A 72,089-nucleotide genomic window follows, 5' to 3' on the forward strand; every position below is an offset into this window, starting at 1 on the left:
TCAAAGCTACCCATTCTTCTTCTACTGTATTTCTTTCCCCCATTCTTGTGAATTGTTCTCTAATGCTCTCCCTGAAACTCTCAACAACCACTAGTTCTTTCAGTTTATCCAGGTCCCATCTCCTCAAATTCCCACCTTTTTGCAGTTTCTTCAGTTTTAATCTGCAGTTCATAACCAATAGATTGTGGCCAGAGTCCACATCTGCCCCTGGAAATGTCTTACAATTTAAAACCTGGTTCCTAAATCTTTGTCTTACCATTATATAATCTATCTGAAGCCTATCAGTATCTCCAGGCTTCTTCCATGTATACAGCCTTCTTTTATTATTTTTGAACAAAGTGTTAGCTATAATCAAGTTGTGCTCTGTGCAAAATTCTACCAGGCGGCTTCCTCTTTCATTTCTTAGCCCCAATCCATATTCACCTACTATGTTTCCTTCTCTCTCTTTTCCTACTACCGAGTTCCAGTCACCCATGACTATTAAATTTTCGTGTCCTTTCACTATCTGAATAATTTCTTTGATTTCATCATACATTTCTTCAATTTCTTCGTCATCTGAGAGCTAGTTGTCATATAAACTTGTACTACTGTAGTAGGCGCGGGCTTCGTGTCTATCTTGGCCACGATAATGCGTTCACTATGCTGTTTGTAGGAGCTTACCCGCACTCCTATTTTTTATTCCTTATTAAACCTATTCCTGCATTACCCCTATTTGATTTTGTATTTATAATCCTGTATTCGCCTGACCAAAAGTGTTGTTCCTCCTGCCACCGAACTTCACTAATTCCCACTATATCCAACTTTAACCTATCCATTTCCCTTTTTAAATTTTCTAACCTACCTGACCGATTAAGGGATCTGACATTCCACGCTGAGTCGCAGAACGGTACTGAAGGAAATGGGGTAAATAAATAAATTATACGGATATGACGCACGTTCTGAATTAAAGTGACGATACTGTTTAGCTTCTTTTAAGTAGACTCAGATGCGAACTAGTGGGTAATATCGCCCACTCTTCGGTTTAACTTTTTTCCTCTTTCTATTCAAGTACAAACGGTAGAATTTCTTACCGAGAAACGAAACGTTTTCGAAGTTGAGGAAGGACAGTTGAAGTCTTTTTTTGTCAAAATTTACGATGCACTTCAGTAACTTTATTTACTAACTAACGGCCAGTCCATGAAAAAATGGACAGCTGGCATCACTTGCACCGGTCTCTGCAGAACTAGCTTTTTCCTCTATGTTATTGCAGTTGAAAAGGAAAGGTAAGGAAAGAAAAGTATTTCTCCTTGTGCAGCCGGTGAGTGCGGCGCTAGCTCCACATGTCTCGCCATTCCCCGCGTACACACAAACGATTTCTCGACAAATGCTGCTGCCAACTTCTTTTCCGTTCACTACCAGTTCGAGCAAAAACGATCTGCACATAACGAAGTGGGTGGCCGTGAGTTCATTAAAAGCAGCACTCACTTTCTGATGAGAGAGAGACATAGAGCTACGGGGTTCCAGTTACCCATTGATGCCACTTCAAACTAAGACAAACAACAAAAACACAACAGCAAGTCATTGTATGGTGCTTGGGAGGTTCTGACGTTGATAGGCGAAGGAATATTCAGCATAGTGATAAATGTTTAATAAAGAGTAAGAGCTAGGGAGTGACTCCAGAAACGGTCCGACCTATCTATGTACGCAGCGCTCCGCAGTTTCAGCATCTAGTCGTGAGGCGGCAGTGGATACTGCAACAGGTTCCCATTTTTTTTATGCATAAGTTCCGCCATGGATATGGCTAGATTAGCGGTAGTTCTGGGAATTAGTGATGGCTCTTTGTATATCTCAAGTCACCCGAAGGATGGTAAACTTGTGGTAGGCTAAACCTTTCAACTATTCAGACTTGTTAAACTGGTAATTACCGCAGCACACCTTCTTTGTCCCCTATCGTTTGAAATTAAGTGCCTCTATTGCTAAACCCTGTGGTGTGACATAAAAAAATTATTGAAAACGGCAATAGAAATAAGTCGTACATTTTAATAGAATAAAACAAAGCTGCATGATGAATTGCTTGAAGATAATGTAGATATATACATATTGTACATTACCTTTCCCGCCGCGTTTTTCGTGTGTGAAGCCTAATCTGAGGAACTACTGTATGGATTTGGATACTGTTGCCATTAATATACTAACAGACTTACGAGGAAGGTTTGTGTATATGTTGTATTACAACGTCCGGCCGTAGACATTTAGTACTACTTGTGCGAAGCCGGGACTGGCACCAAGTTAGTTAATAACGGTACTCAATTTTAACAAAAAAGATTTCAACTATCCTTCCTCATCTACGAATACGTTACGTACTTCGACAAAAAAGGAATAAAGTTAAGCGTTCTGAAACCGAATGTTAGTTGGAACACAACAGTACCTTTCTAGGAATCGGCCTTTGCTCTTGCCTTGCTCCGACCTTTGAACTGACCTAGACAGTTGACCTAGACAGTTGTAGGAGGGTCTCCAAACACCGTGCAGCTCGACATTTTTTAGGCATATAAATCGTCGACAGAGGTGAAACAAGCGACGAGTGACAGGATGCATCCCAAGACCACCTGAGGATTGAACCGATGTTGACCTTTGGACTTTGAGTCAGATACTTACACAGTTGATTACAGAGCCACACATGGTAAACATTATTTTGACCTTTATCAAAGTAACTTGCTAAAATTTTAAACAGCATTCAAAGAAACAAATTTTCTCAACGTTTCAATCAGGTTTAATTAATTTATTTCCATCTAATAAAAACCACATTCGTGAGAATATTCTTTATGCAATGAAGTGACAAAACTCATGGGACAGCGATATGCACATATAGAGATGGTGATAGTATCGCGTAGACAAGGTGTGAAACAGCATTGCATTGGCAGAGCTCTCATTTGTACACTGGTGATTCATTTGAAAAGGTTTCCGGCGTAATTATGGCCGCACAGCAGGAATTAACAGACTCTGAACGCGGAATGGTAGTTGGAGCTAGATGCACGGGTCAATCCATTTCGGAAATCGTTTTGGAATTCAGTATTTTGAGATCCACAGTGTGTAAAGTGTGCCGACAATACCAGATTTCAGGCATTGCCTCTCAACACGGTCAACGCAGTGGCCGACGGTTTTCACGTAAGTTGAAGACCGAGAGCAGCAGCGTTTACGTGTAGTTGTCAGTGCTAACAAACAAGCAACACTTTCGCAATTATGGACGGCAATGAAAGCCGTGTGGCTCAACATTTCTGCAGGGGACTTTTAACGACTTGTTGAGAACATGCTACGGGGGGTTTCTGAACTACGCCGGGCAAAAGCAGATCCGACGCTATATTAGGAGGCGTCCCGTGATTTTTTCACCTCTTTGTATATAGTTATAGGAGACCCACTAATCTAGTGTGAAGGAGACTTCAAATAAGTTGAAAATGTGCCAAGGACAAGCTAGGAGATCTGTGCTGCGGCAGCCAGTAGTTAACAGTAATGTTCGACGTCAGTAATGCCGTAGAGATTATTCACCAAAAGCATTGGTCGCGAAGGCTTATATAAAGGAAGAAAAGAAAGATTAACTTTCAGCATCTCGTCGAAATCGTGAAACACTACGTTAAATGGACTGGAATGGAGAGAGTGAAAAGAATGGTCCTGGCATTTGTCTGAAGTTGTTATGCCACGGTAGACCTATTTCAAAATGATCGGACGGAACCCGTGCTTCCAAACTGGTTGCACTTCTTTTATCCATTATGGGCTCCCAGATATTTCCGTTACCGTGGAACGCAGTTAGTTTTCTCATATCTGGGCCCACAGCCTTAATGTACTTGCTGAAGGCTGAAACCATTTGGTTCTATCATAAGCTGTTTAATTTGTTGGAATCAGTGAAACTTTAATTTCGACATCTGTTTTGCATACTAGCAAGTTTTAGCCCGATGACATTTTCACAGACAAATTTACAACGATGGCATGTATCATTTAAAATTAATTCGTTTAATATTAAAATAATTTTCGAAAGAAGCAAATCGAATTCTCTTGTATACGGACGCAGTTACAACAGTAACGACTAAGAGCACACGTTGCACTGCATGTTTGGTTGTCATCATATTTATGTAAAGAATATCTGGGAATAAATTCATATTCCATGGCTTTGAATAAGATGACACACACCTATCACTTCACGATAATCTAAACATACTATCTCACTTATCTAGTGCCCTAGCTGTGCCCAGCCACGAAACAAAAACATTCGTGACTTCCTTCTCCGTTGCTGCTGTCCGCCTCTGGAACAAGCTGCCCTGCCCTCTGGAGATAATTGAATATCCTGCTGCTTTAAGAAAAAACTGGCGCTATTTTTTTCCGTCACCCTCATTACGTCCCTCAAAAATTAACATATACACTTCCTTTGCTCCTATCTTCATTAATCGTGTTTCCACATTTTCCTCTTTTCACCATCTTCCATCGCTTCTCTCATATCAGTTGCTGCTAACGCTCATATTTAAATCTATCAGCCTATAATGCACTCTAAGATGAGAAAGAAAAGAAAGAAGGAAACAACGCACCACGAAGGAATCATCTGAAAGGGATGGAAGCCGGTAGATGTGATGTAGACGTACTGAGAAAAGAATGGTTACAGTTTCAGAAAATTGGATGGTATGTTCAAGAGAAAGAGCTTCACAAACTGAGCAAGTCAATAACGTGTTGGTCCATCTCGAGCTCTCATGCAAGCAGATACTCCGCTTGCCACTGGTTGACAAAGTTGTTGAATGTCCTCCTGATGGATTTATGCCAAATTGCGTCCAACTGACGCATTAGGTTATCAGGATCCCGTGTCTCGATGCGACCTGGACAGCAGTGGGATACCAACCTGACTGTCCACCGCCATACTGCCCGACAAGCGGGAGTGGACGTCTGGGGTGTCATTTCATTTCATAGCAGAACACCTATGGTTGTCATCCGTGCCACTCTTACAGCACAGCGGTACGTGACGATATTCTGTGGCCCGTTTCGTTGCCCTTCAAGCAAGTCATCCTGGGCTTACATTTCAGCAAGATAATGCCGTCCGCACACGGCGAGAGTTGCTACTGCTTGTCTTCGCGATTACCTTGGCCAGCAAGGTCGTTTTTGTTGTTTGGTTTGTGGGGCGCTCAACTGCGCGGTCATCAACGCTCCTACAAAGCACCAATCTTTACACAGTCCACTCTAGCCACTTTCACGAATGATGATGAAGTGATGATGAGAACACAGACATCCAGTCCCAGGACAGAGTGTCCCCAACCCGGCCGGGAATTGAACCCGGGACCCCGTGATCCAGAAGCACCAACGCTAGGCACTAAACCACAAGTTGCGGACGTCACCAAGGTCACCAGATCTCTCCATAATCGATACCGTTTGGAGAATTACGGGCAGGGCCTCCAACCAGCTCGGGATTCTGGCGATCTAAGCACCATTTGGGCACAATTTGGCACGATATCCCCCAGGACGACATACAGCAATCAATCCTAAGTGGATTAACTGCTTGCCAAAATGGGCCAACGGGTTATGAACTGGCTCAGTTCTTTAAGCTCTTTCTCTAGAATACATTATCCAGTTTTTCTGAAATTGTAATCACATGTTTGTCTATACATGTACATCCCATCTATCGGTTTCCCTCCTATTCAGATAAATTCCTCAGTGGTGCATCCTCTTTACTTTTTTTTCCCTTCTTCTTAGAGCGTATGTCTTTACTACTGTACTTCTCACGAACGAATATAAACTGTGTTTTTTTCTGCACTACAGTAATTTCTCAATATTGTATTCCATATTAAAAGTATTTAATAAGATGCTCATAGTAGCTGATGTAAACTGTGTAGAATTCTGGTTAGATGTAAGAGAGGGTCTGGTGTCCTAATCTTGTCACGTTAAATAAATAAATGTGCATATGCCTAAGAAAAAGTCCACGTGCGGAATTAGGAAGTGTAGCAAAATAAATTCGGAAAAACGTTAAAATTTTTCCGACAAATTAAAGGCCTGTGACAGTAAAATAGATTGAATGTCCGACAATTTTAGCTATAAAGATAATAACCGCAATCAGCCACTCTTTGTTGTTGATTATATACAACATATAACTAGTTTCGAATGTGTAATAATTTAATCTTCGAACGAAGACGTGTGGTTAGCAACTTACAGCTGATTATGCACTGTAAGTAAATAATAACATGGAAACTGACTGGTTGCGTTAACGATTGTTAATATTTAATACTCTACTTGTCCTTAATCACCTCGCATACTCTCTTACTGTAGTCTTACAAAATTAGGGCCGGCCGCTGTGGCCGTGCGGTTCTAGGCGCTGCAGTCCGGAACCGCGGGACTGCTACGGTCGCAGGTTCGAATCCTGCCTCGAGCATGGACGTGTGTGATGTCCTTAGGTTAGTTAGGTTTAAGTAGTTCTAAGTTCTGGGGGACTGATGACCTAAGATGTTAAGTTCCATAGTGACCAGAGCCATTTGAACCATTTGAGCCACAAAATTAGGTAGTTGGTCTGGAGAGGTCCTTGCGAAGTCCAGCTCATACACGGCAGTCCACCCGCAAAACTAAGACAGCCGCGAGTTGACATCAATGTGATGCAACATCGCTGGCGTCACAGTAATTTGAATAGGGGATCGATCCACAACCGCTTAGCTTTTGGGAAAGTTCCTGACTTGTTTTGCACAAGTGGGCTAGCTTTAAACTCACGCAGCTCATCCAGTTTTGTACTGCCAAATTTATCCCACCTCCTGTTAACATAGACTATCAACACGAAATAACATAGAGTCGAAAATTCTAAGTTCTAAGGTGGACACATTAATGAAAACTTAAAGTGTAAAAGCCATATAACAGAGCCACTAAAACATTTAGGTACGGCTACTTTTGCCGTAAAGTAATTGCCAAGTTTGGAGATGCACTAGTCACTAAGTTGATATATTTGGCATATGTTCATTCATTGAGGTCTTGTGGGATAAAACTCTGGAATAACTCGTCATTTAGACAGAAAGTATTTATTGCACAAAAGAAGGTCATTAGATTTGCGTGCGGTTTTAAGTAAATTGGAATGTTAACCACAGCCTGAAAGTGCATTTATTCACTTACGAAATTTGTTATCAACAAACCATTTGAGTTTGAAAGAGCAACAGAGATATTCACGAGTATAGAATAAGAAGGTAATGTCATCTGCATTACCCTTTAAATAATCTGACTTCGGTATAAAAAGGGGTGAACATGCAGGTATAAAACTGTCTGACTATCTACCCAAGGAAAGAAAATGAGTGATAGATATCAGAAATGTTCTCAAATGTAGATTAAAATGATTCTCCTTAACAACTCCTCCTATACTACAGAATTCTTGAATAGAAATAATTTGCCATTTTTATAGAGTGTGTGTTTGTTGTGACACCACGCCATAACGCTTATCGTGAACATGGTTTATGGGACAAGTAACTAAGTATTGGTTTTGTGCATGTTGGCAATTCTAGACGAGACCAAAGCGTGTTCCGTGTTGCCTTGAATGTAGTGGACGTTACTCTGGCGATCTTCGCAAAACTAAACGTGGAGGTGAACTCTAAAGAGACACAAGAAAGTTGATTAGTTGAGAAATCGGGGGTAGGCGTTTCTTGCGGCTTAGGAAATTACGCAGCCTTGGCCTGGTCATTCTAACAAGCTCAAAATCTTGTTCCTAAGCATGTTTATTCATGTCCGCAGCAATTCCGCTGACATGATTAAGCACTGCTGTTAGTCGCCATTCTGCTGTTACATGCAAGTCCAGGTGAATGCCTCTGAAAACACAGAACAAGTGCACATGCATTGCCTAGTCGCCCACGCCTAGTGAGCGGTTAAGTACCGATCGGGCTAAGCGCTCGGCCGGTGTAGAAGGGCACGAACGGTCCCCCGCAAGTTTCAAGGGGTCGTGCCGGATCACTCTCGGACCAGGATTCAGCTGTATTAGCCACAATGGAGGGCAGACTTTTCAAGACAAATCGTGACTGAAAATAATGTATGTGACGCACATATTTCAAATGCTTGTCATTGCTTCTTTTTACGCGTTCTCCACGAAATAACAAAATGACCAAAAGCTTTAACTCTATATCAAGAGCAAAATAAGGCGATTGTCTCTTTGCAGCTCTGTTTAACTCAGTTCAGTATAAAACAAGAGACGAGGCAGTGTGATGGGACGCCCTCCTATAACATTACCTATTTAATAGATATAACCGGTACCATTTATACTATAGATTCTTGTATAGGTAAACATTATCTTAGTAGTTTAACTAAAATAATGTCATATAATTTTGTATACGATGTATTATATTTCAGACTACAATGTATTAAAAAAAAATAATTTGTTACACTGTATGTACAGTTAAAATTATTCTGTTTTAGAAATATTTGAAATTTCAAAATTTCTGGCATAATTAACATTAATATTATCAATTGCACAATTATTAAATTTATTTCCGGATTCATTTATAAAATAATGATATAACTTGGTGGTGATTCTTCTTTTGTCAAGAAAGTTTGTAAACTCTTTTGTTTTGTAAACTTTTTGGAATACTGTGAGTACCTCAGAATATTAGTAATAGTGGGTTGCCTCTAATGGAATCAGACATGTTTTTGATTGTGTCACTAATAATGTAATTTGTAGTGTGATAGAAGTGTAAATTGTAAATACAGTGTGATATTGAAAAACGTGACAAAGAATAATAGACTTCAAGAATAGTTCATGCAAATCTTCATCAGTTATTTAGTCATCAGGAATCCACAACGTTAAATCAAAATTTCAGCCGCAAGAATGTACCCCTAGACGCAAAAACTGGAGTCAACAGCAAGAGAAAATGAAGTAAAAAGTTTTTCTTTTGCTTATCTTACGCCTCTCGAAGCTTTCAAAATTTGCGTGCAGAGACAGAGAAGTTTAATAATGATGTTTGGAAGGGTAGGATTACAAGAGGCGAGTAGTAATGAAATCCAGTCAGATTTGTGCTTATACAGATGATGTTGCAGTTATGTTAAGAACCACCCCGAGAGAAATATATGAATTGATAGAAGCAGAAAAGAGCAAAAACTGACCTCATTGCAAGTGAAAGTCGAAATATATGACAGTGCCGAATTGTCAGACTAGAAGACATTACATGACGTTAAGGCCTCTAATAAATATTTAAAGGCTTTCGTTGCGCAAGTTATCTAGATCTTCTTTTAACTAGTGACGATAATACAAGATAACGTATCAGAGAAAAGATACAAGCAGAAAATAGAGCTGTTTTGCTAACTCAGAGATACTTAGGAACTTTGCATCGACAAAAACAACGAAATTAGAAGTACATTACCAGAATTCTCGTGTTCGACTGATTGTTATGTATGAGTAAGAAGTGTTGACGATAACAAATGTGGATGTAAACAGTCTCAGAACATTTTGGCTACAAAATCTGTGTGAGGTATCTACGGGCGTGTGAGGCACATACGAATAGAGCATGAGACGTAACCATGAAATATAGCAACTAGGGCAAGAGGAAGGTATAGGTAAACTTATCAAATACTAGCGAACATGGCAATGCTAAATACGTATGGGAATTGCATATAAGTCTTGAACTCTTTCTCGCCCCTCACTCTGTCCGTCCCCTTCTCTTTGTCCATGTCCACATCCTCCCCCTCTCTCTATCTTTATCCTCCTCCCCCTCTCTCCGACCATCTCCTCCTTTCCCATGTTTATCTCCGCCCCCCCTCCCCCCCCCCCCTCCCAGCCCATCTCCTCTTCCCGCTCTCTCTGACCTTAAGCCTTGTCTACTGTTATTTCAAAATCGGATTCCGTAATAGTATTCTAATTATAAGCCAATAAGACGTATGTGCGACTTTGCTGTTGTCTGTGAAAACCAACTGCGAGAAAGAAAACAAAACAACAAAATGGTTCAAATGGCTCTAAGCACTATGGGACTTAAGATCTGAGGTCATCAGTCCCCTAGACTTAAAACTACTTAAACCTAACTAAGCTAAACTAAGGACATCACACACACCCATGCCCGAGGCAGGATTCGACCCTGTGACCATATCAACAACGCGGTTCCGGACTGAAGCGCCTAGAACCGCTCGGCCACAGTGGCCGGCACAAAAAGAACACATTGTTACCTATACAATTTTTCTAACTGTGTAAATGTCCCTCTATTGTAGTTAAAACTGACTGTGAGAAAAAAAAGCACTCATTTTCACAGCAGAGTTCAGCACATAAAGCTTCCTTATCCCAATAGGTTTTAACGGAAATCTGTTCTCTGTGGTTTAAGAAAAAATAGTCTATGCCTGTTAGAATGTTTATTAGAGAACTGTGTAAAAATTCTGAAATAAATCACTCAAGAATTTTTGGAGACTTTTGGTAACATGTTTTCCCCATTTATACATTACACATATTAACAAAGTGTGTAGCCCATGTCCGTCCGAATGTTCATTATAGTATCGTGTAAACATTTTAAGTAAATCGGTCATATACTTCTTGAGATTTTTGGTAACAACGTTAAACGGCGACATACCTAGATGTAGTAGTACACTTAAGAGGACATTGGTTAGAATATTATACGAGTATATAGAGGATGACAGATGTGGGATGCCCAAGATAGTGCTGACAGGAAGGTCGTGCTCTTTGATGAGGAGGGGCGATCAAGAACAAGATGGATGGACGTTGTTTTGATTGACCTCACTGAGATAGAGATCAGAGGATGGAGGAGAAAAGCAAAGGACAAAGCTGTATGCAGGCAGATTGTTGAGGAGGGTTGTGCAAGCTCATTTCCACACAATGATATCGTGCTGAGGTAAAGTTTCAAGAACATCTTCCTCAACTCTACATGAGTGTTTTGTACCAACTGGATTCTTTTTCTGTAGAAAGTTCTCTCTTTCCTCCAACCATCTGCTTTATACGCCACCTACTCTTAAGCTAGCTTACCGTCTGTAACCGTTCAGACAGCTTCCCTGCTCTTGCCTAAGTACTTTGCCACCTTTGCTGTCGAAATTATCTTTCACACCAGCATGTATCTTCGCTAGTTCACTCTAAGTCCATACGCAGGAAGTTGAAATTTTTTCCTTAATATTAGACCTTCTCTTATCAACAGAACATTGAAGATTTCCTGAAATATTTATTTGTTTTCTCTGGTGCAGGAATTTTGGAAAACTGTGTTTCATCACTGTTCTCGTACAGTGAAGGTAGTGATAGCGTCTTTCGCTTGTGTTCTTCACAAGCGATTTGTAATCAGACTGCGTTCCTATGGAGTGTCGCCTCATTTGTGTGACTGAATTCACGATTTCCTGTCATAAAGGTCATTGTTCAAAGTAATTGACGGAAAGTCATCGACTGCTGCTACGGTCGCAGGTTCGAATCCTGCCTCGGGCATGGATGTGTGACGTCCTTAGGTTAGTTAGGTTTAAGTAGTTCTAAGTCTAGGGGACTGATAACCTAAGACGGTAAGTCCCATAGTGCTCAGAGCCATTTGAACCATTTTTAAAATCATCGAGTAAAACACATGCTGGCGTTCCTCAAGGAAGTGTTATAGGCTCTACGCTGTTCTAATCTATATAAACGATTTAGGAGACAGTCTGAGCAGCCCTTTTTGGTTGTTTGCAGATGATGCTGTAATTGACCTGCTCGTGTAACCATCAGATGATCAAAACCAATTGGAAAATAATTTAGACAAGATATGTGTGTGGTGTGAACAGTGGCAATTGGCTAACTAATAAAAAATATGAAGTCATTCATATGAGTACTAAAATGAATCTGGTATATTTCTGTTAAACGATAAATCACACAAAACTAAAGGCTGTAGACTCAAGTAAATATATAAGGGTTGTAATTAACAACAACTTAAATTAGAACGGTCACACAGATAGTGTTGATGGAACGCAAGCCAAATATCGAGATTTATTGGCAAAAAACTTAGAAAATGCAACAGATCTACTAAAGAAGCTGCTTACACTAAACTGGTACACCCTCTCTTGGCATACTGCTGTCTGTGTGTAATTCAGATTAGATAGGATTGACAGGGGGCACCGAAAAAGTCCAAAGAAGAACAGCTTGCTTTGTATTATAGCGAAGTAGCGGACAGCGTGCCATGGACATGATACATGATAGCGTGTTGGGGTGGCTATCATTAAAACAAAGCGGTTTTCATTGCGGCGGGATTTCTCATGAAATTTCAATCAACAACTTTCCCCTCAGGGTGCGAAAATATTTTGTTGGCTCGGCTCTGAGCACTATGGGACTTGACATCTGTGGTCATCAGTCCCCTAGAACTTTGAACTACTTAAACCTAACTAACCTAAGGACATCACACACATCCATGTCCGAGGCAGGATTCGAACCTGCGACCGTAGCAGTCGCGCGGTTCCGGACTGAGCGCCTGAACCGCTAGACCACCGCGGCCGGCTATTTTGTTGGCGTCCACCTACATAGGGAGAATTGATCATGATCAGAAAATAAGAGAAAACAGAGTTCGCATGGAAAGATTTAAGTGTTCGTTTTCACGCACTGTTCGACAGGAAACGACAAGGAAACAGCTTGAAGATGTTTGGATAAACCCTCTGCCAGGCACTTAGGTGTGAATTGCAGAGTAATCTTACAGCTGTAGATGTATGTCTTCAAGTACTCGTATGTACAAGATACTAGTGGTAGTATCCATATTCTAAATGTTTCTTTCTTGTTTTGATGACTATAACGTCACCTCTAAATGTTGAACTGCTTTCTTTAATACTCGGTATTTCCAGTCTTTGGCAGGTCATTAGGCTTGTCCGCTTACGTCCGCCTGTTGGTATGTTTCACATGTCCATGAGCAATAATTCACTGTCTGAAATTAAGCGAACCTTGCCAAAACAGTGAACCTTACATAGGAGAAGAACACTGAAGAAATGTAGATACGAACAGTGAAACATAAATGATACTTTCTGTACGATCCACTGTCCACATCTTTATGTAAAATACACTCATAGTATAAAATAACTGAAATAAATCCATTGTGCGTCAAGACAAAGTTCGTGAGTTACTTCGTGCTGTACTGCGGAACGTGTAGGAAGAGTTGGTCAGCTGTTGTCAGCAGCAGCTCATCCTCTGAGAGAAAGAATATTAGTGTTTTGTTGAACCAAAGGGCTTCCACTGCATGAAAAACACAAATTAAGATATATTATTGTAATTATTATTTAAATGTCAGGCATCTGTGGCACGTTAAAAGGTGATAGAGGGGTATTGGGAAACTACTTGGGAGGGAAGGAGGGAGGGAGGGAGGGAGACAGTGAAAACTATTTCCTCCTCCCTCCACCAACTTCCCCTTAGACGGAATCGCAGGTATCGCAGGAACTTATTTATAGGTCAGTGTCACGGGGCCTGTTTTCACTACTGTTGCTTCCGTATCGCTGCGCTTATACAGGCAGAGCGAGTTATCTTCTCGCGATAAAGGACTGTCCGCTGCATTTGTTTTCCGAGCGACAAACGCCACTCACTGCTGTCAGCTATTTTCGTCCGTCCCATTAAGGGCCAGTTCTGGGTTGCGCCTCACGTCGAACGCTTAACAAATCAGCAGATTGCGCCATGCTCAATTAGGACGCCTAATGCGTCCTAAAATAGAAGCCGGGCCGACGCAGCTGCCTCGTAGCTGCGAAGAGAATCTGCTGTTGCAGGTCAACAGTTCGGCAGCACTTAATCTATGAACGACTATCACTAAAACAACAAGTGGATCGAATTGCAAGTACATATTATAAAGCTTCTTTCGGAGTTCAATTCGTGTTACATTTTAACGAGTCTCTGAAGTTCGACGAATTGTTCATTTTTCCTGACTATGAATAGGATAAACCTATCTAACTCCGTGATATAGTTTATTTCGTGACAGCACAAAGCCTTATTACTGAATTATTCAATCAGGAATACGACAAAAACGCTAAAGTTTTGTGTTCATTTCAGAAACAATGAATCCATATCTAAGCAAATGTGAGAACAAAGGCAAACCAAAAATGGGTCATCTGAGTAAACGAAGACAATGCTATTCAACTAATGACCTTAGTGGAGCACTTCAGAAGGTTTTGGAATAAAAGTGGTCGATAAACAAAGCTGCTAAAAATTTCTCCATTTTATAGAATTCTTGAGAAAACTATGTAGACCTCAATGATGATGACAAAGACAACGTGACCATTGGCAAATTGGGTAGACTGTTGGCCGTTACTAGTGAACTGGAAGTAAAGTTGGTTAATTTCGTAATAAAAAGCAGGAAATAGGGTGTGGCGTGAATGTTACCTGAATACTCTGCTAACCATTGTAGCACAAAGAAACCAGTGTCTAAGGGGAAAAAGAAGAAAAAGAACAAAAATGTCATCTGCGCCACTTGTAAAGACAGCTACAATTGCCGAAAGAATGAAAGAGCTTGAATTAAGAGTTGTTTTTGTCTGCGATGCTTCAATGTAATTTGTAAATGCCTTAATTGAACACTATCACGAAGTTGAGTATACTGTATAATATCACAGAATTAGGTATTCTGTAACGAAATCAGTTAACATGCCCACTTTGTTTACTGCATTTTTAACTTCAACAGTTTTTCATTTCTTAAATGTTCTTTACCATGGGTCACTAGAGCAATATATTGCTCACTTGCATGTGAAATATACAATTTCTATTGTTTTGCTATTTCATTTACAATCTTTAATATCGCGAATTTAGGTAGGTTTACCTTATACTGCAAATCGCCGAAACACGAACTTCTTCTCCATTGTGACACGACTTTAACATTGACAGAACCCTCTGTTGTCTCGGTCGACGGTGGTTTCGGGCACAGGTCTCCGTCCGCAATTTTTTTTTTTCCTCCTGGAACCCTCTAAAACCTCCAGTGTTTGTCGATATACAGGAGGAAAATAAACTGCAGGTAGAAACCGTTGTCTGAAACCGTCATCCACCAAGGCAACAAAGGATCACTTTCACAGGAGACAACGCCTTTCTACGCAGCAGCTAGCTCCATTGTAACATTCTCTATAAAAATTCGTTTGTTTTTCTGTCAATGAATATGAAATGCGTGATGTTAGTCTTACGCAAAATTACTGTGTGATATGTTTTTGAGCAAATGACTTAACCTGCAAAACCAATACGTAATGAGCACAATGAAATCAATCCCTCTGAAATTTACCCAGTCTCGTGAGCATCGAGTTCTATGACCCTGTACAATAAACTGACGAAATTCCCTGTGCAAATAAACAATGAAATAATTTTTTCTTAGCTCTATAGTCGCGACGGATGTGATCTTGGTATTCTGTTCTCTCCACAGTAGGCATAGAAAATATTCAGTCTTGGCACAGCGAAGTGCAATGCCGGCCGTAGAATACCTTCATACAGATAATATCAGTAGATCAGCAGATAAATGAATAACCTTGTAAAGGTGCAGTGAAAACACTGGATATTATCTCAGCGCTGTGCAATGATGTCCGCACTGAATCTGTTACAGACATTAATATTTTTCTGATTCTGGCAAATTAATATTTTTCTGATGCTGATTTAAAAATGATTTCTTTAAAAAATTCATTGGATTTAAATAAACACGACATGGAAGAGGATGAGATACTGATAAGGGGATATGCTAAGATCGAGTGCTTCAATTTGAAAATTATATTCAAAATAAAGCTCCTCCATCACAAAATATGATGCGAAACATTTTACATTAACTTCAAAATCCATGAACTTCTCAACTGTTCTACAATTCTCAGTTACTGACGTAATTAAAAACACTTTAATTGTTACATGAGAAAAAATCTGACACTGTTTGACAAAACACAATCAACAATTAAACTTCTCTCTATCAGGATTACAAAACACACAAAATATTACAAATCAGGTATACATTAAATCTGACTGGAAATACTTGATTCCTGCATTAAAGGGTCAATACTGTAAAAATCAGCGAAACCCACATTGCGTTGCTGCGTACTTAAAACTAAATGTACAAAATTTCACGGTTCTAGGCGCTACAGTCTGGAACCGCGCGACAGCTATGGTCCCAGGTTCGAATCCTGCCTCGGGCATGGATGTGTGTGATGTCTTTAGGTTAGTTAGGTTTAAGTAGTTCTAAAGGTTAGTTAGGTTTAAGTAGTTCTAAGTTGTAGAGGACTGATGACCTCAGTAGTCAAGTCCCATAGTGCTCAGAGCAATTTGAACCATTTGAACAAAATTTCATTACTTTACAAATTTGTTCCAGTTGTTTTCTCTTTGAGTTACAGTATCAATTTATTACTCTTCTACAATTGCCATCGGTAATGGTCAATATTTGTTAACGATCAGTATCACTTCAATTTTTTATAATCTTATAGCCTTACAAATTAATAATACACACTTTACTCTTTTATATCTATAACTACCACCTAACATTTGCTGTCTCTGTGTGAGCACAAACAATATCGTTTATCACTTCATTTTGTAAAAACTGTACTATTCTGCGACCATAGACCACCAACTGAATTCGCACAGCTGGCCATTAGCTTTAAATCTTACAGCCTACCTGTAACAGAGTGCAACGCCAACTGCGACTGCGCTCCACACGCTCCTACTTAACAGCTGATTTTGCCACTCAGGTAATATCTTTGGTTCAGTGGTGTCAAACATACAATCTCTTCTACATATGATAACCGTTTCAGGTCATTTTTCATGAATTATATTACAAAATCGGTCTCCACGTACAAGTGGACTCCTCACACTATCTTCTGCACTGGCGATTGCAGCAGTCAGTCGCTGTCTTTGAAGAACAAAAGGCCGGCCGCGGTGGCCGTGCGGTTCTAGGCGCTGCAGTCCGGAACCGTGGGACTACTACGGTCGCAGGTTCGAATCCTGCCTCGGGCATGAATGTGTGGGATGTCCTTAGGTTAGTTAGGTTTAAGTAGTTCTAAGTTCTATGGGACTGATGACCACAGCAGTTGAGTCCCATAGTGCTCAGAGCCATTTGGTACGCTATAGGGAGAGACGAGTAAACACAATATGTGTAAGAGCCAAGAGGGAATAGTAAGAGTGGGCGACCAAGAACGAAGTGCTCGAATTAAAAATGGTGTAAGACAAAAATGTAGTCTCTCGCTCCCTTCTGTTCAGACTGTACATCGAAGAAGCAATGATCGAAATAAAAGAAAGCTTCAGGACTGGAATTAAAATTCAAGGTGAAAGGATTTCAATGATACGATTCGGTGATGACATTAAATTAGATGATTTGCCGAATGGAATGAACAATCTAATGAGTACAGAATATGGATTGAGAGAAAATCGAAGAAAGACGAAAGTAATGAGAAGTAGCAGAAATGAGAACAGCGAGAAACTTACATCGGGATTGATACCAAGTAGCTGAAGTTTAGGCATTCTACTACCTAGGCAGCAAAATTACCAACGTCGGGCGGAGCAAGGAGGACAGCAGAAGCAGACTAGCACTGGCAAAAAGAGCATTCCTGGCCAAGAGAAGTCTACTCAAACGTAGGCCTTAATTTGAGGAAGAAATTTCTGAGAATGTACGTTTGGAGCACAGAATTTCATGGCAGTAATAGATGGACTGTGGGAAAACCGGATCATAAAAGGGTAGAGAGGTTTGAGATGTGATACAGACGAATGTGTTCTCGCTTCCCACGCCCGGGTTTCCGGGTTCGATTGCCGGCGGGGTCAGGGATTTTCTGTACCTCGTGATGACTGGGTGTTGTGTGATGTCCTTAGGTTAGTTAGGTTTAAGTAGTTCTAAGTTCTAGTGGACTGATGACCACAGATGTTAAGTCCCATAGTGCTCAGAGCTATTTTTGAACAGCGAATGTTGAAAATTAGGTAGACTGATAAGGTAAGGATTGAGGTGCATCTCCGCAGAATCGGAGAGAAAAGGAGTATGTGGAAAACATTGAGAAGGGACAGGATGACAGGACATCTGTTAAGACATCAGGAAATGACATACATGGTACTAGTGGGAGCTGCAGAGGGCAAAACTGTAAAGGAAGAGAGAGATTGGTGTACATCCAGCAGATTATTGGGGACGTAGGTTGCAAATGCTACTCTGAGATAAAGAAGTTGGCACAAGAGAGAAATTCGTAGCGAGCCGCGTCAAACCAGACAAAAAAACTGACGATTCAAAAAGAAAAAAAACATGTAAAATCTTTATGTTTACAGATACAATACACTGATTAGTTTCGGACTGTTCTTCCACTGACTAATGATAAAGTCAAAATCAAAAGTGTCAAGAGTGCTCTCATTCTGAAGCAGTGGATGAATATAGTGTGAATAACTTGTGCGCTTTGTATTACGCTGCCTCACTGCATACATGCAACTTTAATACCTGAGTTATTGTGTGAAATCTTTAACATAATCGACTCTGAATGAGTTGATTATGATAAATTTTTAAATTCGATCGTTTATTATATGAAATACTCAAAATCAAATTTTTGTTGTCCCTGTAAGCCGTTAGACAGGCAACCTACAACTTGGACTGTGTGAATTTTTGTTGTTCATTAATTTTTTTCTTTTTTTTCTTTTTTTTACAGTGGCTTGCGGAATACATATGTAGGTGGAGAATAACCGGAGCTTAAAATTTCTTCCATCACCAAGATTGGAAACGGGTATTCTTCGAACGAGGTATTAAAATCCATGGAGAAGAAATAAAAAGTTTGAGGTTCGCCGATGACATTGTAATTCTGTCAGAGACATCAAAGGACTTGGAAGAGCAGTTGAACGGAATGGACAGTGTCTTGAAAGGAGGATATAAGATGAACATCAACAAAAGCAAAACGAGGATAATGGAATGTAGTCGAATTAAGTCGGGTGATGCTGAGGGGATTAGATTGGGAAATGAGACACTTAGAGTAGTAAAGGAGTTTTGCTATTTGGGGGGCAAAATAACTGATGGTGGTCGAAGTAGAGAAGATATAAAATGTAGACTGGCAGTGGCAAGGAAAGTGTTTCTGAAGAAGAGAAATTTGTTAACATCGAGTATAGATTTAAGTATCAGGGTGTCAGGAAGTCGTTTCTGAAAGTATTTGTGTGGAGTGTAGCCATGTATGGAAGGGAAACGTGGACGATAAATAGTTTGGACAAGAAGAGAATAGAAGCGTTCGAAATGTGGTGCCACAGAAGAATGCTGAAGATTAGATGGGTAGATCACATAACTAATGAGGAGGTATTGAATAGAATTGGGGAAAAGAGGAGCTTGAGGCACAACTTGACCAGAAGAAGAGATCGGTTGGTAGGACATGTTCTGAGACATCGAGGGACCACCAATTTAGTATTGGAGGGCAGCATGGAGAGAGACCAAGAGATGAATACACCAAGTAGATTCAGAAGGATGTAGGCTGCAGTAGGTACTGGGAGATGAAGAAGCTGGCACAGGATAGAGTAGCATGGAGAGCTGCATCAAACTAGTCTCAGGACTGAAGACCGCAACAACAGCAACAACAACCTCAGAGCGGAGCGCCACTGCAGTACCGTAGTCTGCCGGCTTCGCTACGGAGGCGGGTTAACCACCGCTAAGGTCCCAGAATGGTGAGGGGACGACAGCGCGTGCGGATATCCCTGGCAGGAGCTGGGCGGGGCGGACTCCCGCCGCGTACTAGGCGGTGGCCGCGAGGCGTGAATCAGCGGGCGACCGGGCAAGGGCCCCACGCACGGCGCGACGGGTGGGCGAGCGCGAGCGCGAGCGCGAGCAAGGACAGCGCCCGCTCAGCCGCCCACGCCCACGCGGCGTCGGCCCTGGCCTCTAACAGGGCGGCGGCTGCGCGCTCGTCCGGCACGCACGCTACGATTGCCTGGCAGGGCGGAACCCCGGCGCCCGCAGAAGTCTATCCGATAGGGTGCACAGTTCTGGAACTGCCATTTCTGGTATAGCTGATCCGGTGAATATGGAAACGTGTCGTGTCCGAAGCACTAATTTGGACACCATGCACGAGGGGCGTTGAAGAAGTAAAGCAATACTTCTGACTGTCAATGGCCAGTGCCCTGCCTGCAAAAAGCGCTTTCTCTTTTTCCGATACCAGGATCCAATACACCATATTATTCCTCACTCTGTTGGCTACAAAGTCCTATTTTTTAACATAATCTCTATTGAATGCGACGGCCTTACGCCACCTTGCTGGAAGGGCCTATATGCCCGCGTACTACCACTTTACTGGTCGACGAGTGTGTCGCGACTACCAGCAGAGACGTCCAGCTGAACAGCTAGGTGTTAGATTGTGATCCGTCCTTTTCCTTGAATGAGAGTGTCCGCACGTTCCAACATTGCAGGAGTCACAGCTGTGTGCGGCCGACCTTGCTGCAATGATGACAGTCGCCTCGCTCAACGAATCGCCGCGCTTTTGTTCACTACCAAGTCTCCGTATACATTCTGCAAGCGCCTACGAATATCTGCGACGCTCTGGTTTTCTAGCGAAAGAAATTTATGGCAGCTCACTGCATGAAACTATAGGGGCTGAAGCGGGCATATTCCTCGATGTCCCACAGCAAATTCCCCATTGAGAATTCCAGGAAGATTAAAACTGTGTGCTGGGCCGAGACTCGAACTCCCGACCTTTGCCTTCCTACAGACACGCCTCTGTAAAGGACTACGCTCGATTACGTTAACGCATCGAGTCCCAACAACATAAAGTAATTTTAAATTTTTCGCAAAACTTGCCTTTGTTGTCGTGGCAAATAACGAACACAAGAAGAAATTGGCAAAAAGTAGACAATCACTTGTTTTAAATTTTGTGATTTCACTTTGGAATCTCTGGGAAATACGTGTTTTCAGCCACCCATCATTTCGTGAGATATATCTTAAACCAATTTCGCAATTTTCCTGGAAACATTCCCACATCTCGAAACTTCAATGAACTCATAACGCCAAAAAAGATTATAGTCTTCAATAACAAGCAAAAATGGGCTTAAGCTTTAATAAATTTACATCACACTAGCTGCAGTGCCCGTCGTTATGCGAGATGTTTAATATATGCATGTCAGACAACAGCAACTATTCAATAAATAAGAGTTTGTAATCATGTTTATGTCAAATTCTCGAGTTTTCGCGCGTCCCGCGATCTACTGACGTTTCAAGTTACAGTCTCCAACACTCGTATTGCTGCTGTAATTTACTCTCGCAGTGAATTACAGTCAGTTTGCCACGACATATTTTGTTTGTAGACATTTGATATTTCATAAATTTTCGTCATAGTTTCATCACAATGTAGCAATTTGAAGTAAACCAGGCAAGAACTTTGAAGTGAATCGGTCTCGTACTTTCCGAGCTGTTTGCTGACAACATTTATCCTTCTGCCAAATGTACCAGGACCTCGCCATTGGAAGGGGTACTTGCGTGCCTCAGGATACAGATACCCGTACCGTAGGTGTACCTACAACTGCGCGTATCAGTGTGACATCAGATAAACGTGTGGTTCCTCAAGAGGGCAATAGCCTTTCCAGTAGTTGCAGGGCAATGGTCTGTATGATTGACTGATCTGACCTTGTAACATCAACCAAACCGGCCTCGCTGTGCTGGTACTGCGAACGGTTGAAAGCAAGGGGAAAGAGAGCCGTAATTATTCCCGAGGGCATACAGCATACTGTATGGTTAAATGATGATGGCCGCCTCTTCGGTGAAATATTCCGGAGGTAAAATAGTGCCCCATTCGAGTCTCTTGGCGGGGATTACTAAGGAGGATGTTGTAGTTAGGAGAAACATAAGTGGCATTCTACGATCGCAGCGTCGAGTGTTTGATTCCTTAAAAGGATTGGTAGGTTAGAAAATTTAAAACAGGTAATAGATAGGTTGAATTTATATATAATGGGAATTAGTTAAGTTCGGTGGCAGCAGGAACAAGGCTTCTCATCAGGTGAATACAGGGTTATAAATACAAGATCAAATAGGGGTAATGCAGAAGTACGTTTAATAAGAAATAAAAAAATATTAAAGCAGGATAGCAAATGCATTATCGTAGCCAAGACAGGCACAAAGCCCACACCCATCGCAGAAGTACAAGTTTCTATGCCAAACAGCCTCGCAGATGATGAAGAGATTGAATAAATGTATGATCAGGTGAAAGAAATTGGAATTCGATAGTAGGAAAAGGAAGAGAAGGAAAAGTTGTAATATTCTGCACAGAACATAATTTATTCGTCGCAGAAACACGGTTTAGGAATAATAAAAGATGATTGTATGCGTGGAAGAGACATGGAGACTCTGAAAGGTTTCAGATTGAATATATATTATGGTCAGACAGAGATTTAGATCCCGGGTTTTAAATTGTAAGACTTTCCAGTGGCCGATGTGAACTATGACCACAATTTATTGCTTATTAACTGTAGATTAAAACTGCAGAAAGATAGGAAATTAAGGAGATGGCATCTGGAGCAGTTGAAAGAACCAGGGGTTGTTGAGAATTTCAAAGGGAGTATTAGGGAAACACTGACTAGAACAGGAGAAAAGAGTACCGTGAGAGATGAGTAGATAGCTTTGAGAGACGAAATAGTGAAGGATCAAATAGGTAAAAAGACAAGGCCTAGTAGAAATCTTTGAGCGACTCAGGAGATATCGAAATTAACTGATGAAAGGAGAAAAAACAAAAATGCAGGAAATGAAGCAGGCGAAAGCAAATACAAACGTCCAAAAAATGAGACACACAGGAAGTGTAAAAGGCTAAGCGGAAATGGCTAGAGACATGTGTAACGAATTAGAATCCTATTTCATTAGGGGAAAGATAAATATCTCCTACAGGAAAGTTTAAGAGGCCTTTGGGGAAAAGGAAGCAGTGCTATGAATATCAGGAGCTCAGGTGGAAACCCAGTCCTAAGCAATGAAGGGAATGCTGAAAGGCGGAAGCAGTATATAGAAGGTATATACAGTGGAAATGGACTTGCAGGCAACAGTATAGAAATGGAAGACGATGAAGATAGAGAGGGGGGCATGATGCTGCGAGAAGAATTTGACAGAGCACTGAAAGACCTAAGTGGAAACAACGCCCCAGGAGCAGACGACATTCCGTCAGATCTACTGACAGTCTTGCGAGAGGCAGCCATGGCGAAACTCTTCCACCTGGTGTGCAAGATGTATGAGACAGGCGAAATACTCTTAGACGGCAAGAATAATATAACCATTCCAATTCGAAAGAAACCCGTTGCTGACAGTTTCATAACCCATGGTTGCAAAATGTCAACATGAATTGTTTATAGAAGGCTATAAAAACTGGTATAAGACGACGACCTCAGGGAACATGAGTAGGATGCCGGACAAATGTAGGATACGCGAGGCAATACTGACTCTACGACTTATGTTAGAAGATAGGTTACCGAACGGAAAACTTACGTTTCTACCATTTTTTGACTTAGAGAAAGCTTTTGACAATGTTGATTAGAATACTCTCTTTGAAATTCTCAGAGCAGAAGGGGTAAAATACACGGAGCGAAACGTTATTTACAACTTGTACAGAAACCAGAAGGCAATAATAAGAATCGAGGGGCATGAAAAGGAAGCAATGATTGAGTAAGTAGCGAGACAGGGTTGCAGGCTATCCCCGATATTATTCGACCTGTACAATGAGCAAGCAGTAAATGAAACCAAAGAAAAATCTGGAAAAGGAATTAAAGTTCAAAGAGGAGACATAAAAAGTTTGAGGTTTGCCGATGACGGTGATTCTGTCAGAGACAGCAAAGGACTTGGAAGAACAGTTGAACGGAATCGATGGTGTTTTGAAAGGTAGATATGGCTCAAATGGTTCAAATGGCTCTGAGCACTATGAGACTAAACTGCTGTGGTCATCAGTCCCCTAGAACTTAGAACTACTTAAACCTAACTAACCTAAGGACATCACACACATCCATGCCCGAGGCAGGATTCGAACCTGCGACCGTAGCAGTCGCACGGTTCCGGACTGCGCGCCTAGAACCGGGAGACCACCGCGGCCGGCTAAAGGTGATGGTGACAGTATCTGATTAGAAAACGAGACACTTAAGGTAGAAGATGAATTTTGCTATTTAGGCAGCAAAAATAACGAATGATGGCCGAAGTAGAGGGGATATAAAATGTAGACTGGCAATGACAAGGGAAGCGTTTTCGAAAAGAGAACTTTGTTAACATAGAATATAGATTTAAGTGTTCGGAAGTCTTTCCTGAAAGTTTTTGTATGGAGTGTAACTATGTTTGGAAGTCAAACATGGACCATAAGCAGTTTATGTAAGAACAGAATAGAAGCTTTTGAAATGTGGTGCTACAAAAGCATGCTGAAGATTAGATGGGTAGATCATGTAACTAATGAGGAGGTAGAGAAAATAAATTTTTGCCACAACCTGAGTAGTAGAAGGGATCGGTTGATAAAAATTTTTTCTCATTTACATACATATAGGTTTCAAACCACATTACGAGATCTTGTGTAGACAGTGATCTTCCTCTCGTCTTGAAGGTAAAGTGGGCCAAATTTCATCAAGGTCAGAATTAAACTAGATTTGTATGAATTACAAACTAGCAAACGGACATTCTTCTTTATATACGTAGATAGAAGCACATACTGCTCCAGTGATTTTATTTTGAAACAACTTATAACAGTAGTAGTACAAACTCAAATTTACTTGACAGTAACTTTAGATACACTTAACGGACATTCTGGATAACTTTCTAGGAAAGCTCCTTTCAAATTCTGACACGAATTTACTGTAGAATATACTTAATTTAACATTAGCATCTCTTTCCATACATACCCTATCCCATACTAACTCTTAACTTATACTTTAAAAAATATACACTGTTCTCATTAATAAGCCTCATTGTTTTGTACGAACCTATCTCAGAACTTTAAGATGTTACATCGTTTATTTATAGTTATCGTACATCATGACCAGATAGTCCACTAACAACATGGCACACATTAGTTGTTTCCGCCTGAACACTAACGATAGAAATGTTATCAATCAGGAACCCGCTATCTGGCTGCACGCGAGTTGGAAAATTCGCTACAGAAATTAGACTGAAACATACACAAATAATGATTCTAGTTCATTTTCCGTGTCAGTGTCTTAAGAAATCTACATATCAGTCTCCGCAAACTAGTAACTGTTTCTTCTCATCTGATACGTAGCTCAATATGCTTCTAGATTTCTCATAAATAGTTAAAAATTATGTAGAGAGGGTCTGTGGGCTGTGACACTTACAAAGAGAAGTATTCTGCAGTGGCAACTCACAAGCACATGCTTCTAGGTTCTGTTCAAGACAAAAACGGCTCGTTTCAATATTTCTGGCTTTGGACCCAATTTTTGAACATGTTGCAGTTCCTCCTCTTTCTGTGTTAACTCTATACGTAAATGATGCTAGTCTATAATCCGTGGTATTCAACTTCTCTATCCATGTGGTTACATGGTGTTCAGAAAGCCGCAGATCACCTCTCACTTCAAAATTTTCCACATCTTTTGGACATACAAGAAGTTCACGTTCCTTGTTTCTCAGTCCTCTAATGTTGTGATGAAACAAACTAATTTTACTTGCCATATCATGAATTTCAATCGCTGTACGGATGAATCATCTGTACAACGATTGGAATTCACGATATCCAGTTTTATGGCGCTAGACGATAAGTTCGTTGATTTCAAAAAAGCATATGGGGACTGAAGATGGCAAAATGAATTGCCGAAACTGGTTGCTTTCAGAATAAAATAAAATATCTTAAGGTGTACGCTGTTGGTAAAGTTTATTAAAATTGAACAGTACGTACCAGCTGATGTCCCCTGGCCGTGATGGACCAACAGAATTGAGATAATTTTACTTGTGTGGAAACTGTTACATATATTATGATCCTGTCCTAAATTCCTTCAAGACTATCCATAACCTGACTGTAAACTACAAAATGTGACATCTAACTGTAATAATCAATGGGACTTTGCCTTGTGTGCTTGTGACCACCCTTATACTGTCCCAAAGATTCTGAGCTAATGTGCCCTTTCCCCTCCTACTCATGTCCAGGCCAAAATTTAGGTATCCCGTCTCCCAGTTGCTGCAACAGGTGCACCACAGATATGATAATTCGTTTCAGCTGAATAAAATCTTCTAGGTTTTCCAGCCGCGTCAGTTCCAATAAAATTCTCGAGCTTTCGATAGCTAGCTCAGCCATCGTCGTCAGGTGTAAAACTACTGACTGAGAATTATGTTGGAATTGAAGTGCTTGAAAACCGAGAAGATTTTATTCAGTCAGTTAGCCAGCCCTTTGTTTAGACGGCTGCCAGCTCTGTTAACGAAGAGCTGGTTTTCGTGCTGCAAAACTTCCGCAAACCCCACACGAGTGTGTGCTGTTGTTGCTCCTATCCCCTTCAGGTCAACTTTAATACTATACGTTGCTAGCCAGAGTATTTCCTGCTCCTACCGTGAGTACCTGATCTTCATCAAAATCTCTGCACAAAGCTCCTATGTTCTCTGTCACCTGGTTAACCTTGGTACTAAGTTTCACAATGCTTGTGACCTGGCAGTTTCCCGTGGCATTTGGCCTATACCCTCCCGTGTCTGCCTCCTAGCAGTAGGACGCTTTTTTTCCCCTTGACTTTTCTACCGTCCTTGCCCCAAAGCTGTTCCCACGAGTCTGCTGCATCTACTGCTGCTCAAAACTGACTGAGCCTCTTCTCCTATTTCCGATAAAAAGTCATACTCATTGCTAACCGTAATTTGAAATGTGATACCTGAGGTTTTCTCCTTTTGTCTATTACTTGTTACCTTTTCCCACTACCCATTATTTCGTTCCTTCTTCAGCCAATTTAATCCAAAATATGCCACTTCTAATTCTGCCTGAAGAGCACAGATCTCCCTTCCCTGCTCCACGATTCTCTTGTCGTGACAGCATAACCTGTAAGTCCACAGGCAAGACTTATCTTATACTTAACTGTCATCTGCGATACGATAGTCCCAGTGAGACCTACCCACAGCCTTGACAAATTTGTCCTATACTCACTATGTTGCGGCAGCATCCAAATTTATCACACCTGATGCTACTTTTACAGCAAATCGAAAAAAAAAAATCGAGCACACACTTAAACTGCAATAAAGTAAGAACTAGTGAATACTTATCTTCCGATGAGTTGTGCAGCTAACTTCTTTTCTACGCCATATTTTCTTAATGTGTGCAGCGACTGCAGACGTTTACCTGCAAACGAAAAAAAAGATTAATTACACACATAATTCGTTGGAAGTGATGACGAAAGCTTTATACCGACCCCTCGTGTATACACTGAGGCGACAAAAATCATGGGACGACGATATACACTTATACAGACGGTGGTAATATCGCGTACACAAGTTATAAAAGGCAGTGCATGGGCAGAGCTGTCATCTACACTCAGGTGATTCATGTGAAACGCCTTCTGACATGATTGTGGCCGCACGAAGGGAATTAACAAATGGTTCAAATGGCTCTGAGCACTATGGGACTCAACATCTGAGGTCCTCAGTCCCCTAGACTTAGAACTACTTAAACCTAAGGACATCACCCACATCCATGCCCGAGGCAGGATTCGAACCTGCGACCGTAGCAGCAACGCGGTTCCGGACTGGAGCGCCTGGAACCGCTTAGCCGCCGCGGCCGGCCGGGAATTAGCAGAAGTTGAACGGGAAATGATAGTTGGAACTAGATACGTGGGACATTCCATTTCGGAAGTCGTTTGGTAATTCAATATTCCGAGACCCACAACGTCAAGAGAATACCGAACGTCAGCCATTACCTTTCACCACGGACAACGCAGTGGCCGATGGCCTTCACTTTACGACCGAGAGCAGCGGCGTTTGCGTATAGTTGTCAGTGCTATCAGGCAAGCAACACTACTTGAAATAACCGACGATGAACGTATTCGTTAGAACAGTGCGCGGCGAAATGTGGCGTTAATGGGCTATGGCAGCAACCGAATTCCTTTAGTAACACTACGGCATCGTCTGCAGCTCCTCTCCTGGGCTCGTAACAGTACCGGTTGGACTCGAGACGACTGGAAAACAGTGGCCTGGTCAAATGAGTCCCGATTTCGGTTAGTAAGAGCTGGTGGTAAGGTTAGAATGGGGCGCAAACCCCACGAAACCACAGAGCCAAGTGGTCAACAAGGCAATGTGCAAGATACCCGTTGCTCCATCAATGTGTTGGCTGTGTTTACATGTAATGGACTGGGTACTGGTTATGTTCAACAACTTTAAAAGAATCTACAGCCTATCATGGACTTAATGTTTCCAAAGAACAATGGAATGCGCCATGTCACTGGTCCACAATTCTTCGAAATTGGTTTGAAGCGCATTCTGGGTTATTCGAACGATAGATTTGGTCACCCAGATTGCCCGACATGATTTCAATCGAACATTTATGGGACTTAATTGAGAGGTCAGTTCGTGCACAACTCCTGCACCGGCAACACGTTTACCATTATGGACGGTTATAGAGGCAACATGACTCATTATTTCTGCAGGAGACTTCCAACGACTTGTTGGGTCCAAGTCAGATCGAGTTGCTGCACTAGGCCGGTCAAAGGGAAGTCCGATACGAGGTGTGTGTGGGGGGGGGGGGGGGCATAACATTTGATATTCGAATGCGCTACATTGGAGATTAAAAGACACAGTATATTCGGAATATTCGGATTAAACACATCTGAAGAAATTGTGTCTACCAAAGCACTGGTAAAGGATCTTCTTGCACTGGTCAAGGGCATTGGTTGGCTTTACCAGAGACACAGGGAACGATACCGCACAATAAACTCTGTTTCGCTGTGGGCAGCAGCGGGCTTGATCAATGCTGTGTTTGCTTCCCTGATAAAATCAAATCAAATATCAAATCAAAAACTCAAATCAAGTCCGGATAAGGAAATGAAAAAATAACCAGTCTCGAAGTTTTGATTTCTCAATTCCGAGGCATTGACATTTCGGAGTTTTTGCTCCATAATCAGTTGACAGTTTTGAAGTGTATCGGACAGACACAAAGAAATATTGCTAATACGTGGCATCCTTTAGACTAAAGAATCATTGTAAATCAGATGACACAATCCATATACACAGAAGAGGAGTCTTGCATCAAGCACTGACTATTCTACATACACACACACACACACACACACACACACACACACACACACACACACACACACACACACAAAAGTTCAAGTTACTGCCACCTGTAAGTCTGAATGAAAGACTGGCAATGAATACACAAGAGCAAAACAGAACTTCAACGAGACATGACTCTTTCCTGAGACCGCCACATGTACAGCTGATCCAACCTAATTTTCTATTGCTTCTCTTCTTGTATACGCTTTTTTCTTCAAAAAGAGATGAATTTGTTGTACACAGTTAAACTTCGAGCGCAAATGAAGTAATTCAAATTATTTTAAGAAATATATAGATACTGTATTCGTAAAAGTAAATTAACTCAAAAAATGGTTCAAATGGCTCTCAGCACTATGGGACTTAACTTTTGAGGCCATCAGTCCCCTAGAACTTAGAATTACTTAAACCTAACTAACCTAAGGACATCGCACACATCCATGCCCGAGGCAGGATTCGAACCTGCGACCGTAGCACTCACGCGGCTCCGGACTGAGCGCCTAGAACCGCGAGACCACCACGGCCGGCAGTAAATTAACTACAGGTTTTATTTAGGTACAAATATTCTTTGTTAACATACGTAAAACTAATGTCAACATATGAAAAACTAATGTCAACATATGAAAAACTAATGTCAACATATGAAAAACTAATGTCAACATATGAAAAACTAATGTCAACATATGAAAAACTAATGTCAACATATGAAAAACTAATTAATGTCCACTGATGCACAACCTTGTAATGATATATATGCATACCAGAAGACGTAATGGGATATACAGCTATATGTAAACCAGAATAAGCTAAATGCCTGTAACATGTTTGGTACTGTTTATAATCAGTGTTTATGTATGTTTAAATATACTTGTTCTTTGTCTATATATATTCAGGGTCAGCAAGAGCAACCACTTGACATTACCCTAGGGGCTGAAAACGGCCATAACATAAATACGTTTGATGCAGCTGGATCTCCTACATGATCTAATGGATAACAACAGTTACAGATGGCCCGTGTACAATATGAATTCGTCTAATGGTGATGCAAACGTCCGTTTTGCGAAACTGCCTCGTCCATCGTCAGTCGACTGTGATCTGACACCGGTGAATATCGAACGCGCGTTCTTCTGATGTGTACAATGAATGACAATTACGTGAATGTAAGTCAGATCCTAGTGTTGCCTCTCACTGTTCGATGGGATAATGCAGTACCAAATTTATGCAAGCAGTATACATTTCGACACGTCGCTGCTTAAACTGAACTTTATTAACTCACATTTTCCAGAATGACGGATAGGTCGTCGTGGTCAGTCATAACGGCCACAAAGAACAGCCTTAGCATTTTTCTTTCCTTTTTATGGAGTTGGACAACACTGATTTAAAAACTTTCGAAAAAGTATTTTGTACTATTGAGAACAAAATGAGGGACGTTCTTATCGTAATCTCCCGCGATTACTTTAGAGAAGCAGTGGATCATGGAACAGGTTTATAAGTCCTGTGTTTAATTTGTATCGGTATTAATTGTTCATAAGAATCTGAAGTTTATCTTTCATACTTTTTGGTCAGGACGTGTATGGGAAATAGGTGTCGACTAACCATGCACCCTGTATTTTACATATTGAATGTTGTTCAGCGAGACGTAATAACAGTTATCACTTCCTGGAAAGACACTGCAAAATTTCTGAACCTCTTCCTTTCACTAGAATTCCACCAACAGTTTACCATATATATGACTTAACGTTTAACGCCTGTCACCAGAAAGCAGTAACGTACCTAGTATGGTTTTCCCCCTCACGGAATCTTCGTAAACGGCACGGCAAAAAGACAATGCCACTATTGTTAACACATGAAGTACCGAGTTGATGGCTCACAGAGGTAGTTATTAGCTACTTGCGTAAGAACGTCGGGTTTGCGACACTTCCTGCATACGACTGAACGGAGCTGGTCACAGAGACACGTGATGCGGATTTGCAATATCGCGCCCAAGGAGGAACAGTTCAGCTCATACTGAGAAACTTACCTGATCACTGACGAGATGGAATCAGTGCAGTAAGATGAGTAATGTGGAGACAGAATGGTAGCAAACATCTGTCGTGTTTGGTCGTACCCATCGACCACACCCGAATGGAGTTCCCCGAAATGCTTAGTGTATCAATGCGGTCTGCCCAAAGGGTCCTATAGGAACGGTGTAACACAGGCGTCCATGTAACACAGTGGTATAAAAACATCCTAACCGAGAAAGAACTGACATGTGTGTCCCGTCTCGTCCGTAACAATAAAATTCAAACCTGACATCTGACAGAAGTAGCTGTGTCAGCGAATACACGTCCATCCCAACTGGAAGGGCGAGTACTGCGTAGGGAACGGGATGCACTGGACATCTGAAGTCGGGTGCCTTGCGAAAGGCCATTGCTCCCAGCGCCGTGCGACACGCTTATTGCACAGTAGTCTCTGGGGGCCTGTAATGTGTCCGACGAGTCGCTATTTCTCCACTTTACATTTGCTACGAAACGTCAAGTTGCTCGATGGCCCAATGGGACTTTAAACCCGCAAGTGCGGATGATGAAATTCAGGACTGAGTGGGTTCTGGAATGCTTTGGAACTGTTTTCGTACCATGACTTGGGCGCACTCACTCAGGGTACTGTGAATATTAACCAGAATGTTTATATCGGCATTCTTTGTGATCAAGTGTTGCCGTTTCATCTAAATCTTTCTTTCGGTACGTACCATCTCAACAATGAAAATAGGATTCTACGGTTTGTGTGACAACATAGTATACATTAGTTTAAGTGGTACCCTGGTACGGTGTTACACAGGCTTAACAAAGGACAGATTCCGATTTAAAACAAATTTTATATCCTGATTTTTATACTGAAACGAGTAAACACCTGCGGCTTCGTTTTGTCATGTCTTGTGAGCATCTTCCAGAGGCAACAGTCGTGCTCATAAAGGTGCACGAATACTTTCCTGGTTTGACAAACACTGACGCATACGGCAAGTGCTACACCTGCCTAATATCGTGTAGGGCCTCTGCGAGCACGCAGAAGTGGCATGGACTCGAGAAATGTCTGAAGTAGTGCTGGAGGGAAATGACACCATGAATCCTGTAGGACTGTTCATAAATTACTAAGAGTTCGAGGGGGTGGACATCTCTTCTGAACATCGCGTTGCAAGACATCCCACATATGTTCAATAATGTTCACTTCTGGGGAGTCTGGTGGCCAGCGGAAGTGTTTACACTTAGAATAGTGTTCCTGGAGCCACGGACGTGTGGGGTGGCGCACTGTCCTGATGGTATTGCCCAAGTCCGTCGGACTGCACAATGGATACGAATAGATGCCCATGACCAAACAGGATGTTTACGTACGTGTCACCTGTCAGAGTCGTATGTAAACTTATCAGGAGTCCCACACCACTCCAACTGCATGCGCCTCACACCGTTACAGAGCCTTCACCAGTTTGAACAGTCCCCTGCTGACATGTAGGGTCTATGGATTCATGAGGTTGTCTCCATACCCGTACAAACCACCCGCTAGATACAATTTGGAACGATACTCGTCCGACCAAGCAACATGTTTCCAGTCATTAACAGTCCAGTGTCGGTGTTGACGGGCTCAGGCGAGGCGTTAAACTTCGTGTCGTGCAGTCATCGAGGGTACACGAGTGGGCCATAGGCTCCGAAAGCCCATATCGATGATGTTTAATTGAATGGCCCGCACGCTGACACTCGATGGCCCAGCATTGAAATATGCAGCAATTTGCGGAAGGGTTGCACTTCTGTCACGCTGGACGATTCTCTTCAGTAGTCGTTGGTCCCGTTCTTGCACGAGATTTTTCCGGCCGCAGCGATGTCGGAGATGTGATGTTTTACCGAATTCCTGATAGTCACAGTACACTTGTGAAATGGTCGAACGGGTAAATCCCCACTTAATCGCTACCTCGGAGATGCTTTGTCGCATCGCTCGTGCGCCGACTATAACATCACGTTTGAACTCAATTAAATCTTGATAACCTGCCACTGTAGCAGCAGTAACCGATCTAGCAACTGCGGCAGACACTTTTGTTTTGCAGCGCTGTATTCTGCCTGTTTACATGTCTCTGAATTTGATAACGCATGCATATACCAGTTTCTTTGGCGCTTCAGTGTATTTATAAGGAGTGACCAGACTCGCTACTGTATGATATAAATTTTTACTTCTTTCATTTTCAATACAGATCCGTTTCGGCTAACATTCCCATTGTCGAGTGACCTGCGGTAGCATGTGGGTGATATATTTTCATTGCACATATTTATATTGTGATAAAACATTGAGCACGGATTGCTGCGTACGTATATATTATCTAGATGGACCGACATACGTATAACACACTGGAAACTGTATTTTGCCTGCTGGTATATGTATGCTGAATTAAGTTAATCGTTAATTTGTTATGACAATAATTCGACAGTTTTAGAGGTACGATGGCATACTTCTACAAAGCATAAACACTGTTGTGCGGATGATGTATACATTATTTGGTTGTGTCCATCTCAATAGTTGCTGTGTGTTTGTAGTAGTCTATGTTTATAGCGATCTTAGGTGCTATTAATTTACAGGAATTTATTGATTCGTAGCTTTTATTTGACCTTTGTGTTTTTGTTCACTTCTACCCTTGATAATTTCTCGTAAATTATGACATTATCGTACATATAGTATTAGTGGTCTGACATACACTGATGAACCAAAAATGATTAACCACTGCCCACCGCGCCGTTGGATGAGGGCACGTAACGCGGTAGTATGTAAGTGGAGCATAAACGGACAGGAGATCACTCTAGCAAAGAACAAGGGTTGCAAATGGGGAAATAAATTGAGATAAGCGTCTTTGACAATGGACAGATTATTATTATGCAAAGCTCGTGAACAAGTATCTCGAAAACGGCGAACCTGGTCAAATGTCCACGTGCTACTGTCGAGAGCGTCTACGGAAAGAGGTAGAAGGACATTGAAACTGCCACTAGGGGCCAAATGGTTGGAAGTCCACGACTCTTCACAGAACGTGAGTTCCGGAGGCTTGTCTGCTCTGTAACGCAGGACAGATGTTGATCCGTGGCATCTCTGCCGAAAGAGCACAATGCTGGTGCACGCACAAGTGTTTCGGACCACACCGTCCATCGTACACTGTTGAACATGGAACTCCGCAGCAGACCACCCCAGTGTGTTCACATGTCGACCCATTACGATTTCAGTGGGCACGGCACCATCGGGATTCGACCGTCGACCACTGGAAACGTGTCGGTCCTTCGGTGAATCACATTTTTTGCTACACTAGGTCGATGATCGTCTCCACAAATGTCTTCATCGTGGCGAACGGCGGCTCGAAAAGTGCAGTGCACCGCTGACGTAGGCTAGTGGGAGCAGTATGACGCTATGGGAGACATTCTCCTACTCTTTCATGGAGCCTCTGGTAGTAATCGAAGACGCGGTAACAGCTACGAACCACCTGCATCCCATCCTGCTTGTCTTCCCCGACGGCGATGTCATCTTTCAGCGATATAGTTGTCAGTGTCCTGGAGCCAGAACCGTGCTACAGTTGTTTTGAAGAGCATTATAGTGAACTCACGTTGATGTGTCGGCGATGAAATTCACCTCATGGAAATCCTATGGAACATGTGGGTCGCTATGGGGTGCCATCACCGCGTACAGATCAGCGGCCCATTATTTATGCAGATCACATGACCTGTGAGTAGACATCTAATGCCACATACCTCCTTAAACTTACCAACAAACTGTCGGATCCCTGACACGTAGAATCAGTAATGTGTTTCGTTCCCTTTCCGCGCCCGTCTTTAAGGGGAGATAAGTTATTAAGCAGATGGTCATAATGTTTTACGTCATCCGTGTATGTTTCCAGAATATGTGAATGACAACGATGTTAAGGTTATAATTTAGTTTGCATCATCTTAACATCGTTGCTCATACACATACTCTGGAAACATACGTCAGAGCGTCAATATTATATTTATGTCAATGCCATAATTTAGGAAAAATCATCGAAAATAGAATGTAACAGAAGAATGCATGTCAAATGAAAACCCACACCCAACAAACACCTACAAATTAAAAGCACCTCCGATCGCTATAAACGCAGACTATTATATACTTACAGCAATCGTAGATACACGCATAACAAGTAATAAACATATGATCTGTAATTTAGTGCTAATTCTTTGTAAACGTATGACGTCGTACCTTCAAAATAATCAAATTACTGTTATAACAAATTAACTATTAACTTATTTCAACAAATATATAACGACAGTCAAAATACAGTTGCCAGCGACGTTGTACGTATGTCAGTCCATCTAGACAATATATACGTAAGCAGCAATTCATGTTCAATGTTCTACCATAACAAATATATGTAGTAAAAATAATATCACCTACATTGCCCGAAGGCCACTCCATAATGACAACGTTAGCCGAAGCTGATCTGTAGTGAAAGAAATAAAAATTAATATCAGACCGCAGCGACTCTCGACACTCAGAAATTTCTCGCGTGCTGACTTCCAATACGGTGCAAGCCCTGTGGAACATAAACTCAGCCATCCTATTGCACTTCATCTAGCCCCCTGTAACACCCTGTCTTAATCGTATAGCTAACGTCAGCGATTATTTGAAACGTAGTAATCATCGCCCTTGCAATTTTATATGTCTACGCGATCTCATTACCAGCGAGTACCTTCAGCTGGATACATCGTACCTGAAGAAAGTTGCGGACACTTCCTCGACGCATTCCGACCATTATCAAGGCCATAAGTGGGGACTACTCTTTTTGTCGGTTGTGCTCGAGTTGACGACTCCCTCATGTCATTTGGATAGTTTACTCCGTGAACCACGTAATCGCATCGTTTGTCTTCCTTTTCAGCTTCGTGACACATTCTGCTTACGATCGTTCTAAAAATTTAATTGTTGATTATTAATTACATGAAAAGCAATTTTTTTAGTTCCTTGCCCCAATCGGAAAAACGGAACCCTTATAGGACTACTTTGTTATCAGTCTGTCTGTATGTACGACTGTTAAAAACCGTTTTCCGTACACTGCCGTCTGTAACCCCCTGACAGTGTAAAACACTGAAGCTTCTAAGTCAACAGAGTCAAAAGGTACGGCCATTTATGTCACATATTTTGATACCGCAAACTCAATCATCATGACCTATAGGATACTTTCTGTTGGACTGTAATCATGAAATTTGGCAGACTAAGGTATCATAATATAATCAAAGGAAAAAAATCTGAAAACTGTAAATCTGTAATTATATCAAACGAAAAAAAATTTTTGTCTTTCCTTATCTGACTGTCTGTTCGTACGGGTGTTAAGACCCTACCCATCCGGAGACTTATCTGCGAATGTTTGTTTCACATACAACTTGAAAAGCCTTATCTATGTACGGGCAGTAATCGCTCCAGGATATCTGATGACAGTTAAATTCCGCAACACGTCATATGAGCAATAAAACCATTCCTTGCCCGATGTCTGACTTTTACCGTTGCGACCCAGTCAGCCTGAATTATTACAAAAAACGGTCGCCTGCTCGCTCATGACTTTATGTCAAATTTACATTACTGAAATCAAAACAGGTCGAAAATCTTGGAATCCCTGGAGCAGATATCTTGCCAGTATCAATGTCTATAACAGGCAAAAATGATGGAGAGTGGAATAACTACACGGAGGAGCGAAAGAAACTGCTACCAGCGCCTAATGCCGTGTAGGGCCCGCGAGCTCGCAGAAGTGCCGCAACACGGCGTGGCGCGTGGACTCGGCTAATGTCTGAAGAAGTGCTGAAGCAAACTGACACCATGAATCCTGCAGGGCTGTCCATAAATCCGTAAGAGTACGAGGGGAGGAGTGCTTTATCTGAAAACTACCTTGAGCAGTTAAACAGAGAACCGACTCGTGGCGATAACATATTAGACCTTCTGGTGACAAACAGACCCGAACTATTTGAATCAGTTAATGCAGAACAGGGAATCAGCGATCATAAAGCGGTTACTGCATCGATGATTTCTGCCGTAAATAGAAATATTAAAAAAGGTAGGAAGATTTTTCTGTTTAGCAAAAGTGACAAAAAGCACATTTCAGAGTACTTGATGGCTCAACACAAAAGTTTTGTCTCAAGTACATATAGTGTTAAGGATCAGTGGACAAAGTTCAAAACCATCGTACAATATGCGTTAGATGAGTATGTGCCAAGCAAGATCGTAAGAGATGGAAAAGAGCCACCGTGGTACAACAACAGAGTTAGAAAACTGCTGCGGAAGCAAAGGGAACTTCACAGCAAACATAAACATAGCCAAAGCCTTGCACACAAACAAAAATTACGCGAAGCGAAATGTGGTGTGAGGAGGGCTATGCGAGAGGCGTTCAATGAATTCGAAAGTAAAGTTCTATGTACTGACTTCGCAGAAAATCCTAAGAAATTTTGGTCTTATGTCAAAGCGGTAGGTGGATCAAAACAAAATGTCCAGACACTCTGTGACCAAAATGGTACTGAAACAGAGTATGATAGACTAAAGGCCGAAATACTAAATGTCTTCTTCCAAAGCTGTTTCACAGAGGAAGACTGCACTGTGCTTCCTTCTCTAAAGTGTCGCACAGTTGACAAAATAGTAGATATCGAAATAGACGACAGAGGGATAGAGAAACAATTAAAATCGCTCAAAAGAGGAAAGGCCGCTGGACCTGATGGGATAACAGTTCGATTTTACACAGAGTACGCGAAGGAACTTGCCCCCCTTCTTGTAGCGGTGTACCGTAGGTCTCTAGAAGAGCGAAGCGTTCCAAAGGATTGGAAAAGGGCACAGGTCATCCCAGTTTTCAAGAAGGGACGTCGAACAGATGTGCAGAACTATAGACCTATATCTCTAACGTCGATCAGTTGTAGAATTTTGGAACACGTATTATGTTCGACTATAATGTCTTTTCTGGAGACTAGAAATTTACTCTGTAGGAATCAGCATGGGTTTCGAAAAAGACGGTCGTGTGAAACCCAGCTCGTGCTATTCGTCCACGAGACTCAGAGGGTCATAGACACGGGTTCACAGGTAGATACCGTGTTTCTTGACTTCCGCAAGGCGTTTGACACACTTCCCCACAGTCGTTTAATGAACAAAGTAAGAGCATACGGACTATCAAATCAATTGTGTGATTGGATTGAGGAGTTCCTAGATAACAGAACGCAGCATGTTATTCTCAATGGAGATAAGTCTTCCGAAGTGAGAGTGGTTTCAGGTGTGCCGCTGGGGAATGTCATAGGACCGTTGCTATTCACAATATACATAAATGACCCGGTGGATGACATCGGAAGTTCACTGAGGCTTTTTTGCAGATGATGCTGTGGTGTATCGAGAGGCTGCAACAATGCAAAATTGTACTGAAATGCAGGAGGATCTGCAGCGAATTGACGCATGGTGCACGGAATGGCAATTGAATCTCAATGTAGACAAGTGTAATGTGATGCAAATACATAGAAAGATAGGTCCCTTACCATTTAGCTACAAAATAGCAGGTCAGCAACTGGAAGCAGTTAATTCCATAAATTATCTGGGAGTACGCATTAGGAGTGATTTAAAATGGAATGATCATATAAAGTTGATTGTCGGTAAAGCAGATGCCAGACTGAGATTCATTGGAAGAATCCTAAGGAAATGCAATCCGACAACAAAGGAAGTAGGTTACAGTACACTTGTTCGCCCAATGCTTGAATACTGCTGAGCAGTGTGGGATCCGCACCAGATAGGGTTGATAGAAGAGATAGAGAAGATCCAACGGAGAGCAGCGCGCTTCGTTACAGGATCATTTAGTAATCGCGAAAGCGTTACGGAGATGATAGGTAAACTCCAGTGGAAGACTCTGCAGGAGAGACGCTCAGTAGCTCGGTCCGGGCTTTTGTTAAAGTTTCGAGAACATACCTTCACCGAAGAGTCAAGCAGTATATTGCTCCCTCCTACGTATATCTCGCGAAGAGACCATGAGGATAAAATCAGAGAGATTAGAGCCCACACAGAAGCTTACCGACAATCCTTCTTTCCACGTACAATACGAGACTGGAATAGAAGGGAGAACCGATAGAGGTACTCAGGGTACCCTCCGCCACACACCGTCAGGTGGCTTGCGGAGTATGGATGTAGAGGAGATCCCTTCTGAACAGCATGTTGCACGGCATTCCAGAAAAGCTCAATAATGTTCATGTCTGGGGAGTCTGGTTGCCAGAGGAAATGTTTAAACTCGGAAGAGTGTTCCTGGAGCAACTCTGTAGCAATTCCGGGCGTGTGAGGCGTCGCACTGCCCTGCTGGAATTGCCCAAGTCCGTCGGAATGCACAAGGGATGCAGGTGATCAGACACAATGCCTACGTACGTGTCACCTGTCAGAGTCGTAACTAGACGTATCACCGAGCCCATATTACTCCAACAGCACGCGCCCCATACCATTATAGAGCCTCCACCCGCTTGAACAGTCCACTGATGGCATGCAGGGGCCGCCCGCTGTGGCCGAGCGGTTCTAAGCGCTTCATACTCGAACCGCGCGACCGCGACGATCGCAGGTTCGAATCCTGTCTCAGGCATGGATGTATGTGATGTACTTAGGTTACTTAGGTTTAAGTAGTTCTAAGTTCTAGGGGACTGATGACCTCAGATGTTGAGTCCCATAGTGCTCAGAGCCATTTGACCCATTTGAGCATGCAGGGTACATAGCTTCATGAGGTTATCTCCATACCCGTACACGTCCATCCCCTCTTTACAATTTTAAACGACACTCGTCTGACCAGGTAACATGTTCGCAGTCATCAACAGTCCAATGTCGGTGTTGACGGCCCCAAGCGAAGCGTAAAGCTTTGTGTCGTGCAGTCATCAAGGGTACACGAGGGGGCCTCTGGCTCCGAAAGCCCATATCAATGATATCCCGTTGAATGGTTCGCACGCCGACACTTATTGATGGCCCAGGATTGAAATCTGCAGCAATTTGCGGAAGGATTGCACTTCTGTCACGTTGAACGATTCTCTTCAGTAGCTGTTGGTCCTGTTCTCGCATGATCTTTCTCCAGTCGCAGCGTGGTCCTGTTCTTGCACGATCTTTCTCCAGCCGCAGCAATGTTGGAGACTTGATGTTTTACCGGATTCCTGATATTCAGGAAATGGTCGTAGGGAAAATCACCACTTCAGTTCTACCTCGGAGATGCTGTGCCCCATCGCTCGTGCTCCGACTATAACGCCACGTTCAGACTCACTTAAATCTTGATAACCTGTCATTATAGCAGCAGTGACCGACGTAACAATTGCGCCACACGCTTATTGCTTTATACAGGCGTTGCCGACAGCACTGCCGTATTCTGTCTTTTTACATATATCTGTATTTGAACATGCATGCCTATACCAGTTTCTCTGGCTCTTCAGTGCATAATTAGGTTTGTTCGGAATCTTCAGTATCCAATTTTTTTGCTGCATGCATTAACTGTAGTTCGTTGATTAATTTACGACTGGCAGTGGAGGTATGTTAATGCGTCGCCCATGTTAAACCTCAACAGAAAGCGTCTCGCGTGATGGCGAGATCAGGCAGGAAGAGAGACGGTTTTCACCTGGACGGCAGGCGGAAAGTGAAACAGTAACGCGATCAGCAAGGCCGCGGAGGGCAGCTGCGTTCTGTGGTTTGGAGTTCAACGATACGCCGAGCGGGGTGCCACGGCCGCCGTCCCTCGAGCTCTCTATGCATGGGTTTGTGCTCTCCTGACACAGCTGCTGCCTCGCTGGCCACTGTTCCAGAAGACACTGAAATTTGCGCTCTGGGTGTCTGTGGAAATATGGATCCGCAATGTTTAGGCTGCCATTCAGTCGTGTTTTACTGAATATATCTCCTCACGGGAACCTTTTTTTGTTGGGGAGGGCGAAGGGGGAAGGAGCAATTTGGCACGACACGGCATTATTGCGTTTAGTTTCACCAAAATGGTTCAAATGGCTCTGAGCACTATGGGACTTAACAGCTGAGGTCATTTGTCCCCTAGACTTAGGGCTACTTAAACCTAACTAACCTAAGGATATCACACACAGCCATGCCCGAGGCAGGATTCGAACCTGCGACCGTAGCGGTCGCGCTGTTCCAGACTAAAGCGCCTACAAACGCTCGGCCACTTCGACCGGCTGTTCATTACATTCAAGTATATCTCAACGGTTTCAACTCATATCAGTTCACGTCATTATTATCTTCACTGATTTCATACCCATTCAATTCATTTCAGTGCATTTAATGCTATTTATAAATTATATTCCGGCAACAACTTGAATTTGCGTATTGCAAAATGTTTTCGAAATTTGGTGCCCAGAACCTTTGCGCACCACAACAGCACAATAGTTGCTTCATATAAAGATAAAAAAAAGTTGGAATTTAGCTTAAAGTATTCCATTGCTGGAGCGGCCGAGCGGTTCTAGGCGCTACAGCCTGGAATCGCGCGACCGCTACGGTCGCAGGTTCGAATTTTGCCTCGGGCACGGATGTGTGTGATGTCCTTAGGTTAGTTAGGTTTAAGTAGTTCTAAGTTCTAGGGGACTGATGACCACAGCAGATAAGTTCCTTAGTGCTCAGAGCCATTTGAACCATTTTTCAATTCCACTGCTATTGTTAATACTTCCAGCGGTTGTTTTTCAGTTGGTAGTTAAATGTTCTTTATTTTGTAGACAAGAGCAAGTTATTTCCGTTCTCGTCTACAAGATAAACGGCAATAATCCAATCCTACTGATTTGGTGTATTGAGTAGGTGGGTGTGACAGGTAACAGAGAGATCAGATTTTGCAACGACCTAAAGGCTGAGGAAGACTGGCGTCCAAGCGTACTCGATTGTAGCCAGATAGACGTTACAGCACGAATTGTCGCCGGAAACGCGAAGGTTCTTGATTGCCGCCGTAAGAGGTCTACCACCATTCCTCCTATTTGGGTTGACTACAGTCATGGACAACACACGGATGATAGAAGATACACTCGCTGCTGAAGCAAAGCAAACAACAGAAAGGCAGAGCATGCTTTATGAGTGCTAAAAGGAATCCGTTAAAGTTCGGTTGCGCGATCATTCAAATCTAAAGGCCTTAAATTCAACTAAACACCTAGGAATTACTATTACGAACAACTTAAATTGGAAGGAGCACATAGAAAACGTTGTGGGGAAGGTTAACGAAATACTGCATTTTATTGGCGGGACACTTAGAAAATGTAACACATCTACTAAGGAGACTGTCTACACTACGCTTGTCCATGGTCTTTTAGAATAATACTGCTGCGCGGTGTGGGATCCTTACCAGATAGGACTGACGGAGTACATCGAAAAAGTTCAAAGAATGGCAGCACGTTATGTATTATCTCGAAATAGGGGGGAGAGTGTCACTGAAATGATACAAGATTTGGGATGGACATCATTGAAACAAAGACGGTTTTCGTTGCGGCGGAATCTTCTCACGAAATCCCAGTCACCAACTTTCTCCTCCGAATGCGAAGATATTTTATTGATATCGTCCTGCATAGGGAGAAACGATCACTGTGATAAAATAATGGAAATCAGAGCTCGTACGGAAACATATGGGTATCGTAGTTTCCGCGGGCTATACGAGTTTGGAATAATACAGAATTATGAAGGTGGTTCGATGAACCCTCTGCCAGGCACTTAAATGTGATTTGCAGAGTATCCATGTAGATGTAGAATTAGCCAGTTCAATGCTGGACTACGAAATTTGAGGAGCCCTATAGTCCAGAGTCAACTCTTCGTTATGGGAGCCAAAGCTGCCATCCTACAATAGCACGTAGGCCAGTGGTTCCGAACTTTTCTAAGACAATTACCCCCGAGTGCAATCCGGCACTAGCTAGTATCCCCCCCCCCTAGGGGACTGATGACCACAGCAGTTAAGTCCCATAGTGCTCAGAGCCATTAATTATCCACTCTGATAGTGGACACTGTAACAAGTGTTACATACTTCCTCTACATCATTACTGCTCCCCATTGCGGCAATTGCTTGACCTACACACCGCTACCGCTTTTAAAATCGACCAAGTTCTTCGCAAATCACTTGATTGTTGCACTCCTTACTTCTAAACTGCCAGAAATTGGAAGACTTCAGGCTGTTAATCTTTGTGTATCACCACAGCGAGTAATAGTAGTAATAGTAATAGTAATAATAATAATAATAATAATACTGTGTACCGCATTACAGTAGCGCTTATGTAGTCATTGCTGTGTCGCGCTATCAGTTAATTAATTCATTTGTTTCGAAGACAATAATGTACGCACCAATTTCTAGACTAGTGCAGGTACTGTCTACAACTTGGAGAACACATTTTCTTGAGATATTTATCATTTGTTCCGTATATGTCTCACTTTTATCATCAGCGATGTACGGGACTAAGCAGAGCGTATGTGTGCATTAGATAGATTATGTGAAGAACCTGTAGCTTCCACCGCATAGTACCATTAATTGAGAAAAAGCAATTGTCAATAACTTATATAATCAGTATTAGAATCTTACAAAATTGTGATAATAGTGATAATCTTTTGAAAATAATTTACATTCTTGACTGAAACTGAATCGAATCGTTTAGTTTTTACCCATAAAAAAATTTCATTTTACCCCTCAGGGTAATGAACCCCTGTTGGGATCCACTGACCTAAACGAAGCACGTGTCACGGAATACTAAGATTAACACAAGTTCAAGAATAATTTTCAAAGTAAAGAAAAACACACTGCCGTACGTAGCTCCGAGTATGGAGCTTAACTAAATTTTAGACTGGAAAATCAAGTAGTTAGGTTTGTTGCTCTACATCTTAACCATGCCGGTCTGTATGTGCAACTCGGAACGTCACACCACAGTTACATTAAATGTGTCGTATCCATTCCATGAACACGCTGCTTTAGTGGTTTCTGAGATACCTGATTTCAATGTAACTGAGCTGACTTGCGTTGCAGCTGAAAGGGCTTACACGGCCTGGATCGTGCACCACGAATCAGAATGACTTGTGAACGAGAGTGCGTAGTCATCAATGTGTGCTTTAGACTCTACTAATCACTTTGGAGCAAATGGCACAGGACACTTACTAGTTCCTCATATAAATAATACAGGTTGTCAACTTTTATCTCCCTCATTGATCTCCTCCTTATGGGGGCGTATTAGGGTTTTTCCCCGTTCCATTCATGTACCGTGCCCGTGAAGAATGATTGCTTGGATGCATCTGTGCGCAATGTAATTAGCCTAGTCTTGTCTTCGCTGACCTCTTGCAAGCGAAACGTAGGAGGAGCTGTATTATTTTGTTAGATTTCTCACTTAATGCTGGTTCTTGATACTTTTTATATAGGCTTTTGCGGGATAGTTTAGCGTTTATTTTCAGGCGGCTGTAATACAGATTCTTCAGTATTTCCGTAACCCTCTTCAGTTGCTTAAACGAACTTGTGATCATGAGTGCTGCCCTTTCTGTATACATACAAAATGCCTCAATAGTCCTATTTTCAACCCATTTGAGCATTATTTTAAGATGGTCACACACGTATTATGAAGGACATCTCCATAATACACTGACGAATGTTTGATACACACTATCCAATGAAAAATATGGTGACACCCATACGCAATGAGACGCGCGGGGTAGCCGCGAGGTCTTGGGCGCCTTGCCACGGTTCGTGCTGCTCCCCCCGTCGGAGGTTCGAGTCCTCCGTCGGGCATGTGTGTGTGTGTGTGTGTGTGTGTGTGTGTGTGTGTGTGTGTGTGTGTGTGTGTTTTGTCCTTAGCGTAAGTTAGTTTAAGTTAGATTAAGTAGTGTTTAAGCCTAGGGACCGACGGTCTCAGCAGTTTAGTCCCACAGGAACTTACCACCACCGTATGTAATGCCGAACTGACCACTAGATGGCACGCAGACCCTTCAGCTTGAAAGGAGCCAGGGATTATTCTCTTTCCAACAGAGTTGCACTCAACAGCAGACTGGATAGGTCAGGAGAAATCAGTGACTTCGAACGTGGACTACTCATTGGACGTCACCTGAGTGACATCCATCAGGGACATGTCAACCCTTATAAAGCTCTCCAAGTCGAGTGTTGGTGATGTGACTGTGAAGTGAAAACGCGAAGAAACAGTCACGGCTAAACCAAGACCAAGGAGACCTAATGTACTGACCGACAGGGACAGTCGAACGTTGCGGAGGGTGTTTGCAAAAAAATCACCAGAAGGAAAAACTAGTGAATTCCGAAGTCCCACCAGCAGTCCAGCTACCAGAATGGATGTGCGAAGGGAGTTAAAAATAATGGAGTACAATGGTGGAGCAGCTCATCATACGCCAAACATTTCTGTAGTCATTTCTAAGCAGCGCCTGAGGTGGTGTGAAGAGCTACGTCACTTGATAATGGATGAGTGGAAGCGAGAGATTTGCAGTGATGAATCACGTAAGGGTTTGGCTCTGGTGAATGCCTGGACAATGTTACCTGCCATCACGTGTAGTGCTGTCAGTGAAGTACGGAGAAGGTGGTGTTACGGTAAGGGGTTGGTTACGGTCCCCTTATTGCGCGTAAGTAAAAGCTAACTGCGGAAGAGTATAAACAGATTTTACAGCATTGTGTACTGAATACCTTAGAGAAACATTAGGAGACGAGGACTGTTTGGGGGTTGGGTTGGGTTGTTTCGGGGAAGAGACCAAACAGCGAGGTCATCGGCCTCATCGGTTTAGGGAAGGACGGGGAAGGAAGTCGGCCGTGACCTTTCAGAGGAACCATCCCGGCATTTGCCTAGAGTGATTTAGGGAAATCACGGAAAATCTAAATCAGGATGGCCCAAGAGGACTGTTTGTATCAGCACGACTATGTACCCTGTCAAAGCAGCATCTGGGAGGCAGCTGTTTGTGCACAATAACACTACAGAATTGCACTGGCCTGCCCAGAGTTCCGGCCTCAACTCAGTGACATGAGTTAGAACGCGGACTTCGCTGCGGACCCCAGGGTCCAACATCACTACCTTATCTGGTTTGAGGAAGACTGGGCTGCGCTTCCGCGACAGATATTAAGACATCTCCGTGAAAATTTCCCCAATTGAGTCCAGGCCGTCAGGGCGAACACATCCCATGTTAATGTCCGCTAACAGGTGTCCGGATAGTATTGCTAAGATAGGTATACAGTACGTTCGCTATCACCAAATAGTCTAATTTTAGACACACTTTAGCAATATTCTGAGACAGGTCTCTCGAGTTTTTGTGTGAAATCTCCTTTATACACTGACGAAAGTCTGATATATTCGTACGAGCAACAAACTAAGCAGCACTCAAATGGTTGAGTTTCCAAAGTGAACCAAAAGAAACTAAAACTGTTTACTTACTTTCTTTACATCTGTCTCGTTTTCATTTGTCTGCCCGTTATAGATTATTGTTGTTGTTGTGGTCTTCAGTCCTGAGACTCGTTTGATGCAGCTCTCCATGCTACTCTATCCTGTGCAAGCTTCTTCATCTCCCAGTACCTATTGCAGCCTACATCGTTCTGAATCTGCTTAGTTTATTCATCTCTTGGTCTCCCTCTACGATTTTTACCCTCCACGCTGCCCTCCAATACTACGAGGGTCGGTCAAAAAGTAATGCCTCCCATTTTTTTTCTACTTAAAAAAATTAAGTTAAGTGAAAAATTTGAATTTGGCGCCATTCCTCAAACCTTCTTCTGCAATCCACTGCAGTAGTAACTTTCTGTGTCAACAGGTGGCAGCACAGCAGAAGTTTGTAAGATGGCCGACATCGATGTTCGTTTGAGACAGCGTTGTGTGATTGAATTCTTGAATGCAGAAGGTGAAACGCCCATACGCATTCATGAAAGACTGAAGAAGGTGTATGGTGTTGTGACAGTGGATGTCAGCACTGTTAGACGATGGGTTCGTCGTTGTAAGGAAGCTGAAGGGCAAACACCGTTGACTGACGAAAAGCGGAGCGGCAGGCCGGTGAGTGCAGTGACTCCACACAACATTCAGCAAGTTGATGACATCATTCGTGGTGACCGTCGGGTGACTGCAGATGAAGTGTGTCGCATTATTTCTCTTAGTAAAGGCAGTGTGATCACGATTATTAAACAATTGGGGTACTCAAAAGTTTGTGCACAGTGGGTTCCAAGAATGTTAACCGATCAGAATAAAGAGGCAAGGAAAACAATAGCCTCCCAACACTTGCAGCGCTTCCGTTTGGAGGGAGATGAGTTTCTGAAAAAAAATTGTGACCGGGGACGAAACATGGGTGCATTTTTTTGAACCTGAACCAAAGAGGCAGTCAATGGAGTGGCGTCACACAAGCTCGCCGAGGAAGAAAAAATTCAAAACTGTGCGATCGGCAGGGAAAGTTATGGCAACAGTTTTCTGGGATACAGAGGGTGTGATTCTGGTTGATTTTTTGGAGCAGGGATGCACAATAAATTCTGTTCAATACGTCACAACCCTCAAAAAACTTAAAGCACGTCTTCATCGAGTTCGCCCAACAATATCAATGGCAGATGTTCTTCTTTTGCATGACAATGCAAGACCACACACCAGTCGTCACACCTCTGACGAGATTGTCAAAATTGGATGGGAAGTTTTGCCTCATCCCCCATACAGCCCTGACCTGGCACCATCAGACTTCCATCTGTTCGGGCCACTAAAAGAAGCTCATCGTGGGATTCATTTTGAAGATGAGGAGGCCGTCAAAACATCCGTGCGTCAATGGCTTAGGAAGCAGAGCTGTGATTTTTACCGTGCTGGGATACATGCCCTTGTTCAAAGATGGACCAAAACTGTAGAGATGGGCGGAGATTACATTGAAAAATGACAAAATGATCCTCAATGTTGTGGTTTTCAACCTATGTAATTGCATTTAAATTTCCTGACAATTAAACGTAGAAAAAAAAAATAGGAGGCATTACTTTTTGACTGACCCTCGTAAATTGGTGATCCCTCGATGTCTCAAAACATGTCCTAACAACCGATCCCTTCTTCTTGTCAAGTTGTGCCACAAGGTCCTCTTTTCCCCAGTCCTATTCAACACCTCCTCATTACTTATGTGATCTACCTATCTAATCTTCAGCATTCTTCTGTAGCACCACATTTCGAAAGCTTCTATTCTCTTCTTGTCTAAACTATTTATCGTCCACGTTTCACTTCCATACATGGCTACACTCCATACAAATACTTTCAGAAAGGACTTCCTGACATTTAAATCTATACTCGATGTTAACAAATGTTTCTTCTTCAGAAAGGCTTTCCTTGCAATTGCCAGTCTACATTTTATAGCCTCTCTACTTCGACCATCATCAGTTATTTTGCTCCCCAAAAAGCAAAACTCCTTTACTACTTTAAGTGTCTCATTTCCTAATCTAATTCCCTCAGCATCACCCGACTTAATTAGACTACATTCCATTATCCTCGTTTTGCTTTTGTTGATGTTCATCTTATACCCTCCTTTCAAGACACTGTCCATTCCGTTCAACTGCTCTTCCAGGTCCTTTGCTGTCTCTGACAGAATTACAATGTCATCAGCGAACCTCAAAGTTTTTATTTCTTCTCCGTGGATTTTAATACCTCCTCCAAATTTTTCTTTTGTTTCCTTTACTGCTTGCTCAATATACAGATTGAATAACATCGGGGAGAGGCTACAACCCTGTCTCACTCCTTTCCCAACCACAGCTTCCCTTTCATGCCCCTCGACTCTTATGACTGCCATCTGGTTTCTGTACAAATTGTAAATAGCCTTTCGCTCCCTGTATTTTACCCCTGCCACCTTTAGAATTTGAAAAAGAGTATTCCAGTCAACATTGTCAAAAGCTTTCTCTAAGTCTACAAATGCTAGAAACGTAGGTTTGCCTTTCCTTAATCTTTCTTCTAAGATAAGTCGTAGGGTCAGTATTGCCTCACGTGTTCCAACATTTCTACGGAATCCAAACTGATCTTCCCCGAGGTCGGCTTCTATCAGTTTTTCCATTCATCTGTAAAGAATTCGCGTTAGTATTTTGCAGCTGTGACTTACTAAACTGATAGTAGGGTAATTTTCACATCTGTCAACACCTGCTTTCTTTGGGATTGGTATTATTATATTCTTCGTGAATCTGACGGTATTTCGCCTGTCTCATACATCTTGCTCACCAGATGGTAGAGTTTTGTCAGGACTGGCTTTCCCAAGGAATGTTGTCTGCTCCGGGGGCCTTTTTTCGACTCAGGTCTTTCAGTGCTCTATCGGACTCTTCACGCAGTATCATATCACCCATTTCATCTTCATCTACATCCTCTTCCAATTCCATAATATTTCCAACTACAGGGTGTTTCGAAAATGACCGGTATATTTGAAACGGCAATACAAACTAAACGAGCAGCGATAGAAATACACCGTTTGTTGCAATATGCTTGGGACAACAGCACATTTCTGACGCATATAGTGCTTCCGGTAATACAACTGTTTTGTAGTGTCTGAGTTTGGCATGTCTTGATAGGCTTATTGTTATTATTATTGTTATTATTATTATTATTATTATTATTAGTAGTAGTAGTAGTAGTAGTAGTAGTAGTGGCAGTGATCAGGCACAAAGTATTGGCACCCTGGAGTGCTCCAAATTCTGTCAGTTTAGAAGTGAGGGGCCGAGCAGTCAAGTGATGTACAAACAATAAGTGAAGTGCACACACTTTCACTTCGTTGCTTGTAATGGGAGTGCAGGGTGTACGCGGATCAAGTGTCGCTAGGGAGAGGAGTGGTGCAGGGGAAACACGTTTGTAAGAAGTGGCTAGCCTCAGTATAGATAGAGAGCTTCGTTTTGTGAGGAGTTGTAGATAGCACTGCGAATTGTTTCATCATTTCATGGGAAAAGATTGTTACAAATAAGCACTACCAACTGTCTCATTGATTCGTTAGTTTGTGTTTTAATAAAATACCTACAAGAGCTAAATATTCATTTATCTTTCGTATTTTTAAAAATAAAAGTTTTCGGAGAAAATCATTTTTCATTCTAGTAAGGCTCTGATGTAGATTGTTTCAGGGAGGGGGACCAGCCAGTATCTGATTACACTTAGGGGTAATGGCCTCAGAAAGGTTGCTTACCACTGGTCAGGTACGAGAGGAGTCACTTCCCTTCCCATATTTCCACTCAGATGAATTACAGGAACTCAGTCTTTGATATAATAATAGCTTAATTCTCTTAATACTTTTTTAAAATTTTACAAGCCTGCCCGCTCTAGTGGTTCGCCGGCCAAGACATACTTCTGTTCGCTGCGCTGTCTGCAGGCTACCTGTTATTTCAACACATGAGCAGGTACAATGAGTTCCGCTCACTGCGGCGCTTGCCATGGTGCACCCAACACAATTACGAAGTTTCGACAGCGTGCAGGCTACACTGTACAGGCTGACACGTCCAGTTTGCAAGATGCCATCACATGGCACCAGGAGTGGCAAAGTGACTTACAGACCTCAACAAATTTGTTTGCCACAAGTCATCGGTGAACCCAAAGAAAGGAATCGAAAACGTCGCATTAGAACAACACCAGCTTTCACGCAGTATATCAAACAGCTAGTTACTGGCCAAAGAAAAACAAACGTCTATTAACGTGTCGTTCCTCGGATACACCTAATTTATCGCTCAGCGACTTCTTTTTCCTACCTGCTTTCAAGCAAACTAGTGAGCGGGCAGCTGTTGGACTCAAATCATGAGGCTGTTGGATCTTTCCAAAACCGTGTTTTTGAGGTACCAATATCATGGTGGAAATTTTTTTTTCGAAAACTGGTTGGAATAAATACAAACGTTTATGGATACATAAAGGGGAATATTTTGAGTAACAATATAAAGTGTTATACTAGAAATATGCTTATGTTTCATAGTTTAGTAATAGATTGAAAAGGCGGCCCTCATTGCTAGAACACACGCAAAACTTCACTCATCAGTGCCGTCTCTACGGCAATACAAGATGTGCTCAAAAATCAAATGTGTGTGATTTCCTAAGGGACCAAATTACTGAGGTCATCGACCCATAGACTTACACACTACTTAAACTATCTCGAACTATCTCGAACTATCTTAGGCTAAGAACAACACACACACATGCCCGAGGGAGGACTCGAACCTCCGGTGGGAGGGGCCCCGCCGTCCGAGAAGTGCTCTTGCGTTTGCTATAACTAGATATCGCAACAATTTATGCAGACAGTCAGTTCCGTCACTCATCACTCCTGGACGCGCCTTTGGGATGAGTTTCCGATAGTTTTCTTTGACATTAGTTGGCTTCGCCAAACCGTCGCCTTCCAATGTAACTTAGACCTCGAACTAAGCTGTACATCAGTTCGTCACCGCAAGAAGATTTTTTGTTTTCACATTCGTTGGCTTGAATGGCAGCGTAAACAAAACGGACGAAAACTTTTACTGACATCCAAAGTAGTCATCAGCATTGTGTATAACCCGTTGCCGGCGATGTGGAAGTCGTAGGATACTATTAGCAGTGCCAGTTATGTTAACAGTTAGAGCGGAGCGGTCTATTGCCCGACGAATTTGTAACAGTTCTGAAGCGAATGCCGTGAACTGTTTCCTTCACTTTAGCAATCGAGTTGAACTCACGAGGGCTTAAGTTAGGGGACTGCAGTAGATGGTACAGGACTTAGCTGCCCCATCAGTCAAACAAATCAGTAAGAGCTTGCACCGTACGTGCTTGAACATTGTCCTGCAAAATGATGGTCAGGTTCTGCAGAAAGTGTCGTCACTCTATGCTGTTCATTTTTGGAACACAACCTACGACCAGCTTAGGGACAGAAGTGATGACACTTTCTGCAGGACCTGACCATCATTTTGCACAACAATGCTGAAGCACGTACAATGCAAGCTGTTACTGATTAAATGCTATACCACCTACTGCACTCCCCTTACTTAAGCTCTTGTGAGTTCAACTCGATTTCTAAACTGAAGGAAACACTTCACGGCATTCGCTTCAGAACTGTTACAAATTCGTCGGGCAGTAGACCGCGCCGCTCGAACTGTTAACACAACTGGCACTGCTAAGAGTATCCTACGACTTCCACATCGCTGGCAACGGGTTATACACAATGCTGATGACTACTTTGGAGGTCAGTAAAACTTTGAATCACGTATCTATTTTGTACGTGTTGTAAATAAATAGTTGCCACTATTAAAGTTTCAACCCTCCTATATATACTGATGTTTCTCTTAATTAAATTTAGATGTGCCTATTATTATCTATAATTGAGAAAACGCTTGTTGTGATCTGATGATGTTATTTGATATTCAGAGCATCCACTCGATCTTTTAGACTGAAGTTAAGCGGCTGCCTCTTGCAAGGAGCGGACGCTTACTCGTCATCGCCTAATTCGTCCAAATTTATGGTTACATGTAGGGCGTGGTGAGACAAGTAACTCCAGATGGCCAAGCGTCTGGGAAAAAAATGGAATTTTGATTCGGAATTATTACCATGTCCACATGATCAATTATCCATGTGAGAGTGTGTTTAGGAAGCGGTTTTTGGCTCAGCGGAAAGAGACCGGATTCGCATTGAAAGGATCGCGTTCGACTCCGCCCGGTGGCAAATATTTTTGTGCTTCTTGGCAATGCGTACACTACTGACATCACAATTAACCGTAACATCATATTGGTTATTTTATTAATTTATATATGCACAAAAAGTATAGGCATAGGATGAAATGCGGGTTTGCAAACACTTAAAAAAGGATTGTATTTAACGCATACACGGGAACGTCTTTGTATGCAAATCGATACTTCCATTCTTCTGAAATTGATCAACTACATGTACCGGGGTGATGCTCATCAAAGAAACAGGAGAAGCAATAATTTTGACCGCATCTGGCGCACGTTATAAACGCCGCATTTTTGCAGTGACATGGTTTTTTTAATATCTCCATAGAAAAGCAAAGTTGATTGACATTCTAAAAAGAGCTTCTTTCATCGCACAGTCCAGCATCGAACCACACGTAACGCAGCATGTCGCAGAATATGTGTGACGATAGCTGGTGATGTATAATGGAATCGCTGAGGTAACAGCAGTTTGACATTTTTATTAGGTTTTCTACCTGACGATAGAAATATTAATCGCCAGGTTGCTCTAGTGACGTACATTTGGGAGTAATTAGTTTGATACTGCACGTTGGGAAACCGTCTTCATCTTGGAACAGTTCGTCGTATATTTGCCATGGAGCACAAAAATGTTTGCCGCTGGGGGGAGTCGAACCCGCGACCCTGTCAATTGGAATCCATTCTCTTACCAGTGAGCCAAACATGGCTTCCTAAACCCATTGTCACAGGGACAATTCATAAGGTGCACAATGTGATAGATCCCTATCAAAATTCCTTTTATCTCCTGAACACTTGGCCATCTGAAGTTCCCACTTGGGGCACTTTCATGTCTCCCCACGCCCTACATGTACCATGAATTTGGACGAGTTCGGCTATGGCGAGTAGGCGCCCTCTCCTTATTAGATATTCAATGCGCTACCGTATTAACTGTAGTCCGCAAGTTTTGGTCACTTACAATTGTTTGTAGATCGCTGTCTAATTGTCCGCAGTCTCTCTCTACCTGAAAAAGGGGCAATCTGAAAACGAGATGATCGGCGGAGCCTTCCCCTCCACATTCACAGACTGACTTATTACTACATCCCACTCGATGCAAATGTTTGGTACATGGACAGTGACCTGTTAACAGGTGCATCAAGACCAATGTTGCGCAGTTTGAGCCTGTTCCTGATTCTTGGAAATAAGCCATAAATCCATTTAACTACCAGGCTCGTAAATGTCTTATCAGAAATATCAGTTCCCGTAATCTCGTACATACGATCACATTGTTCACGCCCCAGCCAATACAGCGACGTCCTCTGACGCACCACGATATCCGTCGGAATATCCCGAGAGTCACAAGTAAACGCTCGACAGGCGTGGAAGTGCAGAGTATTAATCCGGGTCCTCCAACAAACTGCTACGGTCGCAGGTTCGAATCCTGCCTCTGGCATGGATGTATGTGATGTCCTTGGTTAGTTAGGTTTAAGTAGTTCTTTATTCTAGGGGAGTGATGACCTCAGAAGTTAAGTCCCATAGTGCTCAGAGCCATTTGCACTATTTTTTTGAACCTCCAACACAAGTTTCACGAGTAAACCTGCGGTGCGTGGGATTGCATAGTGTGTTTCGCACACAACGCCGCGCATCGCCCATTGCGTGCAAACTGAGCGGCTGCGAGTGCGACTTCGCGTGACGTCACAGAAACTGCGAGGACGAGGCGAAACGGAATGTTTCAGCTCTCGTACAAAACGGGCAGTAACGGCGCGCGGCTCCGTTACGTCCACACCGGACCCCTCGGACGGGAGCGTGTCCTTTGCGAGCGCTCGGCGCCGCCGAAGGCGGAACCGTTGGCAGGCGGTAGGCGGCGAGCGCAGTGCAGACTTGCGGAGACCTGCGGGGGCCGGAGGGATGGACGGCGGCTGGCGCCCAGAGGCGGCAACTCACGGACAAGACAGGCACAGGCGCGTCCAAGGACGCAGCGCGTGGCGCCTGGGGGAGGCGCCTTTCTCTGGCGCCGGCGCCGGGGCGGGCGGACAGCCAAGGCCTGCCCTGCACATCTACACTTCGCAGGCAACTTCACACTGTATCACGCACTGGAACTGACTGTTGCTGTTGTGGTCTTCAGTCCTGAGACTGGTTTGATGCAGCTCTCCAGGCTACCTTATCCTGTGCAAGCTTCTTCATCTCACAGTACCTACTGCAGCCTACATCCTTCTGAATCCGCTTAGTGTATTTATCTCTTGGTCTCCCTCTACGATTTGTACCCTCCGCGCTGCCCTCCAATACTAACTTGGTGATTCCCTGATGCCTCAGAACATGTCCTACCAATCTATCCCTTCTTCTAGTCAAGTTGTGCCACAAATTCCTCTTCTCCCCAATTCTGTTCAGTACCGCCTCATTAGTTATGTGATCTACCCATCTAATCTTCAGCATTCTTCTGTAGCACCACATTTCGAAAGCATCTATTCTCTTTTTGTACAAACTATTTATGGTCCATGTTTCACTTCCATACAAATACTTTCAGAAACGACTTCCTGACACTTAAATCTATACTCGATGTTAACAAAGTTCTCTTCTTCAGAAACGCTTTCCTTGTCATTGCCAGTACACATTTTATATCCTCTCTACTTCGACCATCATCAGTTATCTGGCTCCCCAAATAGCAAAACTCATTCACTACTTCAAGCGTCTCATTTCCTAATCTAATTCCCTCAGCATCACCCGATTTTATTCGACTACATTCCATTATCTTCTTTTAGCTTTTGTTGATGTTCATCTTATATCCTCCTTTCAGGACACTAACCATTCCATTCAACTGCTCTTCCAGGTCCTTTGTTATCTCTGATAGAACTACAATGTCATCAGCGAACCTCTAAGTTTTTATTTCTTCCCCCTGGATTTTAATACCTACTCTGAACTTATGTTTACTTTACTGCTTGCTCAATATACAGATTGAGTAACATCGGGGAGAGGCTACAACCCTGTCTCACTCCCTTCCCAACCACTGCTTCCCTTCCATGTCCCTCCACTCTTATAACTGCCATCTGCTCTCTGTACAAATTGTAAATAGCCTTTCACTCCCTGTATTTTACCCCCGCCAGACATCAGAATTTGAAAGAGAGTATTCCAGTCAACATCGTCAAAAGCTTTCTTTAAGCCTACAAATGCTAGAAACGTAGGTTTGCCTTTCCTTAATCTATTTTCTAAGATAACTCGTAGGGTTAGTACTGCTCGCGTGTTCCAACATTTCTACGGAATCCAAACTGATCTTCCCCGAGGTCGGCTTCTACCAAGTTTTCCATTCGTCTCTAAAGAATTCGTGTTATTATTTTGCAGCTGAGGCTTATTAAACTGATAGTTCGGTAATTTTCACATGTCAACACCTGCTTTCTTTGGGATTGAAATTATTACATTTTTCTTGAAGTCTGAGGGTATTTCGCCTGTCTCATACATCTTTCTCACCAGATGGTAGAGTTTTGTCAGGGCCGGCACTCCCAGGGCTATCAGTACTTCTAATGGAATGTTGTCAACTCCAGGCCCTTGTTTCGACTTAGGTCTTTCAGTGCTATGTCAAACTCTTCACACAGTGTCATATCTGACTTTCATCTACATCCTCTTCCATCTCCATATTATTGCCCTGAAGAACATCACCCTTTATAGACCCTCTATATACTCTTTCCACCTTTCTGCTTTCCCCTCTTTGCTTAGAACTGGGTTTCCATCTGAGGTATTGATATTCAAGCAAGCTTCTTGGAAGTACACAGCACTGTCAAAAATATCCATCCTCCGAGTACCTTCAGTAAACGAACAAGAGATGGTAAACAGTGTAGAACGTTCCAGTTTCTAAGATGTGTACATCGATGAGAATGTAAGGTGGCAAAACCATACAGTGCTCAAGAGTTTAACTTCTGCTACTTTTGTCATAAAAATGATTGGCAACTTTGGAAATTTAAAAGTCACTAACTGATCTCTTACGGGACAATGTTGTGTGGTAACTCCTCATTTATTAATTAAAATATTGATTGCACAAAAAAGTAATTAGCATTTATGGGTTTTTTACATACGTACATTTAGCAGGTATCTCTTTAACCAGCTGGGAATATTAATCACAGATTATCAGTATAATAATTCTCTTACGATATTTGTTATCAACAAACCATCTGAGTTTGAAAGTAAAGAGATATTCACGTGTACAACACTAGAACGATAAATGATCTGCATTATTCTGCAATGAATCTGTCACATTTCACCTATTTCTGTACCAAAGATAATTGACTCATGGCGATAACGTATCTGACAGATAGCAGAACTGTTTTCCAACGTACATTAAAAATGTTTCTCCTTAACTGCTAACACGATAAAATAATCCTTGAATATAAATTATTAATTATTTATACAGAAGAAATCAATACAGGGCCATCAGGTACCTTTTTAAAGTATGTATTCTATATTTGTTTGGTAGATACGGTTCGGACATGTTCTGAAGCATCAAGGCATCACGAATATAGTAATGGGGGGGGGGGGCAGCGTGGAGGGTAAAAACCATAGAGGGAGACCAAGAGATGAGTACACTAAGCAGATTCAGAAGGATGTAGGTTGGAGTAGTTACTTGGATATGAAGAAGCTTGCACAGGATAGAGTAGTATGGAGGGCTGCATCAAACCAGTCTCTGGACTGAAGACCACAACAACAACAACAACAACAACAACAACAGAATTAGGTGTTGCCTCATTCAGAAGAAACTGCAACAGTCATTCTGTGAGTTCTAGATAGACACAGATTTTCGCTGCAGTAACACTTCGTTAAGCATGTACAGAAAAATATGCATTTGAACAAGTTTCATTCCCCACAGGCTTCCGACAGAACGGCAAAATTTGAGCGGTAAACCCTACGTCTTCAAATTCAAGTTCAAAGGTTTCCTAGTGACACGCTCCTTCTAGTATACAGGGCGATTCTTATTAACGTTTAAAAACCCACATAGCGATATAGATGCCGCTGAGACAAGCACTTTTATATAAGACTCGTAGGGACGCAAACGTCGGGAAATAGCCTAAAAGTGGGAGACAAATGTTGAACGAGTGACGTCACCAAATGACGTGCTACGCCGCACGTGCAGCGATTGTGTTTGTAGATCCTACGCTCTATCGTAGGGGGCAGCTATACATCGTTGCGCTAATCTACTCTGTATTCGAACACGTTTGTAAATGTGATCTGTTGTAAACATAGAAGTTAAAAAACTATTGTCCACAGTGTAACCAATTAAAGCTGTTCCTTTTTTGTGTTTCTTTGCTTTTCTCCCTTCTTTTTTGTTTACAGACTTTACTAAAGAACACCTAATTCATTTACTGGTAGCGATGCTCTTCGGAAGCTTATATTTACTTGTGACGCAATATAGTAGGTTTTGTTGTACTGTAGTTTGCAATTAACCAGCGGAGACAGCGAGACAGGTAAATAAAATAATGGATATTACTTCAATGTAAACACACAATTGTCTAACGTAATGCAAAAAAGTGCTGCCTGCCAGAAGCGAGATTCGAACACTGAAGTCGCGCACGTAGGCCCGGAATCACATTGACGAGAATGCGTAACCTGGGCTGGGATGATGTGGTGCGACAGACCTATAGGCTCCACCGCTCCACACGCGGCGGGCTACGTCATCTGTTGACATCATATGTTCAACATTTGTGATCGGCTTTTGCAGCCCCACGTGTCTTCTACTAAATTACTTGTCTCAGCGGCATCTATGTCGCTTCGGGGTTTTTTAAACGTTAATAAGAATCATACTGTATACGACAGCGTGGTGGAAAGTAATGCCTCCGACTTTTTTTACGTGAAAACTCTTAAAGCCTTTTCTGTAAATAAACGGTACTATTATTCTACAGCTTCATTCCTCAAGTCTACATATTTACTTCTCGTGTGTGATCTGGCATTGTCTTGCTGAAGGAGAGGGTGCTCCATGTGCGGATCGAAGATCGATTACAACGCGCTGTTTCTCATGAACCGACATAGTTTCGTTACAAAGCGCTATGTTACACGCTACAATTCGGAGCCCTCTAGTAGCAGAGGGCTGAAAATAAGCTGAGGTGATATAAGTCACGAGTTACCTCCTAGTATAGAGCCGGACGCCCATTTTCCCGCCGTCGTGCAGCAGCTCGGCGTGGCATGGGCTCAACAAGTCCCTGGAAGTCCCCTGCAGAAATACTGAGCCATGCTGCCTCTATAGCTGTCCACAATTGCGAAAGGACTGCCGCTGCAAGATATTGTGAGCGAACTGACCTCTCGATTATGTCCCATAAATGTTCAATGAGAGTCACATTAGGCGATCAGGGAGGCCAAATAATTCGTTCAAATGATCTAGAATGTTCTTGAAACCAGTTGTGAACAACTGTGACATGAGGAACTGTCATCCATAAAAATTCCATCGTTGTTTGGAAACATTAAGTCCATGAATTGCTGCAAATGGCCTTCAAGTAGCCGAACATAGCCATTTTCAGTCAATGATCGGTTCAGTTGGAACAGACTACCTAGTCCATTCCATGTAAACACAGCCCAAACAATATAATGGTAACACCATTATGCCGCACAGTGTCTTGTGACATCTTGGGTCCATGGCTTCATGGTGTCTGTGACACACTCGAACCCTACCATCAGCTCTTAGCAACTGAAATCGGTACTCGTCTGAACAGGCCAAGGTTTTCCGGTATGATCGAGAGTCCAGGAGAGGCGCTGCAGGCGATGTCGTACTGTTAGAAAGGGCACTCTCGTTGATCGTCTGCAACCATAGATCACGTCCTAATGGGTACGTTCGTCCTACGTTCCAAATTGATTTCTGCTTTTATTCCACGCAGTGTTACTTGTCTGATAGCGCCGACAACTCTTCGCAAAAGCCGCTGCTCTCGGTCGTTAAATGAAGCCTGTCGACCACTGCGTTCTCCTTGGTGAGAGGTGATGCCTGAAATTCGGTATTCTCGGCACACTCTTGACACTGTGCATCTCGGAATACTGAATTCCCTAACGATTTCCGAAATGGGTGTTCCATGCGTCATTCTCCAGCTACCATTCCGCGTTCAAAGTCTGTTACTTCCTGTCGTGCGGCCATAATCACTTTCACATAAATCATCTTAGTTTAAATGACAGCTCCATCAATTCACTGTCTTTTATATCTTGTGTACGCGATGTTGACGCCATTAGTATATGTTCGTATCGCTATCCCATGACTTCTGTCATCTCAGTGTATGTAGAAAAGAAGAATATTGGTGCAGAGTGTTAACAACGTACAATTTATTTAAGAAAAGTGAAGAGTTTCGACATAAAGAATACGGAAGCATTACTTTTCAACGCGTCCTCGTACAAGATTTCCTTGCAATAGTTTGTAATTTTTGTCTGTAATGTGTTTTTCATTTGTATATTTCACCTCAATTGTTTCCCTGAGGCATTAATTATTTATTTAGTTCATAAATTTTCTTATCAAGAACTGCCGCTATCTAAGACTTGATAGCAGTAACACACACGACAACCTGTGTAATATGTTACACACAGATTTCGTATCCTATCGTATTAAATGACACAAATATCATTGCTATATGAGTGTATAATATGCCACCGACGGTGTGTTGTACACCCGGAAACCAGTTTGCCAGATAGCATTTCAATTACAGTTCGTGATGTTTACAAGTGTGCTTTGATAATTAAGCTCACATGGTTACACAGAACCTGTTAAAAATAAAATAAAAAATATTGTTTCTTCTCGTTGCATTTCGCATATGGAGCGAAGAAACAACGACAGTTTAAATGACTCTGTGCTCGCTGTGTTGTGCAGCGGAATGCTAGGGCTGAAAGGGAAGCACATGTCTGAGGGAATGCTACTTAATCGCAAACCAGTGAACGAATGTCCTATGTGTCGTACAAGGCATTCACGCATTACTACCACTGGTGGTATTTTACTTTAGTTTATTTATTTTTATGTTAATATTTTAGTTCATCGTTTACTCAGAGACCTCCACAAAACTATGAGTCGTGTTCTGAAGCAGTGCCTTGTTTTTCTCTACCACTGAGTGCCACAGGCCCCTCAAAAGTTGTAAGACATCAATACATACATCCCACCATAATCAACATAAATTCATCTAATAATGGAGGTTTAAGCGTTCAGAACACGGTGTGGAAGTAATCAGTGACTGTTACTAGTGAACGTGTCGTTTCGTGCGATAAATATCTCAGAAAAAAGTTGAATAGTTAGGCTAAACTATTCTTATTGCCAAAATAAGTAAGAAACTTGAAGTCACGGTACGTTTCCTCTAATTAATGTGGCGAAAACGTACGATGAACGTAACGAGTGTTCTCAGTAGATACGATCGCTTGTTAATTTGCCCTTACATCGCAAGATAGAGCTGATTACGAAGACAGACAACCCGACAACGCGAAAAACCAACAAGCAAGGTACAAAACAAGAAGCGAGAGACGCTAAGCTTCGTAACAACTAGAAATCCGGTCACCAGCTACAGGAGAGACTCAGCACTATTTATAGTTGTCAGTGCGTCACTCTACGAGTTAATCTGTTGCTTTTAGGGCAAGGAGAAAATAAATTCAGTGTTTGCTACGTCGACATCAAGGCTGTTAGTGACGGAGTACCATTTTAGCTGTACACGCAAAGTATAAATAGTCTTTTCGAAGGAACCATTTCGCCTTTCCTCAGAGGAAAACGGCAGAAAACAGAAGTACGGATGTGAGTGACGAGTTTTCCAAGCCGCCGACCGTCACTGTAAAATAATCTGTACGTAAGTCGAGTCAAATTCCAGTTGCCGGCCGCGGTGGTCTAGCGGTTCTAGGCGCGCAGTCCGGAACCGCGCGACTGCTACGGTCGCACGTTTGAATCCTGCCTCGGGCATGGATGTGTGTGATGTCCTTAGGTTAGTTATGTTTAAGTAGTTCTAAGTTCTAGGGGACTGATGACCACAGAAGTTAAGTCCCATAGTGCTCAGAGCCAAATTCCAGTTGGATCTGAAGCATTCTATGATTACCACTATGCCCAGTCTCACGATATAAAATTCAGAATCCCCGTTCATGACGCAAAGACACCTCTGTATTCACGTGGCATTCTGGTATTGTTGAAAAGCACAGTTCAGCGACCAGCCTTTACGGTTTCCACGAGCAGCTTGAACTAAAGTTAACTATCGACAAAAAGCCGTCTGTCTGAGGTCAGTACGAAGGTGATATGGTAACGGGGCCTCCATCAGCATTATTACAGCGTTACCCTCGCCCGTCTGAAAACAGACAAACATCAGGATATATTACTCTAAAAGCTCCGTTGAAGGAACATGTCCCAGAGTTTTGTGACATTCGCCATACACATATACGAACAGAGCTGTCGACAGCTGCCTCTAAAAGGACATATATTAAACTTTAGTCTTCACTGAAGAGCCAAAGAAACTGGTGCACCTGCTTAATATAATGTAGGGCACCCGGGAGAACTCAGAAGTGCTGCAACACGACAAGGCATGGGCTCGAGTAATGTCTGAAGTAGTGCTGGAGGGAATTGACAGCATGAATCCTGCATGGCTTTCCTACAATTGTAGCAGCAGTAACCGATCTACAACTGCGCCAGACACTTTTTGTCTTATACAGGCGTTACCGACCGCAGCACCGTATTCTGCCTGCTTACATATCTCTGTTTTTCAACACGCATGCCTATACCAGTTGCTTTGGCACATTCTCTTTATCCACCTTTTCACCATAACGTACCCATCGACTTCGTGGGCTCGCTCTAAATGTACACTGTCTTCTTAAATGAAAGAGGACGTCTTATGTAATGCGAAATTGACACTAGCTGTCACGAGAGACGGACCCGACAGTATAAAAGCAGACAAGGAGTATCGTGCTGCCATTAGACAATAGTAACAGCTGAATGGGTAGTTCAAGAGAACTCATTGCTTCAAACGTGGACTAGCCATTGGATGTTACCTGAGTAACAGATCGATCAGGGGCGTTTGAACACCTAGAAAGCTGCCCTATTCGACTGTTGGTGACGTGATTGTGAAATGGAAATATGAAAGAACAGTCACAGTTGAACCAAGACCACGCAGACCTCAGGTAAGGGCGCACAGAGACCCTTCAACATTGCAGAGACTGGCTGCAGAAAGTTGCATGAAATCAGCAAAAAGGAATCACTAGTGAATCCCAAAGTGTGAGTGGTACGACATATCGATACCACACTAAAGGCATCTCAGAGTCGGCAACGTAACTCCAAGTTTCCTCAGACGCCGATGGCGGTCATGTGGAATCCGACGGACCCAATGGAGCGTGCCCACTAAGCCACACCTCCATCAGCTGTAGACTACCAACGCCCTCTGCTGCCTCAATGTAGGACGGCGGGCGGCAGCCACACAGCAGACTCACACTCGGAGGCACTTCCCTATACGCAGATGCCGCCTAGTCACAGCGCCGACATCGTCGTTTGTGCTTTAGTTCAGAGAGCTCATCCTTGTTGCTATTGTATTAGCTGCATTATCTGTATTGGGTCTTTGTACACTTGGAGCAATATGGATTAAGTACATCTTCTGTTTAATGTGTTATCTTGTTCACTGATCATTTCTGCTCCTGTTCAGCTTTAGTACGACGACGGTTGCCGCACCTCTTTCAAATGGCTCTGAGCGCTGTGGGACTTAACATCTGAGGTGATCAGTCCCCTAGGACTTAGAACTACTTAAACCTAACTAACCTAGGGATATCACACATCCATGCCCGAGGCAGGAGTCGAACCTGCGACCGTAGCGGTCGCGCGGTTCCAGACTGAAGCGCCTAGAACCGCTCGGTCACCTCGCCGCAGCTCTCCTTACTTTTGTGTACGAAGTTGTAGACAAAGAAAGATCAGTTATAAGCGACGATTGAGGAGGTCTGAAGAGCGACTCGACTTGGGTTTGATGAGTGGGTGGAGAATGTTAGCTGCGATTATGTGTAGTATCTAACGTAATAATAATGGTGTACATTGTTCGAGCAGCAGCTGATAAGCCACACATTTCTTTAGTCAGTGCTAAGTTACGCTTGAGGTGGCGTAAAGAGCGAGGGCACTGGTCAGTGGATGACTGTAAACGAGTCATTTGGAGTGATGAATGACGCTGTATCCTGTGGCAATCCGATGGGACGTTTTGGATTTGGTGAATCGGAGGAGAACGTTAGATGCAATCATGGGTAGTGTCAACAATGAAGTGCAGAGAAGATGGTGTTACGGTATGGGGGTGCATTTTGTGTTTAGGGTGTGACACCCCTCACTGCACTTAAGAAAGCGCTAAACGCGGAAGGATATAAACACATTTTCTGGTATTGTTTACTGCGTACAGAACAGTCGGAGTGGCTGATTGTATCAACATGACAGTGCATGATATCATAAAGCGTCATTTGTCAGACACAGGACACCATAAAGCAAAGGGTTGTGGACAATAACTTTCCTGAACTGGACTGGCCTGCGCAGTCTCAACATGAACCCGATGGAAAATCTTTGATATGAGTTAGAACATTTATTTCGCTCCAGTCATCATCATCCTCCAATATCACTACCATCTGTGGTTCCAGATCTTCAGGAAGAACTGGCTGCCATTTTTCCACAGATATTCAGATACCTCATTGAAAGTGTGCTCAGCAGAGATCAAACCGTCATAAAGGCGAAAGGTGGACGCATCCTATGTTAATAGCCGTTAATAGGTTTCCCAGATACTTTTCATCAGGTAGTGTTGATGGCATCCATGCTAACGCCACTATTTGGTAAGGCTTTTACCGCTGCCACTGGGACTGAAGAGCGCAGCGTCATCCCTAGTGGCGTAGTGCACGAGGTTTTTTGCAGATGAGTGTGACGGAGCCAGCATCACGCGCAGACCGCGGTGGGTAGGTGGCTGGTGGGCGTTGCGTTTCGTTGCACCGCATCCCGTTAGCGACGGCCAGATGAACTCAGCAGTCGCTGCCAATCGTGCCTAGGCGCGGAGGTCAGCTATAAATACCGGTTATCTGCCGGCGCGCTCCGCGACCTATTAATAGCGCCGGCCTATCTACGCCCGCGGTCTTCTGTCACCGGCGCCGCCTCTCGCTCGCGAAATTAATTATCAAGTGCCACGCAATAATGTCCTGACGCAGTTCAGCTGGTTACTGCGCAAAGAAAAGGATTTGAATTTTGAGTTTCCTACCGTTCTCCCATAACTTTAATAAACAAAACAGGTACACAAAACAGAGATTTTAGTCATCAGTGATATATTCTCCATCACTATTTGCAGCAGTCTGCCGACTCTGGAGTAACTTTTCGATTCCGTGACAGAGGAAATCACCCTGTTTTGAGGCCAAGAACCCGTAGAGTTCTTCCGAAAGGAAGTTCCTTGAAAGCTGTTTGATAGAGAGCGGAAAAGTTGAAAATCTAAGGGCGCAACATCTGGTGATGAGGTGGCTGCAGAATGACTTCCCAACCCAACTCGTGTATAGCGTTTTTTTTCCCCCAGTCTAGCAGGTGGGCGTTGTCGTGCCGTAGCATCATTTCACGCAGTCTTCCTGGTCGTTGTTCTTGGACTGCGTCCGCAACAAGTCTCAGTTGTTAACAACAAAAGTCAGCAGTAACGGTCACCACCTCGGGGAAGAAATTCATTGTACACAACACTGACGCTGTTCCACTAGACGGATAACATTGTCTCTTGTGGATGCACGGGGAGTTGCTGCTTTGTTTGGGCTCAACCATTCCTTTCTTTTCCTCAAAAAATGGCTCTGAGCACTATGGGACTCAACTTCTGGGGTCATCAGTCCCCTAGAACTTAGAACTACTTAAACCTACCTAGCCTAAGGACATCACACACATCCATGCCCGAGGCAGCATTCGAACCTGCGACCGTAGCGGTCTCGCGGTTCCAGACTGTAGCGCCTGGAACCGCTCGGCCACTCCGGTCGGCTCTTTTCCTTGTGTGAGCATAAAGATATTTCGTTGAGTTACCATAAAGACACCGTTTCTCGTAACCAGTCCTGAAGGACAAGCAGAGGTGCACATATAGCCACCCGCTGACTTCTATGATTTTGGCATACAGCGTGTGGCACCGATATAACCGATTTTTCAACCTTCCCCATTGTAGAGAGAAATGTCGCACGATTGTGAAATGATAATAGCTCATCACATCTGACAGGTCTCGAGTACAGTGATGTAGGTAATTGTGGATTAATGCGTTTAAACGATCTTCATCTACCTCCACAGATCTGCCACGACGTGGAGAGTCATTCTTATCAAAATGATCCTCCTTAAAATGAGAAAATCTTTTTCTTGCCGTGCTCTGATCAGTTGCATTATCTCCTTAGACGGCGCAATTTTTATTGCTGCACCCGCTGCTGACATACCTCTATTGAACTCAAATGGAAGAATATCTCGGAAATCTTCCGATCTCTCCACTTGGCACTCTATTTTCTGGCATCCGCAGCTCTATTCACGATCTCCAAATGACAAAATAAGAATATGTAAACTCAAAGAGCAACAGTGAGCTTCAAATGAAAAATGGCAATCAATAAATAAACCCATAGCAACAACACGCCAAACAAAAATGCCACCAACTTATGCATCAACCTAATACGTCTTTCTATAGACACCTTGTTGAGCTTCATCTACATCTGCTCGATTACTCTCCAGTTTACAATTAAGTGTTCGGCTGAAGGCTCATAGAACCACTTTCATATTTCTTCTCGACCTTTACACTTGAAACGTCCCCTTGGAAAAATTATTGAATTACTGTGCTGATAAACCTCTTACATTATTTGATTTTCAAACAGCTGAGCAGAACTGAACGTACTCAGACATTACTCTCTTTACTTATTCTGATCAACACTAAACTAACACACAATATTAGTAGCGCAACGCAATGTGACTCAAAAATCCCTACAATAGAATGGACCTGACTAACATTAACCTATACGTTTCACAAATCACTTACCTCACAAAAATCTTCGTTACTCGAACTACTGCATTTCAGCGAGCGCCACTACTGACAGCTAAATAAAAGATTCAAACTACTGAAGGCACTAACTATTGATACGCATAGTTAGCAAATGAAAGATTTTGATAGAGAACAAACAATGTATTTACTTTAATAGTGTTCAAAAGTCATAATATATATATATAGCAGTTCATGACATCCAGTCTCACAAATTTCAAAACTCCGCCATTTCTCTCCCCACATCCACCACTGCTGGCGGCTCACCTCCAACTGCGCAACGCTACGCGCTGTTAACAGCCAACTGCCCAAAACTACAATAGCCAACAACAATGCAAACCAGCCAAAGACTGCAGACAGCACAGCCAGTGATTTTCATACAGAGCGCTACGTGGCGTTACCTATATAAAAACCTAAGCAGCCTACTTACACACTCTTTAACAGCACATGGGAGAATGAACACCCAAATTTTTTCATGCGAGAACAATAACCCAAGACTTAAGTGTAGCTGTACTAATCATGTATACATATTCTTTAAACTAACCCGTTCCAAGAAATTTCGATAAAAAATCGTTAAAATGATCTGTAACTAACTAGCAGTTTTGTGAAGAGATCTAGCCGAATTGAGAAACTCCTTTCTTTTACTTATTGTCACACCAACTTCTTATCATATCCGTGGCACTCCCATCCCCCTTTTCGTGATAATATAAGACGAGCTACTCTTTTTTGAATGTTTTCGCTGAGGACCGTCCATCCGACGTGCGAAGGATCCCGTATCGCTCAGCAAAGCTCGAGAAGCAGAAGGTAGTGGAAGTTTAGACAGTCTCTTTATTAGATTTGTTACACCTTCTAAGTGTTCTGTTATTAAAACATTGGCTTTAGTTCGCCTTCAAATGGTTCAAATGGCTCTGAGCACTATGGGACTTAACTTCTAAGGCCAACAGGCCCCTAGAACTTAGAACTACTTAAACCTAACTAACCTAAGGACGTCACACACATCCATGACCGAGGCAGGATTCGAACCTGCGAGCGTAGCGGTTGCGCGGTTCCAGACTGTTGCGCCTAGAACCGCTCGGCCACCCCGGCCGGCCAGTTCGCCTTCCTGCCAACATTTTCTGTGTGATGGTTCCAGTTTAAGTTGTCCCTAACAGTAATGTCCACGTATTTAGACGAATCGACAATCTTTTAATTTGTGGGTATCATAGTGTAACCGAAATTTTAACCGACTTGTTTTCAACACTCATGAGGAGGACCTTCGCGCCGTGCAGACATCCTGCCTAAATTATTTTGTAATTAGTTTTGATCTTCGGATGACTTTATTACACGGCAACCAACGGCGTCATTTGCAAACAATCTAACAGAGCTGCTCAGATTGTCTTCTAAATTGTTTGTATAGATTAAGGACAGCAGAAGGTCTACAGGGTGTTACAAAAAGGTACGGCCAAACTTTCAGAAAACGTTCCTCACACCCAAATAAAGAAAAGATGTTATGTGGACATGTGTCCGGAAACGCTTAATTTCCATGTTAGAGCTCATTTTAGTATCGTCAGTATGTACTGTACTTCCTCGATTCACCGCCAGTTGGCCCAATCGAAGAAAGGTAATGTTGACTTCGGTGCTTGTGTTGACATGCGACTCATTTCTCTATAGTACTAGCATAAAGCACATCAGTACGTAGCATCAACAGGTTAGCATTCATCACGGACGTGGTTTTGCACTCAGTGCAATGTTTACAAATGCGGAGTTGGCAGATGCCCATTTGATGTATGGATTAGCACGGGGCAATAGCCGTGGCGCGGTACGTTTGTATCGAGACAGATTTCCAGAACGAAGGTGTCCCGACAGGAAGACGTTCGAAGCAATTGATCGGCGTCTTAGGGAGCACGGAACATTCCAGCCTATGACTCGCGGCTGGGGAAGACCTAGAACGACGAGGACACCTGCAACGGACGAGGCATTCTTCGTGCAGTTGACGATAACCCTAATGTCAGCGTCAAAGAAGTTGCTGCTGTACAAGGTAACGTTGACCACGCCACTGTATGGAGAGTGCTACGGGAGAACCACTTGTTTGCGTACCGTGTACAGCGTATGCAAGCACTATCAGCAGCTGATTGGCCTCCACGGGTACACTTCTGCGAATGGTTCATCCAACAATGTATCAATCCTCATTTCAGTGCAAATGTTCTCTTTACGGACGAGGCTTCATTCCAACGTGATCGAATGGTAAATTTTCACAATCAACATGTGTGGGCTGACGAGAATCCGCACGCAATTGTGCAATCACGTCATCAACAGAGATTTTCTATGAACGTTTGGGCAGGCATTGTTGGTGATGTCTTGATTGGGCCCCATGTTCTTCCACCTACGCTCAATGAAGCACGTTATCATGATTTCATACGGGATACTCTACCTGTGCTCCTAGAACATGTGCCTTTACAAGTACGACACAACATGTGGTTCATGCACGATGGAGCTCCTGCACATTTCAGTCGAAGTGTTCGTGCGCTTCACAACAGATTCGGTGACCGATGGATTGGTAGAGGCGGACCAATTCCATGGCCTCCACGCTCTCCTGACCTCAACTCTCTTGACTTTCATTTATGGGGGCATTTGAAAGCTCTTGTCTACGCAACCCCGGTACCAAATGTAGAGACTCTTCTTGCTCGTATTGTGCACGGCTGTGATACAATACGCCATTCTCCAGGGCTGCATCGGCGCATCAGGGATTCCATGCGACGGAGGGTGGGTGCATGTATCCTCGCTGGTACGTTCTGTTGCTGTGTGTTTCCATTCCATGATTAATGTGATTTGAAGAGAAGTAATAAAATGATCTCTAACATGGAAAGTAAGCCTTTCCGGACACTTGTCCACATAATATATTTTCTTTCTTTGTGTGTGAGGAATGTTTCCTGAAAGTTTGGCAGTACCTTTTGTAACACCCTGTATAATGCTTCGTTGGCGAGCAGCACATATAATTACGGTTTCACCAGATGATTTCCTGTCAGTTACTACGAACTGTGCCAAGCGGCACAAACAATATTTAAGTACGTTGTCAACAGACCATGAGGGGTAGAGGTTATTGTAAAACGTATTTATTTAGCCTGAGATGACTTGCGTTGTGTTTCCTTGAGTATTCGATATCCTCTGCTTGTACAGCGCGATATGGAACCCACAGACCTACACGTTGCTCGAGTACTAACTGATTATCGACACTGCCCACTTACTTACTCATACGTGTCACCGGTTTCCACCCACGACGCCCACCTCGACCCATTGCAGTTCTGGGATTTTCTGAACGATAATCTTCCGCAGTAAGTGTCATTGGTCCCATTAAAATGTCCCTCTAGTTTTCATTCAAGCGCCACTACTGAGCAATTGCGGGCCTATACCCATGTTCAACAGTTTAATAAAATCGATCAAATGTTGATACCGTTGAAGTGCGCAAGTCATACGATGGTAAATATGTAGGGAGTCGGCCATATTACCTCATTTTCCAATTACATACAGGGCACAAAGTGTAGCCTAAACGGCTCTGACACAGTATACAACGTAGAAAGGTGAGAGCGTGGACACTACGTCATCATAACGTATACTTTATGGACTTAGCGACCACTGGCAGCTTGTGGCTTTTAGTTTACAATCTTACTCTTTCCACATACCTGCAAGGTCTCTTTCACGATGATACTTACCATCTATGAGTGAAACGAAGACACAGAGGAGCAGCCACATCTCGTGGTCGTGCGGTAGCGTTCTCGCTTCCCACGCCCGGGTTCCCGGGTTCGATTCCCGGCGGGGTCAGGGATTTTCTCTGCCTCGTGATGACTGGGTGTTGTGTGATGTCCTTAGGTTAGTTAGGTTTAAGTAGTTCTAAGTTCTAGGGGACTGATGACCATAGATGTTAAGTCCCATAGTGCTCAGAGCCATTTGATTTTTTGTAATTACGAAACAGTATCTGATAAAACGAGTCGCTAAATGTCTGAAACTGTATAACTGAGAACTTCTATTGCAATTGACTTTAACCAAATTGGTTTTAAAACCTAAGGCGGAAAACTAAATAAGCTGTGCTGTGTAACTGTGTTGCGCAGTGCAGTGAACACTGCTGCAATGTGTGGCGTCACAATACGTAACCTGCAATTCCAACGCACAGAACTAACAGAATGAAAAATGTTGCATAAAATTATGAACTGAATTTTGAAAGAATAAATAACCCAAATGTTTCTGTTAAAATTCACCGCAAATTTGTATGCGCAAGCTGCCAAATAAAATGCCAAACACTAAATGATGCACACGGAAATGCGCTGTAGGATTAAAACTATCTGAATACAAAATGAAATGAAGTTTACCTAAACTGAATCTGATGTTTTTGAAACGCAAAGTTGACTGTAAATTATCTTGCTATGTTCTGACTGTGATGTAACTAGCCATAAGAAGTTTTTGCAAATTTTCATAGCTTACCTGTGCAGTAGAAGCCCGGTACTGCTCGAAGTGATCAATATAAAAAAGAAGTGCAGCGCAGCAGTAAACCATCTAAATAAGAAAGAACCGCTTGCGCGGCGCAATGCAGGGACGTGCGCCTTTGCCAAGTATATCATGCTTCAATGACTGTTCTGCAATAGTGTAGTGCGTTGACACACGTAATCAGAAAATAAAATTCGTTAGGAGATGGTAGTAGAATTTAAACTGAAATGAGACTAACCTTTTGAAAAGAACTATATTGTAATGGTAAAGGAGTGGAAAATATAAATAATGCGCAAGCAAGTAGAGCAGCAGCAACACTTCTCAAATTAATCTTAAACAAATCATATTTCCAAAATTCCAAATCCCCATATCTTCTCCGTGATCTGCGAGATATTTTCAGACTGCTCAGTAGCATGACCAACGCCCGACCAATCACTAGACTGCTACAGCAACGACAGTACAACTAGTAACCAAAGATCACATTTCTTGTGCGCTGAACCTCTGTTACACAACCTACTGACTGCTGAAAACCTCTGTGTGAAAAATTTCCGGTATACAGATATGAAGTATGACAGAACGAATGAAAATAGTGCTTACATCACTTTTCTTGAATACCAAAAATAAGCTAGAACCTCGCATCTTCCACAGATCAGCAGCTGTAGCGATAAGCACTTGAGTGCTTCTGCATTTAGTGCAGCCTTCGATTAATGCTGCTGTCTATCAGCGACAAGTGCTTTCAGGTATGTTCGGCTTCCTTGTGGACTTAGGAAGCGTGTCTTTCTCTTTTTTCTATCAAAACTGCTGTGGAAAACTGCTGAAATAATTCCCTGAAACACAAACATGCGGGCGAAAACCTCTTACCCTTAGTACAAGGTTACAACAGCCACAGAGTGCGATGGAACAAATTAGATACTGCCAAACTCAGCTTGGTGTTTTACTCCAAAAAATATTCATTTATCACAAATGCAGGCATATTTCAAAATTAAGTACAGTAACACTGCAGAAAGGTGAGCATGCACTTTGTATGCAGCACTGCAAATAGCCTTAGAGGTGGAGGCAGAAGGAAAACTTCAGCAGCAGAACAGTAAGGTCACACGCGTCCACAGAAGATGCTTCTACAATATAACGTGA

This window comes from Schistocerca gregaria, chromosome 2 (genome assembly GCF_023897955.1).
Source record: "Schistocerca gregaria isolate iqSchGreg1 chromosome 2, iqSchGreg1.2, whole genome shotgun sequence".
NCBI classification, from domain to species: domain Eukaryota; kingdom Metazoa; phylum Arthropoda; class Insecta; order Orthoptera; family Acrididae; genus Schistocerca; species Schistocerca gregaria.